Here is a 72,089-nt window from a genome sequence, read left to right as displayed (position 1 = left end):
ATCCCTTTGCTTGTCTTCCCTGATGGAAAGCCTAAGCGGGAGTGCGGGGGACAGTGTGGTTTGGGCTCCGAAAGCAAGTATTTGCGATGACATCTCTATGGTTTCTGGAGGTGTTTAAACTACATCCCTAACCTGGGAACACCTGTGCCCCCATAAAGATCCGTGGAGTCTGTTTCCACACCTCCAGCACACACACGAACACTTGCACAGTTATCCTGTGAGTGGACAGCCTCCTCCAAATGAGAGCAGGGCCTTGGTTCTTATAAAATCGCTTAACTTGTCTACACTGTTTGGTTGCCTGATACGGAGTGCTGGAGAAAGGGTTGGTTGGGATCTAAATCCTAGTATTAGCGAGTGCTTCTCCATGGGATTTGGAGGTTATTAACCAAAACCCCACAACATGGGAATACCTGTGCTCCTTGAAAAAAGCATGGAATCTGTATCCCCACCACCAGAACACACATGAAGAAATTTTCTGCTATCCTGAGTGTGGGATGGCAATTTCAGGTGACAGAAGCGGCTGGGTTCTAAAAGAATCCCTTAGCTTGTAATCCCTTAGTTTTTCCCTAGGACTGAATCTGAGAGAAACCTGGGGGTTGGGCTTTGAGGCCAAATAGTAGCGAGTGTCCCTGATGGACTGAGGAAGTATTTAGATGTATTCTCCATAAAGGGAAACACCTGAGCACCCAATCATCTGCGTGGTTTGGGGCTTCAAATCTCCCCACCACACAAGGTTGGGTTCCAGTATCCTGAGGGTGGGGTAGGTCCTCCAACTGACATCAGCGTCTTGGTTTTAATAGAATCCAATTGCTTGTCTTCCCTGATGGTTTGCCTAGGCCAGTGTGTGGTTGAAAGTGGGATTTGGGATCTAAAACTAAGTATTAGCGTGTGCCTCTCCATGGGTAGTGGAGATGTTTAAACTACAACCCACAACTTGGGAATAACTGTGACCTCTGAAAAATGCGTGTGCTATGTTTCCCCACGTCCAGCACACACGAAGAAGTGTTCTGGGGTTCTGAGTGTGGGGAGGTTCCTCCAACAGACAGCAGCACCTGGGTTGTAATAGAATCCCTTAGCTTGACTTCCCTAAGTGTTTTCCTAAGCCTAGCAGTAAGCGATGGTGGGGGATGGGCTCTAAAGCAAGTATTAGCGAGTGCATCTCTGTGGGTAGTGGAGGGTTTTAAACTACTTCCCCAACCTTGGAACACCTGTGCCCCATAAAGATGCGTGGAATCTGTTTCCCCACCTCCAGCACACACACGGAGACGTGCTCAGGTATCCTGATTGTGGGGAGGCTCCTCCAAATGACAGCAGCGCCTGGGATCTTAAAGAATCCCTTACCTTGATATCCCTGATGGCATGCCTAGGCTGGAGAGTGGGGGAAAGTGGGGGTTGGGCTCTAAACTAAGTATTAGCGAGAGCCTATCCATGGGATGTGGGTTTTTAACCTACAAACCACAACCATGGAATAAATGTGCCCCCTGAAAGATGCTTTGACTGTTTCCCTACATCCAGCACACACGCGAAGAAGTTTTCTGGTATTCTGAGTGTGGGGAGGTTCCTCAAACTGACAGCAGCACCTGGATTCTATTAGTATCTGTTAGCTTCTGTTCCCTGAGTGTTCCTTTAGGCCAGGCCATGAGGGAAAGCTGGGGGTTGGGCTTGGAGGCCAAGTAGCAGTGAGTGCCCCCTGATCCACTGAGGAAGTACTTAGAGGACTTCTCCCTAAACGGAACACCTTTTCCTCCATTCATCTGGGTGGAGTGGGGCTGCACAACTCTCCCACACCTAAGAATGTGTTCTGGAATTCTGAGTGCAGGGAAGTTCCTCCAACTGACAGCAGCGCCTGGGTTCTAATTGAATCCCTTTGCTTGTCTTCCCTGATGGAAAGCCTAGGCGGGAGTGCGGGGGACAGTGTGGTTTGGGCTCCGAAACCAAGTATTTGCGATGACATCTCTATGGTTTCTGGAGGTGTTTAAACTACATCCCTAACCTGGGAACACCTGTGCCCCCATAAAGATCCGTGGAGTCTGTTTCCACACCTCCAGCACACACACGAACACTTGCACAGTTATGCTGTGAGTGGGCAGCCTCCTCCAACTGAGAGCAGGGCCTTGGTTCATATAAAATCGCTTAACTTGTCTACACTGTTTGGTTGCCTGATACGGAGTGCTGGAGAAAGGGTGGGTTGGGCTCTAAATCCAAGTATTAGCGAGTGCTTCTCCATGGGATTTGGAGGTTATTAACCAAAACCCCACAACATGGGAATACCTGTGCTCCTTGAAAAAAGCATGGACTCTGTATCCCCACCACCAGAACACACATGAAGAAGTTTTCTGCTATCCTGAGTGTGGGCTGGCAATTTCAGGTGACAGAAGCGGCTGGGTTCTAATAGAATCCCTTAGCTTGTAATCCCTGAGTGTTTCCATAGGACTGACTCTGAGAGAAACTTGGGGGTTTGGCTTTGAGGCCAAATAGTAGCGAGTGTCCCCGATGGACTGAGGAAGTATTTAGATGAATTCTCCATAAAGGGAAACACCTGAGCACCCATTCATCTGCGTGGTTTTGGGATTCAAATCTCCCCACCACACAAGGTTGGGTTCCAGTATCCTGAGGGTGGGGTAATTCTTCCAACTGACATCAGCGTCTTGGATTTAATAGAATCCCTTTGCTTGTCTTCCCTGATGGTTTGCCTAGGCCAGTGTGTGGTTGAAAGTGGGATTTGGGATCTAAAACTAAGTATTAGCTTGTGCCTCTCCATGGGTAGTGGACATGTTTAAACTACAACCCACAACTTGGGAATTACTGTGACCCCTGAGAAATGCGTGTGTTCTTTCCCCACGTCCAGCACACAGAGGAAGAAATATTCTGGGGTTCTGAGTGTGGGGAGGTTCCTCCAACAGACAGCAGCACCTGGGTTTTAATAGAATCCCTTAGCTTGGCTTCCCTAAGTGTTTTCCTAGGCATAGCAGTAAGCGATGGTGGGGTATGGGCTCTAAAGCCAGTATTAGCGAGTGCATCTCTGTGGGTAGTGGAGGGTTTTAAACTACTTCCCCAACCTTGGAACACCTGTGCCCCATAAAGATGCGTGGAATCTGTTTCCCCACCTCCAGCACACACACGGAGACGTGCTCAGGTATCCTGATTGTGGGGAGGCTCCTCCAAATGACAGCAGCGCCTGGGATCTTAAAGAATCCCTTACCTTGATATCCCTGATGGCATGCCTTGGCTGGAGAGTGGGGGAAAGTGGGGGTTGGGCTCTAAACCAAGTATTAGCGAGAGCCTATCCATGGGATGTGGGTTTTTAACCTACAAACCACAACCATGGAATAAATGTGCCCCCTGAAAGATGCTTTGACTGTTTCCCTACATCCAGCACACACGCGAAGAAGTTTTCTGGTATTCTGAGTGTGGGGAGGTTCCTCAAACTGACAGCAGCACCTGGATTCTATTAGTATCTGTTAGCTTCTGTTCCCTGAGTGTTCCTTTAGGCCAGGCCATGAGGGAAAGCTGGGGGTTGGGCTTGGAGGCCAAGTAGCAGTGAGTGCCCCCTGATCCACTGAGGAAGTACTTAGAGGACTTCTCCCTAAACGGAACACCTTTTCCTCCATTCATCTGGGTGGAGTGGGGCTGCACAACTCTCCCACACCTAAGAATGTGTTCTGGAATTCTGAGTGCAGGGAAGTTCCTCCAACTGACAGCAGCGCCTGGGTTCTAATTGAATCCCTTTGCTTGTCTTCCCTGATGGAAAGCCTAGGCGGGAGTGCGGGGGACAGTGTGGTTTGGGCTCCGAAACCAAGTATTTGCGATGACATCTCTATGGTTTCTGGAGGTGTTTAAACTACATCCATAACCTGGGAACACCTGTGCCCCCATAAAGATCCGTGGAGTCTGTTTCCACACCTCCAGCACACACACGAACACTTGCACAGTTATGCTGTGAGTGGGCAGCCTCCTCCAACTGAGAGCAGGGCCTTGGTTCATATAAAATCGCTTAACTTGTCTACACTGTTTGGTTGCCTGATACGGAGTGCTGGAGAAAGGGTGGGTTGGGCTCTAAATCCAAGTATTAGCGAGTGCTTCTCCATGGGATTTGGAGGTAATTAACCAAAACCCCACAACATGGGAATACCTGTGCTCCTTGAAAAAAGCATGGACTCTGTATCCCCACCACCAGAACACACATGAAGAAGTTTTCTGCTATCCTGAGTGTGGGCTGGCAATTTCAGGTGACAGAAGCGGCTGGGTTCTAATAGAATCCCTTAGCTTGTAATCCCTGAGTGTTTCCATAGGACTGACTCTGAGAGAAACTTGGGGGTTTGGCTTTGAGGCCAAATAGTAGCGAGTGTCCCCGATGGACTGAGGAAGTATTTAGATGAATTCTCCATAAAGGGAAACACCTGAGCACCCATTCATCTGCGTGGTTTTGGGATTCAAATCTCCCCACCACACAAGGTTGGGTTCCAGTATCCTGAGGGTGGGGTAATTCTTCCAACTGACATCAGCGTCTTGGTTTTAATAGAATCCCTTTGCTTGTCTTCCCTGATGGTTTGCCTAGGCCAGTGTGTGGTTGAAAGTGGGATTTGGGATCTAAAACTAAGTATTAGCTTGTGCCTCTCCATGGGTAGTGGACATGTTTAAACTACAACCCACAACTTGGGAATTACTGTGACCCCTGAGAAATGCGTGTGTTCTTTCCCCACGTCCAGCACACAGAGGAAGAAATGTTCTGGGGTTCTGAGTGTGGGGAGGTTCCTCCAACAGACAGCAGCACCTGGGTTTTAATAGAATCCCTTAGCTTGGCTTCCCTAAGTGTTTTCCTAGGCCTAGCAGTAAGCGATGGTGGGGGATGGGCTCTAAAGCCAAGTATTAGCGAGTGCATCTCTGTGGGTAGTGGAGGGTTTTAAACTACTTCCCCAACCTTGGAACACCTGTGCCCCATAAAGATGCGTGGAATCTGTTTCCCCACCTCCAGCACACACACGGAGACGTGCTCAGGTATCCTGATTGTGGGGAGGCTCCTCCAAATGACAGCAGCGCCTGGGTTCTAAAAGAATCCCTTAGCTTGTCTTCCCTGATGGCATGCCTAGGCTGGAGAGTGGGGGAAAGTGGGGGTTGGGCTCTAAACCAAGTATTAGCGAGAGCCTATCCATGGGATGTGGGATTTTAACCTAAAACCCACAACCATGGAATAAATGTGCCCCCTGAAGATGCTTAGACTGTTTTCCTACATCCAGCACACACGCGAAGAAGTGTTCTGGTATTCTGAGTGTGGGGAGGTTCCTCAAACTGACAGCAGCACCTGGATTCTATTAGTATCCCTTAGCTTCTGTTCCCTGAGTGTTCCTTTAGCCCAGGCCATGAGGGAAAGCTGGGGGTTGGGCTTGGAGGCCAAGTAGCAGTGAGTGCCCCCTGATCCACTGAGGAAGTACTTAGAGGACTTCCCCTAAATGGAACACCTTTTCCTCCATTCATCTGGGTGGAGTGGGGCTGCACATCTCTCCCACACCTAAGAATGTGTTCTGGAATTCTGAGTGCAGGGAAGTTCCTCTAACTGACAGCAGCGCCTGGGTTCTAATTGAATCCCTTTGCTTGTCTTCCCTGATGGAAAGCCTAAGCGGGAGTGCGGGGGACAGTGTGGATTGGGCTCCGAAACCAAGTATTTGCGATGACATCTCTATGGTTTCTGGAGGTGTTTAAACTACATCCCTAACCTGGGAACACCTGTGCCCCCATAAAGATCCGTGGAGTCTGTTTCCACACCTCCAGCACACACACGAACACTTGCACAGTTATCCTGTGAGTGGACAGCCTCCTCCAAATGAGAGCAAGGCCTTGGTTCTTATAAAATCGCTTAACTTGTCTACACTGTTTGGTTGCCTGATACGGAGTGCTGGAGAAAGGGTGGGTTGGGCTCTAAATCCTAGTATTAGCGAGTGCTTCTCCATGGGATTTGGAGGTTATTAACCAAAACCCCACAACATGGGAATACCTGTGCTCTTTGAAAAAAGCATGGAATCTGTATCCCCACCACCAGAACACACATGAAGAAATTTTCTGCTATCCTGAGTGTGGGATGGCAATTTCAGGTGACAGAAGCGGCTGGGTTCTAAAAGAATCCCTTAGCTTGTAATCCCTTAGTGTTTCCCTAGGACTGAATCTGAGAGAAACCTGGGGGTTGGGCTTTGAGGCCAAATAGTAGCAAGTGTCCCTGATGGACTGAGGAAGTATTTAGATGTATTCTCCATAAAGGGAAACACCTGAGCACCCAATCATCTGCGTGGTTTGGGGCTTCAAATCTCCCCACCACACAAGGTTGGGTTCCAGTATCCTGAGGGTGGGGTAGGTCCTCCAACTGACATCAGCGTCTTGGTTTTAATAGAATCCAATTGCTTGTCTTCCCTGATGGTTTGCCTAGGCCAGTGTGTGGTTGAAAGTGGGATTTGGGATCTAAAACTAAGTATTAACGTGTGCCTCTCCATGGGTAGTGGAGATGTTTAAACTACAACCCACAACTTGGGAATAACTGTGACCTCTGAAAAATGCGTGTGTTATGTTTCCCCACGTCCAGCACACACGAAGAAGTGTTCTGGGGTTCTGAGTGTGGGGAGGTTCCTCCAACAGACAGCAGCACCTGGGTTGTAATAGAATCCCTTAGCTTGACTTCCCTAAGTGTTTTCCTAAGCCTAGCAGTAAGCGATGGTGGGGGATGGGCTCTAAAGCAAGTATTAGCGAGTGCATCTCTGTGGGTAGTGGAGGGTTTTAAAATAATTCCCCAAACTTGGAACAACTGTGCCCCATAAAGATGCGTGGAATCTGTTTCCCCACCTCCAGCACACACACGGAGACGTGCTCAGGTATCCTGATTGTGGGGAGGCTCCTCCAAATGACAGCAGCGCCTGGGATCTTAAAGAATCCCTTACCTTGATATCCCTGATGGCATGCCTAGGCTGGAGAGTGGGGGAAAGTGGGGGTTGGGCTCTAAACCAAGTATTAGCGAGAGCCTATCCATGGGATGTGGGTTTTTAACCTACAAACCACAACCATGGAATAAATGTGCCCCCTGAAAGATGCTTTGACTGTTTCCCTACATCCAGCACACACGCGAAGAAGTGTTCTGGTATTCTGAGTGTGGGGAGGTTCCTCAAACTGACAGCAGCACCTGGATTCTATTAGTATCCCTTAGCTTCTGTTCCCTGAGTGTTCCTTTAGGCCAGGCCATGAGGGAAAGCTGGGGGTTGGGCTTGGAGGCCAAGTAGCAGTGAGTGCCCCCTGATCCACTGAGGAAGTACTTAGAGGACTTCTCCCTAAACGGAACACCTTTTCCTCCATTCATCTGGGTGCAGTGGGGCTGCACATCTCTCCCACACCTAAGAATGTGTTCTGGAATTCTGAATGCAGGGAAGTTCTTCGAACTGACAGCAGCGCCTGGGTTCTAATTGAATACCTTTGCTTGTCTTCCCTGATGGAAAGCCTAGGCGGGAGTCCGGGGGACAGTGTGCTTTGGGCTCCGAAACCAAGTATTTGCGATGACCTCTCTATGGTTTGTGGAGGTGTTTAAACTTCATCCCTAACCTGGGAACACCTGTGCCCCAATAAAGATCCGTGGAGTCTGTTTCCACACCTCCAGCACACACACGAACACTTGCACAGTTATGCTGTGAGTGGGCAGGCTCCTCCAACTGAGAGCAGGTCCTTGGTTCTTATAAAATCGCTTAACTTGTCTACCCTGTTTGGTTGCCTGATACGGAGTGCTGGGGAAAGGGTGGGTTGGGCTCTAAATCCAAGTATTAGCGAGTGCTTCTCCATGGGATTTGGAGGTAATTAAGCAAAAACCCACAACATGGGAATACCTGTGCTCCTTGAAAAATGCGTGGACTCGTTATCCCCACCGCCTGAACACACATGCAAAAGTGTTCTGGTATCCTGAGTGTGGGCTGGCACTTTCAGGTGACAGAAGCGGCTGTGTTCTAATAGAATCCCTTAGCTTGTAATCCCTGAATGTTTCCCTAGGACTGAATCTGAGAGAAACCTGGGGGTTGGTCTTTGAGGCCAAATAGTAGCGAGTGCCCCCCGATGGACTGAGGAATTATTTAGATGAATTCTCCATAAAGGGAATCACCTGAGCACCCATTCATCTGCGTGGAGTGGGGCTTCAAACCTCCCCACCACACAAGGTTGGGTTCCAGTATCCTGACGGTGGGGTAGTTCTTTCAACTGACATCTGCGTCTTGGTTTTAGTAGAATCCATTTGCTTGTCTTCCCTGATGGTTTGCCTAGGCCAGTGTGTGGTTGAATGTGGGATTTGGGCTCTAAAATTAAGTGTCAGCATGTGCCTCTCCATGTGTAGTGGAGATGTTTAAACTGCAACCCACAACTTTGGAATTACTGTGACCCCTGAAAAATTCGTGTTATTTGTTTCCCCACCTCCAGCACACACACGAAGTTTTCTGGTATCCTGAATGTGGGGAGGCTTCTGCAACTGAAAATAGCAGCTGGGATCTAATTGGATCCATTAGATTGAGTTCCCTGAGTATTTTCTTTTTCCAGGTTTTCAGCGAATTTATGGGTTGTGCTCTAAAACCAAGTATTAGCGAGTTCCTATCTTTTGGCTGTGGAGGTGGTTAAAGTATATCCCCAAGCTGGGAACACCTGTGCCCCCATAAAGATGTGTGGACTCAGTTTCCCTCCTCCAGCACACACACGATATCTGGCTCAGATGTTTGAGTGTGGGGAGGTTCCTCCAAATAACAGCAGCGCCTGGGTTCCAATACAATGCATTCACTTGTCTTCAATGATGGCTTGCCGAGGGCGGAGTGCGGGGGAAATTGGGGGTTGGGCTGTAAATCCAGGTATTAGCGAGTGCTTCTCCATGGGAAGAGGAAATTATTCACCAAAATCCCACAACCTGGGAATACCTGTGCTCCTTGAAAAATGCGTGGACTCTGTTTCCCCACCTCCAGCACACACATAAACTATTGTTCTGGTATCCTGGGTGTGGGGAGGCACCTCCCAATGACAGCAGCATCTGGGATCTAATAGGATCCCTTAGGTTATCTTCCCTGAGTGTTTTCCAAAGGCGTGATGGGAGCGAAAGTGGGGGTTGGGCCCTAAGCCAAGTAATAGCGAGTGCCTCTCTATGGGCAGTGGAGGTGTTTTAAGTACATTCCCTCCCTGGGAACACTTGTGCCCCCATAAAGTTGCGTGGACTATGTATCTCCAACAACAGCACACACACAAAGATTTGTTCAGGTATCGTGAGTGTGGGGAGTCTCCTCCAACTGACAGCAGCGCCTGGGCTCTAATAGATACCCTTAACTTGTCTTACCTGATGGCATGCCTAGGCTGGGAGTGGGGGAAAGTGGGGGTTGGATTTGAAGTCCAAGTAGCAATGAGTGCCCCCCGATTTACTGAGGAAGTACTTAGAGGATTTCACGCTAATGTGGAACACCTGTGCCCCCATTCATCTGTGTGGATTGGGTATCCACACCTCCCCACACACAAGGCTGGGATCCGGAATCCTGAGTGTGTGGAAGTTCCTCCACCTGACAGCAGCGCCTGCGTTCTAATAGAATAACTGAGCTGGACTTCCCTAAGTTTTCTCCTAGACCTAGCAGTGAGCGATGGTGGGGAATGGGATCTAAAGCCAAGAATAAGCTAGTGCATCTCTGTGGGCAGTGGAGGATTTGAAATTTCTTCCCCAACCTTGGAACACCTGTGCCCCATAAAGATGCTTGGGATCTGTTTCCCCACCTCCAGCACACACACGGAGACGTGCTCAGGTATCCTGATTGTGGGGAGGCTCCTCCAAATGACAGCAGCGCCTGGGTTCTAATAGAATCCCTTAGCTTGTATTCCTTGAGTGTGTCCCTATGCCGGGCTGAGAGGGAAATCTGGGAGTTTGGCTTGGAGGACAAGTAGCAGCAACTGACCCCGATGGAATATGGAATTATTTAGAGGACTTCTCTCTAATGGGAAACAAGTGTGACCACATTCATCTACTTGGATTGTGGCTCCACATCTCCCCACCACACAAGGTTGGCTTCCGGAATTCTGAGAGTGGGAAAGTTCCTCCAACTGAGAACAGTGCCAGTGTTCTAGTAGAATCCTTAAGCTTCTCTTCCCTGATGGATTGCATAAGCTGGAGTGCGGTTCAAAGTGGGATTTGGGCTCTAAATCCAAGTATTAGTGAGTGCCTCTCCATGGGAAGTTGAGGTGTTTAACCAACAACCCCAACAAGGGAATACCTTTGCCCCCTGGAATATGCGTGGACACAGTTTCTCCACCAACAGCACACACACGAAGAAGTTTTCTGGAATCCTGAGCATGGGGAAGCTACTCCAAATGACAGCAGCACCTGGGTTCTATTAGAATCCCTTAGCTTGTGTTCCCTGAGTGTTTACATAGGCCAGGATTTGATCTAATGTGAGGTTTGGTCTCTATAGCTAGGTTTTAGCGAGTGCCTCTCTATGGGCATGGAGGTTTTTAAAACTAAATCCCTAACCTTTAAACACCTGCCCCCCATATAAATACGTGGTCTCTCTTTCCGCAACTCCAGCACACCCACGAAGAATAGTTCTGGTATACTGAGTGTGGGTAGGCACCTCCAAATGACAGCAGCAACTGGGAACTTATAATATCATTTGGCTTGCTTTCCCTGAGTGTTTCCATTGGCTAGGCTGTGAGTAAAGTTGGGTATTGGGCACTAAAAACTACTAATAACGAGTGCCTCTCTATGGGCAGTGGAGGTGTTTAAAATACATCCCCAAACTTGGAACAACTGTGCCCCCCAAAAAATGCATCGACTCTGTTTCCACAACTCCAGCACACACACGAAGATGGGTTGAGGTTTCCTGAGTGTGGGGAGGCACCTACAACTGACAGCAGGGCCTGGGTTCTAATACAATCCATTAACTTGTCTTCACTGATGGCTAGCCTAGGCGGGAGTGCGGGGGAATGTGAGGGTTGGGCTCTAAATCCAAGTATTATTGAGTACCTCTCCACGGGATTTGAAGTGGTTTAACCTACAACCAAATATTTGGGAATACCTGTGCCCCCTGAAAGTTGCAAGGACACTGTTTCCCCACCTTCAGCACACACACGATGTGGTGTTCTGGTATCCTGAGTGTGGGGAGACTCCTACAACTGACAGCAGCACTTGGGATCTAATATAATCCCTATGTTTGACATCCTTCAGTGTTTTCGTAGGCCGGGCTCTGAGCCTAGGTGGGGGTTGGGCTCTAAAGCCAAGTATTAGCGTGTGCCTCTCAATGTTCAGTGGAGGTGTTTAAACTACATCCAAACCTGGGAACACCTCTGCCCTCATGAAGATGCGTGGACACTCTTTCACCACCTCCAGCACACACACGAAAATGTGTTCAGGTATCCTGAGAGTGGGGAAGATCTTCCAAATGACAGCAGTGCCTGGGTTCCAATAAAACCCCTTAGCTTGTATTTCCTGTGTGTTTCCCTACGCCGGACTGCGAGGGAAAGCTGGGGGTTGGGATTGGAGGCCAAGTAGCATCGAGTGCCTCCAATGGACTGAGGAAATATTTTGAGGAATTCTCCCTAACGTGGAACACCTGTGCCCCCATTCTTCTGCGTGGGGTGGGTCTCCACACATCCCCCACACTAAAGGCTGGATTCCGGATCCTGAGTGTGGGGAAGATTCTCCAACTGACAACAGCGACTGGGTTCTAATACAATCCCTAAGTTTGCCTTCCCTGATGACTTGTCTATGCCAGAGTGCGGGGGAATGTGGGGTTCAGCCTCGACAAACAAGTACAATCGAGTGCCTCTCCACGGGATGTGGAGGTCTTTAAACTGCAATCCACAACCTGTGAATACCTGTGCCCCTTGCAAGATATGTAGATCTGTTTCCCCAACTGCATCAAACACACGAAGAACTCTTCGGCTATCCTAAGTGTGGGGAGGCTCCTCAAACTGACGGCAGCACCTGGGATCTAATAGAATCTCTTGGATTGACATCCCTGATTGTTTCCTTTGGCCGCGATATGAGTTAAGGTGGGGTTGGGCACTAAACCAAAATAATAGCGAGTGCCTCTCTATGAGCAGTGGAAGTGTTTACATACATGCCCAACCTGGGAACACCTGAGATCCAATAAATAAACGTGGAGAATATTTCCCCACCTCCAGGACACACATGAAGAACTTTTCTGGTATCCTGAGTGTGGGGAGGCTCCTCCAACTGACAGCAGCACCTGAGATCTAATAGAATCACTTGGCTTGAATTCCCTGAGAGTTTCCATAGGCCGGGCTGTGACGAAGGTGTGGTTGGACACTAAACCAAAGTAATAGCGAGTGCCTCTCTATGAGCAGTGAAAGTGTTTAACTACATCCCCAACCTTGGTAAACCTGTGCCCCATAAAGATGCGTGGAATCATTTTCCATAATACTAGAACACACACGGAGACGTGCTCAGGTATCCTGATTGTGGGGAGGCTCCTCCAAATGACAGCAGCGCCTGGGTTCTAATAGAATCCCTTAGCTTGCCTTCCCTGACGGCATGCCTAGGCTGGAGAGTGGGGGAAAGTGGGGGTTGGGCTCTAAACCAAGTATTAGCGAGAGCCTATGCATGGGATGTGGGTTTTTAACCTACAACCCACAACCATGGAATAAATGTGCCCCCTGAAAGATGCTTTGACTCTTTCCCTACATCCAGCACACACACGAAGAAATGTTCCGGTATTCTGAGTGTGGGGAGGTTCCTCAAACTGACAGCAGCACCTGGGTTTTATTAGTATCCCTTAGCTTCTGTTCCCTGAGTGTTCCTTTAGCCCAGGCCATGAGGGAAACCTGGGGGTTGGGCTTGGAGGCCAAGTAGCAGTGAGTGCACCCTGATCCATTGAGGAAATACTAAGAGGAATTCTCCCGAAATGGAGCACCTTTTCCTCCATTCATCTGGGTGGAGAGGGGCTGTACATCTCTCCCACACCTAAGAATGTGTTCTGGAATTCTGAGTGCATGGAAGTTCCTCCAACTGAGAGCAGCGCCTGGGTTCTAATTGAATCCCTTTGCTTGTCTTCCCTGATGGAAAGCCTAGGCGGGAGTGCGGGGGAGAGTGTGGTTTGGGCTCCGAAACCAAGTATTTGCGATGACCTCTCTATGGTTTGTGGAGGTGTTTAAACTACATCCCTAACCTGGGAACATCTGTGCCCCCATAAAGATCCGTGGAGTCTTTTTCCACACCTCCAGCACTCACACGATCACTTGCAGAGTTATCCTGAGAGTGGGCAGCCTCCTCCAACTGAGAGCAGGGCCTTGGTTCTTATAAAATCGCTTAACTTGTCTACCCTGTTTGGTTGCCTGATAAGGAGTGCTGGGGAAAGGGTGGGTTGGGCTCTAAATCCAAGTATTAGCGAGTGCTTCTCCATGGGATTTGGAGGTAATTAAGCAAAAACCCACAACATGTGAATACCTGTGCTCCTTGAAAAATGCGTGGACTCTGTATCCCCACCCCCTGAACACACATGCAGAAGTGTTCTGGTATCCTGAGTGTGGGCTGGCACTTTCAAGTGACAGAAGCGGCTGGGTTCTAATAGAATCCCTTAGCTTGTAATCCCTGAGTGTTTCCCTAGGACTGACCCTGAGAGAAACCTGGGGGTTGGGCTTTGAGGCCAAATAGTAGCGAGTGCCCCCCGATGGACTGAGGAAGTATTTAGATGAATTCTCCATAAAGGGAATCACCTGAGCACCCATTCATCTTCGTGGAGTGGGGCTTCAAACCTCCCCACCACACAAGGTTGGGTTCCAGTATCCTGACGGTGGGGTAGTTCCTTCAACTGACATCTGCGTCTTGGTTTTAATAGAATCCTTTTGCTTGTCTTCCCTGATGGTTTGCCTAGGGCAGTGTGTGGTTGAAAGTGGGATTTGAGCCCTAAAATTAAGTGTCAGCGTGTGCCTCTCCATGGGTAGTGGAGATGTTTAATCTACAACCCACAACTTGGGAATTACTGTGACCCCTGAAAAATGCGTGTTATTTGTTTCCCCACCTCCAGGACACACACGAAATTTTCTGGTATCCTGAGTGTGGGGAGGCTTCTGCACCTGAAAATAGCAGCTGGGATCTAATTGGATCCATTAGATTGAGTTCCCTGAGTATTTTCCTTTTCCAGGTTTTCAGCGAATTTATGGGTTGTGCTCTAATACCAAGTATTAGCGAGTTCCTATCTTTTGGCAGTGGAGGTGGTTAAAGTATATCCCAAAGCTGGGAACACCTGTGCCCCCATAAAGATGTGTGGACTCAGTTTCCCTCCTCCAGCACACACACGATATCTGGCTCAGATGTTTGTGTGTGGGGAGGTTCCTCCAAATAACAGCAGCGCCTGGGTTCTAATACAATACATTTACTTGTCTTCAATGATGGCTTGCCAAGGGCGGAGTGCGGGGGAAATTGGGGGTTGGGCTGTAAATCCAGGTATTAGCGAGTGCTTCTCCATGGGAAGAGGAAATTATTCACCAAAATCCCACAACCTGGGAATACCTGTGCTCCTTGAAAAATGCGTGGACTCTGTTTCCCCACCTCCAGCACACACATGAAGAATTGTTCTGGTATCCTGAGTGTGGGGAGGCACCTCCCACTGACAGCAGCATCTGGGATCTAATAGGATCCCTTAGGTTATCTTCCCTGAGTGTTTTCCAAAGGCGTGATGGGAGCGAAAGTGGGGGTTGGGCTCTAAAGCCAAGTAATAGCGAGTGATTCTCGATGGGCAGTGGAGGTTTTTTAAGTACATTCTCTCCGTGGGAACACTTGTGCCCCCATAAAGTTGCGTGGACTATGTATCTCCAACAACAGCACACACACAAAGATTTGTTCAGGTATCGTGAGTGTGGGGAGTCTCCTCCAACTGACAGCAGCGCCTGGGATCTAATAGAATCCCTTAACTTGTCTTACATGATGGCATGCCTAGGCTGGGAGTGGGGGAAAGTGGGGGTTGGATTTGAAGTCCAAGTAGCAACGAGTGCCCCCCGATTTACTGAGGAAGTACTTAGAATATTTCACGCTAATGTGAAACACCTGTGCCCCCATTCCTCTGTGTGGACTGGGTATCCACACCTCCCCACACACAAGGCTGGGGTCCGGTATCCTGAGTGTGTGGAAGTTCCGCAAACTGACAGCAGCGCCTACGTTCTAATAGAATAACTGAGCTTGATTTCCCTAAGTTTTTTCCTAGACCTAGCAGTGAGCGATGGTGGGGAATGGGCTCTAAAGCCAAGAATAAGCTAGTGCATCTCTGTGGGCAGTGGAGCATTTGAAATTTCTTCCCCATCCTTGGAACACCTGTGCCCCGATAAAGATGCGTGGACACTGATTCCCCACCTAGAGCACACACACGGAGACGTGATCAGGTATCCTGATTGTGGGGAGGCTCCTCCAAATGACAGCAGCGCCTGGGTTCTAATAGAATCCCTTATCTTGCATTCCCTGATGGCATGCCTAGGCTGGAGAGTGGGGGAAAGTGGGGGTTGGGCTCTAAACCAAGTATTAGCGAGAGCCTATCCATGGGATGTGGGTTTTTAACCTACAACCGACAACCATGGAATAAATGTGCCCCCTGAAATATGCTTTGACTGTTTCCCAACATCCAGCACACACGCGAAGAATTGTTCTGGTATTCTGAGTGTGGGGAGGTTCCTCAAACTGACAGCAGCACCTGCGTTCTATTAGTATCTCTTAGCTTCTTTTTCCTGAGTGTTCCTTTAGGCCAGGCCATGAGAGAAAGCTGGGTGTTGGGCTTGGAGGCCACGTAGCAGTGAGTGCCCCCTGATCCACTGAGGAAGTACTTAGAGGACTTCTTCCTAAACGGAAAAACTTTTCCTCCATTCGTCTAGGTGGAGTGGGGCAGAACATCTCTCCCACACCTAAGAATTTGTTCTGGAATTCTGAGGGCAGGGAAGTTCCTCCAACTGACAGCAGCGGCTGGGTTCTAATTGAATCGCTTTGCTTGTCTTCCCTGATGGAAAGCCTAGGCGGGAATGCGGGGGACAGTGTGGTTTGGGCTCCGAAACCAAGTATTTGCGATGACCTCTCTATGGTTTGTGGAGGTGTTTAAACTACATCCCTAACCTGGGAACACCTGTGCCCCCATAAAGATACGTGGAGTCTGTTTCCACACTTCCAGCACACACACGAACACTTGCACAGTTATCCTGAGAGTGAGCAGCCTCCTCCAACTGAGAGAAGGGCCTTGGTTCTTATAAAATCGCTTAACTTGTCTACCCTGTTTGGTTGCCTGATACGGAGTGCTGGGAAAAGGGTGGGTTGGGCTCTAAATCCATGTATTAGCGTGGGCTCCTCCATGGGATTTGGAGGTTATTAACCAAAAACCCACAACATGGGAATACCTGTGCTCCTTGAAAAAAGCGTGGACTCTGTATCCCAACAACCAAAACACACATGAAGAAGTTTTCTGCTATCCTGAGTGTGGGCTGGTAATTTCAGGTGACAGAAGCGGCTGGGTTCTAATAGAATCCCTTAGCTTGTAATCCCTGAGTGTTTCCCTAGGACTGACTCTGAGAGAAAACTGGGGGTTGGGCTTTGAGGCCAAATATTAGCGAGTGTCCCCGATGGACTGAGGAAGTATTTAGATGAATTCTCCATAAAGGGAAACACCTGAGCACATATTCATGTGCGTGGAGTGGGGCTTCAAAACTCCCCACCACACAAGGTTGGGTTCGAGTATCCTGAGGGTGGGGTAGTTCCTCCAACTGACATCAGCGTCTTGGTTTTAATAGAATCCCTTTGCTTGTCTTCCCTGATGGTTTGCCTAGGTCAGTGTGTGGTTGAAAGTGGGATTTGGGATCTAAAACTAAGTATTAGCTTGTGCCTCTCCATGGGTAGTGGACATGTTTAAACTACAACCCACAACTTGGGAATTACTGTGACCCCTGAAAAATGCGTGTGATGTTTCCCCACGCCCAGCACACACAGGAAGAAGTTTTCTGGTATTCTGAGTGTGGGGAGGTTCCTCAAACTGACAGCAGCACCTGGATTCTATTAGTATCTGTTAGCTTCTGTTCCCTGAGTGTTCCTTTAGGCCAGGCCATGAGGGAAAGCTGGGGGTTGGGCTTGGAGGCCAAGTAGCAGTGAGTGCCCCCTGATCCACTGAGGAAGTACTTAGAGGACTTCTCCCTAAACGGAACACCTTTTCCTCCATTCATCTGGGTGGAGTGGGGCTGCACAACTCTCCCACACCTAAGAATGTGTTCTGGAATTCTGAGTGCAGGGAAGTTCCTCCAACTGACAGCAGCGCCTGGGTTCTAATTGAATCCCTTTGCTTGTCTTCCCTGATGGAAAGCCTAGGCGGGAGTGCGGGGGACAGTGTGGTTTGGGCTCCGAAACCAAGTATTTGCGATGACATCTCTATGGTTTCTGGAGGTGTTTAAACTACATCCCTAACCTGGGAACACCTGTGCCCCCATAAATATCCGTGATGTCTCTTTCCACACCTCCAGCACACACACGAACACTTGCACAGTTATGCTGTGAGTGGGCAGCCTCCTCCAACTGAGAGCAGGGCCTTGGTTCATATAAAATCGCTTAACTTGTCTACACTGTTTGGTTGCCTGATACGGAGTGCTGGAGAAAGGGTGGGTTGGACTCTAAATCCAAGTATTAGCGAGTGCTTCTCCATGGGATTTGGAGGTTATTAACCAAAACCCCACAACATGGGAATACCTGTGCTCCTTGAAAAAAGCATGGACTCTGTATCCCCACCACCAGAACACACATGAAGAAGTTTTCTGCTATCCTGAGTGTGGGCTGGCAATTTCAGGTGACAGAAGCGGCGGGGTTCTACTAGAATCCCTTAGCTTGTAATCCCTGAGTGTTTCCATAGGACTGACTCTGAGAGAAACTTGGGGGTTTGGCTTTGAGGCCAAATAGTAGCGAGTGTCCCCGATGGACTGAGGAAGTATTTAGATGAATTCTCCATAAAGGGAAACACCTGAGCACCCATTCATCTGCGTGGTTTTGGGATTCAAATCTCCCCACCACACAAGGTTGGGTTCCAGTATCCTGAGGGTGGGGTAATTCTTCCAACTGACATCAGCGTCTTGGTTTTAATAGAATCCCTTTGCTTGTCTTCCCTGATGGTTTGCCTAGGCCAGTGTGTGGTTGAAAGTGGGATTTGGGATCTAAAACTAAGTATTAGCTTGTGCCTCTCCATGGGTAGTGGACATGTTTAAACTACAACCCACAACTTGGGAATTACTGTGACCCCTGAGAAATGCGTGTGTTCTTTCCCCACGTCCAGCACACAGAGGAAGAAATGTTCTGGGGTTCTGAGTGTGGGGAGGTTCCTCCAACAGACAGCAGCACCTGGGTTTTAATAGAATCCCTTAGCTTGGCTTCCCTAAGTGTTTTCCTAGGCCTAGCAGTAAGCGATGGTGGGGGATGGGCTCTAAAGCCAAGTATTAGCGAGTGCATCTCTGTGGGTAGTGGAGGGTTTTAAACTACTTCCCCAACCTTGGAACACCTGTGCCCCATAAAGATGCGTGGAATCTGTTTCCCCACCCCCAGCACACACACGGAGACGTGCTCAGGTATCCTGATTGTGGGGAGGCTCCTCCAAATGACAGCAGCGCCTGGGTTCTAATAGAATCCCTTAGCTTGACTTCCCTGATGGCATGCCTAGGCTGGAGAGTGGGGGAAAGTGGGGGTTGGGCTCTAAACAAGTATTAGCGAGAGCGTATCCATGGGATGCGGGTTTTTAACCTACAACCTCAACCATGGAATAAATGTGCCCCCTGAAAGATGCTTTGATTCTTTCCCTACATCCAGCACACACGCAATGAAGTGTTCTGGTATTCTGAGTGTGGGGATGTTCCTCAAACTGATAGCAGCACTTGGGTTCTATTAGTATCCCTTAGCTTCTGTTCCCTGAGTGTTCCTTTAGGCCAGGCCATGAGGGAAACCTGGGGGTTGTGCTTGGAGGCCAAGTAGCAGTGAGTGCCCCCTGATCCACTGAGGAAGTACTTAGAGGACTTCTCCCTAAACGGAACAACTTTTCCTCCATTCATCTGGGTGCAGTGGGTCTGTACATCTCTCCCACACCTAAGAATGTGTTCTGGAATTCTGAGTGCAGGGAAGTTCCTCCAACTGACAGCAGCGCCTGGGTACTAATTGAATCCCTTTGCTTGTCTTCCCTGATGGAAAGCCTAGGCGGGAGTGCGGGGGAATGTGTGGTTTGGGCTCTGAAACCAAGTGTTTGCGATGACCTCTCTATGGTTTGTGGAGGTGTTTAAACTACATCCCTAACCTGGGAACACCTGTGCCCCCATAAAGATCCGTGGAGTCGGTTTCCACACCCCCAGCACACACACGAACACTTGCACAGTTATCCTGAGAGTGGGCAGCCTCCTCCAACTGAGAGCAGGGCCTTGGTTCTTATAAAATCGCTTAACTTGTCTACCCTGTTTGGTTGCCTGATATGGAGTGCTGGGGAAAGGGTGGGTTGGGCTCTAAATCCAAGTATTAGCGAGTGCTTCTCCATGGGATTTGGAGGTTATTATCCAAAACCCCACAACATGGGAATACCTGTGCTCCTTGAAAAAAGCGTGGACTCTGTATCCCCAACAACAGAACACACATTAAGTAGTTTTCTGCTATCCTGTGTGTGGGCTGGCAATTTCAGGTGACAGAAGCGGCTGGGTTCTAATAGAATCCGTTGGTTTGTAATCCCTCAGTGTTTCCCTAGGACTGACTCTGAGAGAAAACTGGGGGTTGGGCTTTGAGGCCAAATAGTAGCGAGTGTCCCCGATGGACTGAGGAATTATTTAGATGAATTCTCCATAAAGGGAAACACCTGAGCACCCATTCATCTGCGTGGAGTGGGGCTTCAAATCTCCCCACCACACAAGGTTGTGTTCCAGTATCCTGAGGGTGGGGTAGTTCCTCCAACTGACATCAGCGTCTTGGTATTAATAGAATTCCTTTGCTTGTCTTCCCTGATGGTTTGACTACGCCAGTGTGTGGTTGAAAGTGGGATTTGGGATCTAAAACTAAGTATTAGCGTGTGCCTCTCCATGGGTAGTGGAGATGTTTAAACTACAACCCACAACTTGGGAATTACTGTGACCCCTGAAAAATGCGTGTGCTATGTTTCCCCAGGTCCAGCACACACAGGAAGAAGTTTTCTGGGGTTCTGAGTGTGGGGAAGTTCCTCCAGCAGACAGCAGCACCTGGGTTTTCATAGAATCCCTTAGCTTGACTTCCCTAAGTGTATTCCTAGGCCTAGCAGTAAGCGATGGTCTGGGATGGGCTCTAAAGCCAAGTATTAGCGAGTGCATCTCTGTGGGTAGTTGAGGGTTTTAAACTACTTCCCCAAACTTGGAACACCTGTGCCCCATTAAGATGCGTGGAATCTGTTTCCCCAACTCCAGCACACACACGGAGACGTGCTCAGGTATCCTGATTGTGGGGAGGCTCCTCCAAATGACAGCAGCGCCTGGGTTCTAATAGAATCCCTTAGCTTGTCTTCCCTGTTGGCATGCCTAGGCTGGAGGGTGGGGGAAAGTGGGGGTTGGGTTCTAAACCAAGTATTAGCGAGAGCCTATCCATGGGATGTGGGTTTTTAACCTACAACCCACAACCATGGAATAAATGTGCCACCTGAAAGATGCTTTCACTCTTTCCCTATATCCAGCACACACGCGAAGAAGTGTTCTGGTATTCTGAGTGTGGGGAAGTTCCTCAAACTGACAGCAGCACCTTTGTTCTATTAGTATCCCTTAGCTTCTGTTCCCTGAGTGTTCCTTTAGGCCAGGCCATGAGGGAAAGCTGGGGGTTGGGCTTGGAGTCCAAGTAGCAGTGAGTGCCCCCTGATCCACTGAGGAAGTACTTAGAGGACTTCTCCCTAATCGGAACACTTTTCCTCCATTCATCTGGGTGGAGTGGGTCTGCACATCTCTCCCACACCTAAGAATGTGTTCTGGAATTCTGAGTGCAGGGAAGTTCCTCCAACTGACAGTAGCGCCTGGGTTCTAATTGAATCCCTTTGCATGTCTTCCCTGTTGGAAAGACTAGGCGGGAGTTCGGGGGAAAGTGTGGTTTGGGCTCCGAAACCAAGTATTTGCGATGACCTCTCTATGGTTTGTGGAGTTGTTTAAAATACATCCCTAACCTGGGAACACCTGTGCCCCCATAAAGATACGTGGAGTCTGTTTCCACACCTCCAGCACACACACGAACACTTGCAAAGTTATCCTGAGTGTGGGCAGCATCCTCCAACTGAGAGCAGGGCATTGGTTCATATAAAATCGCTTAACTTGTCTACCCTGTTTGGTTGCCTGATACGGAGTGCTGGAGAAAGGGTGGGTTGGGCTCTAAATCCAAGTATTAGCGAGTGCTTCTCCATGGGATTTGGAGGTTATTAACCAAAACCCCACAACATGGGAATACCTGTGCTCCTTGAAAAAAGCGTGGACTCGGTATCCCCACCACCTGAATACACATGAAGAAGTTTTCTGCTATCCTGAGTGTGGGCTGGCAATTTCAGGTGACAGAAGCGGCTGGGTTCTAATAGAATCCCTTAGCTTGTAATCCCTGAGTGTTTCCCTAGGACTGACTCTGAGAGAAACCTGGGGGTTGGGCTTTGAGCCCAAATAGTGGCGAGTGTCCCCGATGGACTGAGGAAGTATTTAGAAGAATTCTCCATAAAGGGAAACACCTGAGCACCCATTCATCTGCGTGGAGTTGGGCTTCAAATCTCCCCACCACACAAGGTTGGGTTCCAGTATCCTGAGGGTGGGGTAGTTACTCCAACTGACATCAGCGTCTTGGATTTAATAGAATCCCTTAGCTTGTCTTCCCTGATGGAATGCCTAGGCTGGAGATTGGGGGAAAGTGGGGGTTGGGCTCTAAACCAAGTATTAGCGAGAGCCTATCCATGGGATGTGGGTTTTTAACCTACAACCCACAACCATGGAATAAATGTGCCCTCTGAAAAATGCTTTGACTGTTTCCCTACATCCAGCACACACGCGAAGAAGTGTTCTGGTATTCTGAGTGTGGGGAGGTTCCTCAAACTGACAGCAGCACCTGGGTTCTATTAGTATCCCTTAGCTTCTGTTCCCTGAGTGTTCCTTTAGGCCACGCCATGAGGGAAAGCTGGGGGTTGGGCTTGGAGGCCACATTGCAGTGAGTGCCCCCTGATCCACTGAGGAAGTACTTAGAGGACTTCTCCATAAATGGAACACCGTTTCCTCCATTCATCTAGGTGGAGTGGGGCTGCACATCTCTCCCACACCTAAGAATGTGTTCTGGAATTCTGAGTGCAGGGAAGTTCCTCCAACTGACATCAGCGCCTGGGTTCTAATTGAATCCCTTTGCTTGTCTTCCCTGATGGAAAGCCTAGGCGGGAGTGCGGGGGACAGTGTGGTTTGGGCTCCGAAACCAAGTATTTGCGAATACCTCTCTATGGTTTGTGGAGGTGTTTAAACTACATCCCTAACCTGGGAACACCTGTGCCCTCATAAAGATCCGTGGAGTCTGTTTCCACACCTCCAGCACACACAAGAACACTTGCACAGTTATCCTGAGAGTGGGCAGCCTCCTCCAACTGAGAGCAGGGCCTTGGTCCTTATAAAATCGCTTAACTTGTCTAACCTGTTTGGTTGCCTGATACGGAGTGCTGGAGAAAGGGTGGGTTGGACTCTAAATCCAAGTATTAGCGAGTGCTTCTCCATGGGATTTGGGGGTTATTAACCAAAAATCCACAAAATGGGAATACCTGTGCTCCTTGAAAACAGCCTGGACTCTGTATCCCCACCACCAGAACACACATGAAGAAGTTTTCTGCTATCCTGAGTGTGGGCAGGCACTTTCAGGTGACAGAAGCGGCTGGGTTCTAATAGAATCCCTCAGCTTGTAATCCCTGAGTGTTTCCCTAGGACTGACTCTGAGAGAAACCTGGGGGTTGGGCTTTAAGGCCAAATAGTAGCGAGTGTCCCCGATGGACTGAGGAAGTATTTAGATGAATTCTCCATAAAGGGAAACACCTGAGCACCCATTCATCTGCGTGGAGTGGGGCTTCAAACCTCCCCACCACACAAGGTTGGGTTCCAGTATTCTGAGGGTGGGGTAGTTCCTCCAACTGACATCAGCGTCTTGGTTTTAATAGAATCACTTTGCTTGTTTCCCTGATGGTTTCCATAGGCTAGTGTGTGGTTGAAAGTGGGATTTGGGATCTAAAACTTAGTATTAGCGTGTGCCTCTCCATGGGTAGTGGAGATGTTTAAACTAAAACCCACAACTTGGGAATTACTGTGACCCCTGAAAAATGCGTGTGCTATGTTTCCCCACGTCCAGCACACACAGGAAGAAGTGTTCTGGGGTTCTGCGAGTGGGGTGGTTCTTCCAACAGACAGCAGCACCTGGGTTTTAATAGAATCCCATAGCTTGTCTTCCCTGATGGCATGCATAGGCTGGAGAGTGGGGGAAAGTGGGGGTTGGGCTCTAAACCAAGTATTAGCGAGAGCCTATCCATGGAATGTGGGTTTTAAACTACAACCCACAACCATGGAATAAATGTGCCCCCTGAAAAATGCTTTGACTGTTTCCCTACATCCAGGACACACACGAAGATGTGTTATGGTATTCTGAGTGTGGGGAATTTCCTCAAACTGACAGCAGCACCTGGATTCTATTAGTATCCCTTAGATTCTGTTCCCTGAGTGTTCTTTTAGGCCAGGCCATGAGGGAAAGTTGGGGGTTGGGTATGGAGCCCACGTAGCAGTGAGTGCCCCCTGAACCATTGAGGAAATACTTAGAGGACTTCTCCCTAAACGGAACACCTTTTCCTCCATTCATCTTGGTGCAGTGGGGCTGCACATCTCTCCCACACCTAAGAATGTGTTCTTGAATTCTGAGTGCAGGGAAGTTCCTCCAACTGAATGCAGCGCCTGGGTTCTAATTGAATCCCTTTGCTTGTCTTCCCTGATGGAAAGCCTAGGCTGGAGTGCGGGGGACAGTGTGGTTTGGGCTCCGAAACCAATTATTTGCGATGACCGCTCTAAGGTTTGTGGAGGTGTTTAAACTACATCCCTAACCTGGGAACACCTGTGCCCCCATAAAGATCCGTGGAGTCTGTTTCCACACCTCCAGCACACACACGAACACTTGCACAGTTTTCCTGAGAGTGGGCAGCCTCCTCCAACTGAGAGCAGGGCCTTGGTTCTTATAAAATCGCTTAACTTGTCTACCCTGTTTGGTTGCCTGATACGGAGTGCTGGGGAAAGTGTGGGTTGGGCTCTAAATCCAAGTATTTGCGAGTGCTTCTCCATGGGATTTGGAGGTTATTAACCAAAACCGCACAAAATGGGAATACCTGTGCTCCTTGAAAAAAGCATGGACTCTGTATCCCCACCACCAGAACACACATGAAGAAGTTTTCTGTTATCCTGAGTGTGGGCAGGCACTTTCAGTTGACAGAAGCAGCTGGGTTCTAATAGAATCCCTTAGCTTGTAATCCCTGAGTGTTTCCCTAGGACTGACTCTGAGAGAAACCTGGGGGTTGGGCTTTGAGGCCAAATAGTAGCGAGTGTCCCCAATGGACTGAGGAAGTATTTAGATGAATTCTCCATAAAGGGAAACACCTGAGCACCCATTCATCTGCGTGGAGTGGGGCTTCAAATCTCCCCACCACACAAGGTTGGGTTCCAGTATCCTGAGGGTGGGGTAGTTCCTCCAACTGACATCAGCGTCTTGGTTTTAATAGAATCCCTTTTCTTGTCTTCCCTGATGGTTAGACTAGGCCAGTGTGTGGTTGAAAGTGGGATCTGGTATTTAAAACTAAGTATTAGCGTGTGCCTCTCCATGGGTAGTGGAGATGTTTAAACTACAACCCACAACTTGGGAATTACTGTGACCCTGAAAAATGCGTGTGCTATGTTTCCCCACGTCCAGCACACAGAGGAAGAAGTGTTCTGGGGTTCTGAGTGTGGGGAGGTTCCTCCAACAGACAGCAGCACCTGGGTTTTAATAGAATCCCTTAGCTTGTCTTCCCTAAGTGTTTTCCTAGGCCTAGCAGAAAGCGATGGTGGGGGATGGGCTCCAAAGCCAATTATTAGCGAGTGCACCTCTGTGGGTAGTGGAGCGTTTTAAACTACTTCCCCAACCTTGGAACACCTGTGCACCATAAAGATGCGTGGAATCAGTTTCCCCACCTCCAGCACACACACGGAGACGTGCTCAGGTATCCTGATTGTGGGGAGGCTCCTCCAAATGACAGCAGCGCCTGGGTTCTAATAGAATCCCTTAGCTTGTCTTCCCTGATGGCATGCCTATGTTGGAGAGTGGGGGAAACTGGGAGTTGGGCTCTAAACCAAGTATTAGCGAGAGCCTATGCATGGGATGTGGGTTTTAACTTACAACCCACAACCATGGAATAAATGTGCCCCCTGAAAGATGCTTTGTCTGTTTCCCTACATCCAGCACACACGCGAAGAAGTGTTCTGGTATTCTGAGTGTGGGGAGGTTCCTCAAACTGACAGCAGCACCTGGGTTCTATTAGTATCCCTTAGCTTCTGTTCCCTGAGTGTTCCTTTAGGCCAGGCCATGAGGGAAAGCTGGTGGTTGGGCTTGGAGGCCACGTTGCAGTGAGTGCCCCCTGATCCACTGAGGAAGTACTAAGAGAACTTCTCCTTAAAGGGAACACCTTTTCCTCCATTTATCTCGGTGGGGTGGGGCTGCACATCTCTCCCACACCTAAGAATGTGTTCTGGAATTCTGAGTGAAGGGAAGTTCCTCCAACTGACAGCATCGCCTGGGTTCTAATTGAATCCCTTTGCTTGTCTTCCCTGATGGAAAGCCTAGGCGGGAGTGCGGGGGACAGTGTGGTTTGGGCTCCGAAACCAAGTATTTGCGATGACCTCTCTATGGTTTGTGGAGGTGTTTAAACTACATCCCTAACCTGGGAACACCTGTGCCCTCATAAAGGTCCGTGGAGTCTGTTTCCACACCTCCAGCACACACACGAACACTTGCACAGTTATCCTGAGAGTGGGCAGCCTCCTCCAACTGAGAGCAGGGACTTGGTTCTTATAAAATCGCTTAACTTGTCTACCCTGTTTGGTTGCCTGATACGGAGTGCTGGAGAAAGGGTGGGTTAGGCTCTAAATCCAAGTATTAGCGTGTGCTTCTCCATGGGATTTGGGGGTTATTAACCAAAAATCCACAACATGGGAATACCTGTGCTCCTTGAAATCAGCATGGACTCTGTATCCCCACCACCAGAACACACATGAAGAAATTTTCTGTTATCCTGAGTGTGGGCAGCCACTTTCAGGTGACAGAAGCGGCTGGGTTCTAATAGAATACCTTAGCTTGTAATATCTGAGTGTTTCCCTAGGACTGAGTCTGAGAGAAACCTGGGGGTTGGGCTTTGAGGACAAAGAGTAGCGAGTGTCCCCGATGGACTGAGGAAGTATTTAGATGAATTCTCCATAAAGGGAAACACCTGAGCACCCATTCATCTGCGTGGAGTGGGGCTTCAAATCTCCCCACCACACAAGGTTGGGTTCCAGTATCCTGAGGGTGGGGTAGTTCCTCCAACTGACATCAGCGTCTTGGATTTAATAGAATCCCTTTGCTTGTCTTCCCTGATGGTTTGCCTAGGCCAGTGTGTGGTTGAAAGTGGGATTTGGTATCTAAAACTAAGTATTAGCGTGTGCCTCTCCATGGGTAGTGGAGATGTTTAAACTACAACCCACAACTTGGGAATTACTGTGACCATGAAAAATGCGTGTGCTATGTTTCCCCACGTCCAGCACACAGAGGAAGATGTGTTCTGGGGTTCTGAGTGTGGGGAGGTTCGTCCAACAGACAGCAGCACTTGGGTTTTAATAGGATCCCTTAGATTGACTTCGCTAAGTGTTTTCCTAGGCCTAGCAGTAAGCGATGGTGGGGGATGGGCTCTAAAGCCAAGTATTAGCGAGTGCATCTCTGTGGTTAGTGGAGGGTTTTAAACTACTTCCCCAACCTTGGAACACCTGTGCCCAATAAAGATGCGTGGAGTCTGTTTCCCTACCTCCAGCACACACACGGAGACATGCTCAGGTATCCTGATTGTGGGGAGGCTCCTCCAAATGACAGCAGCGCCTGGGTTCTAATAGAATCCCTTAGCTTGTCTTCCCTGATGGCATGCCTAGGCTGGAGAGTGGGGGAAAGTGGGGGTTGGGCTCTAAACCAAGTATTAGCGAGAGCCTATCCATGGGATGTGGGTTCTTAACCTACAACCCACAACCATGGAATAAATGTGCCCCATGAAATATGCTTTGACTGTTTCCCTACATCCAGCACACACGCGAAGAAGTGTTCTGGTATTCTGAGTGTGGGGAGGTAACTCAAACTGACATCAGCGCCTGGGTTCTAATTGAATCCCTTTGCTTGTCTTCCCTGATGGAAAGCCTAGGCGGGAGTGCGGGGGACAGTGTGGTTTGGGCTCCGAAACCAAGTATTTGCGAATACCTCTCTATGGTTTGTGGAGGTGTTTAAACTACATCCCTAACCTGGGAACACCTGTGCCCTCATAAAGATCCGTGGAGTCTGTTTCCACACCTCCAGCACACACAAGAACACTTGCACAGTTATCCTGAGAGTGGGCAGCCTCCTCCAACTGAGAGCAGGGCCTTGGTCCTTATAAAATCGCTTAACTTGTCTACCCTGTTTGGTTGCCTGATACGGAGTGCTGGAGAAAGGGTGGGTTGGACTCTAAATCCAAGTATTAGCGAGTGCTTCTCCATGGGATTTGGGGGTTATTAACCAAAAATCCACAAAATGGGAATACCTGTGCTCCTTGAAAACAGCCTGGACTCTGTATCCCCACCACCAGAACACGCATGAAGAAGTTTTCTGTTATCCTGAGTGTGGGCAGGCACTTTCAGTTGACAGAAGCAGCTGGGTTCTAATAGAATCCCTTAGCTTGTAATCCCTGAGTGTTTCCCTAGGACTGACTCTGAGAGAAACCTGGGGGTTGGGCTTTGAGGCCAAATAGTAGCGAGTGTCCCCAATGGACTGAGGAAGTATTTAGATGAATTCTCCATAAAGGGAAACACCTGAGCACCCATTCATCTGCGTGGAGTGGGGCTTCAAATCTCCCCACCACACAAGGTTGGGTTCCAGTATCCTGAGGGTGGGGTAGTTCCTCCAACTGACATCAGCGTCTTGGTTTTAATAGAATCCCTTTTCTTGTCTTCCCTGATGGTTAGACTAGGCCAGTGTGTGGTTGAAAGTGGGATCTGGTATTTAAAACTAAGTATTAGCGTGTGCCTCTCCATGGGTAGTGGAGATGTTTAAACTACAACCCACAACTTGGGAATTACTGTGACCCCTGGAAAATGCGTGTGCTGTTTCCCCACGCCCAGCACACACAGGAAGAAGTTTTCTGGGGTTCTGAGTGTGGGGAGGTTCCTCCAACAGACAGCAGCACCTGGGTTTTTATAGAATCCCTTAGCTTGACTTCCCTAAGTGTTTTCCTAGGCCTACCAGTAAGCGATGGTGGGGGATGGGCTCTAAAGCCAAGTATTAGCGAGTGCATCTCTGTGGGTAGTGGAGGGTTTGAATCTACTTCCCCAACCTTGGAACACCTGTGCCCCATAAAGATGCGTGGAATCTGTCTCCCCACCTCCAGCACACTCACGGAGACGTGCTCAGGTATCCTGATGGTGGGGAGGCTCCTGCAACTGACAATAGCAGCTGGGATCTAACTAGATCCATTAGATTGACTTCCCTGAGTATTTTCCTTGGCCAGGTTTTGAGCGAAGTTGTGGGTTGTGCTCTAAAACCAAGTATTAGCGAGTTTCTATCTTCTGGCAGTGGAGGTGGTTAAAGTATATCCCCAAGCTGGGAACACCTGTGCCCCCATAAAGATGTGTGGACTCAGTCTCCCTCCTCCAGCACACACACGATATCTGGCTCAGATGTTTTGAGTGTGGGGAGGTTCCTCCAACTAACAGCAGCGCCTGGGTTCTAATACAATACATTTTCTTGTCTTCAATGTTGGCTTGCCAAGGGCGGTGTGCGGGGGAAATTGGGGGTTGGGCTGGAAATCCAAGTATTAGCGAGTGCTTCTCCATGGGAAGAGGAAATTATTCACCAAAATCCCACAACGTGTGAATACCTGTGCTCCTTTGAAAATGCGTGGACTCTGATTCCCCACCACCAGCACACACATGAAGAATTTTTCTGGTATCCTGAGTGTGGGGAGTCACCTCCCACTGACAGCAGCATCTGGGTTCTAATAGGATCCCTTAGGTTACCTTCCCTGAGTGTTTTCCAAGGACGGGATGGGAGCGAAGGTGGGGGTTGGGCTCTAAAGCCAAGTAATATCTAGTGCCTCTCTATGGGCTGTGAAGGTGTTTAAATTACATTCCCTCCCTGGGAACTCCTGTGCCCCTATAAAGTTGCGTGAACTATGTATTTCCAACAACAGCACAGACACAATTACTTGTTCACTTATCTTGAGTGTGTGGAGTCTCCTCCAACTGACAGCAGCGCCTGGGTTCAAATAGAATCCCTTAGCTTCTTTTAGCTGATGGCATTCCTAGGCTGGAGATTGGGGGAAAGTGCGGATTGGGTTTGAAATCCAAGTAGCAACGAGTGCCCCCCGATTTACTGAGGAAGTACTTAGAGGATTTAACGCTAATGTGGAACACCTGTGCCCACAATCATCTGTGTGGCCTGGGTATCCACACCTCCCCCACACACAAGGCTGGGATCCGGAATCCTGAGTGTGTGGAAGTTCCTCCAACTGACAGCAGCGCCTGCGTTCTAATAGAATAACTCAGCTTGACTTCCCTAAGTTTTTTCCTAGACCTAGCAGTGAGCGATGGTGGGGAATGGGCTCTAAAGCCAAGAATAAGCGAGTGCATCTCTGTGGGCAGTGGAGGAATTGAAACTTCTTCCCCAACCTTGGAACACCTGTGCCCCCATAAAGATGCGTGGACTCTGATTCCCCACCTCCAGCACACACACGGAGACGTGCTCAGGTATCCTGATTGTGGGGAGGCTCCTCCAAATGACAGCAGCGCCTGGGTTCTAATAGAATCCCTTAGCTTGTCTTCCCTGATGGCATGCCTAGGCTGGAGAGTGGGGGAAAGTGGGGGTTGGGCTCTAAACCAAGTATTAGCGAGAGCCTATCCATGGGATGTGGGTTCTTAACCTACAACCCACAACCATGGAATAAATGTGCCCCCTGAAATATGCTTTGACTGTTTCCCTTCATCCAGCACACACGCGAAGAAGTGTTCTGGTATTCTGAGTGTGGGGAGGTACCTCAAACTGACAGCAGCACCTGGGTTCTATTAGTATCCCTTAGCTTCTGTTCCCTGAGTGTTCCTTTAGGCCAGGCCATGAGGGAAAGCTGGGGGTTGGGCTTGGAGGCCAACTAGCAGTGAGTGCCCCCTGATCAACTGAGGAAGTACTTAGAGGACTTCTCCCTAATCGGAACACCTTTTCCTCCATTCATCTGGGTGGAGTCGGGCTGCACATCTCTCCCACACCTAAGAATGTGTTCTGGAATTCTGAGTGCAGGGAAGTTCCTCCAACTGACAGCAGCGCCTGGATTCTAATTGAATCCCTTTGCTTGTCTTCCCTGATGGAAAGCCTAGGCGGGTGTGCGGAGGAAAGTGTGGTTTGGGCTCCGAAACCAAGTATTTGCGATGACATCTCTATGGTTTGTGGAGGTGTTTAAACTACATCCCTAACCTGGGAACACCTGTGCCTCCATAAAGATCCGTGGAGTCTGTTTCCACACCTCCAGCACACACACGAACACTTGCACAGTTATCCTGAGAGTGGGCAGCCTCCTCCAACTGAGAGCAGGGCCTTGGTTCTTATAAAATCGCTTAACTTGTCTACCATGTTTGGTTGCCGGATACGGAGTGCTGGGGAAAGGGTGGGTTGGGCTCTAATTTCAAGTATTAGCGAGTGCTTCTCCATGGGATTTGGAGGTTATTAACCAAAAACCCACAACATGGGAATACCTGTGCTCCTTGAAAAAAGCGTGGACTCTGTAACCCCACCACCAGGACACACATGAAGAAGTTTTCTGCTATCCTGAGTGTGGGCTGGCATTTTCAGGTGACAGAATCGGCTGGGTTCTAATATAATCCCTTAGCTTGTAATCCCTGAGTGATTCCCTAGGACTGACTCTGAGAGAAACCTGGGGGTTGGACTTTGAGGCCAAATGATAGCGAGTGTCCCCATGGACTGAGGAAGTATTTAGATGAATTCTCCATAAAGGGAAACACCTGAGCACCCATTCATCTGCGTGGAGTGGGGCTTCAAATCTCCCCACCACACAAGGTTGCGTTCCAGTATCCTGAGGTTGGGGTAGTTCCTCCAACTGACATCAGCGTCTTGGTTTTAATAGAATCCCTTTGCTTGTCTTCCCTGATGGTTTGCCTAGGCCAGTGTGTGGATGAAAGTGGGATTTGGGATCTAAAACTAGGTATTAGCGTGTGCCTCACCATGGGTGGTGGAGATGTTTAAACTACAACCCAGAACTCGGGAATTACTGCGACTCCTGTAAAATGGGTGTGCTCTTTCCCCACGTCCAGCACATACAGGAAGAAGTGTTCTGGGGTTCTGAGTGTGGGGAGATTCCTCCAACAGACAGCAGCACCTGGGTTTTAACAGAATCCCTTAGCTTGACTTCCCTAAGTGTTTTCCTAGGCCTAGCAGTAAGCGATGGTGGGGGATGGGCTCTAAATCCAAATATTAGCGAGTGCATCTCTGTGGGTAGTGGAGGGTTTAAACTACTTACCAAACCTTGGAACACCTGTGCCACATAAAGATGCATGGAATCTGTTTCCCCACATCCAGCACACACAGGGAGACGTGCTCAAGTTTCCTGATTGTGGGAAGGCTCCTCCAAATGACAGCAGCGCCTGGGTTCTAAAAGAATCCCTTAGCGTTTCTTCCCTGATGGCATGCCTAGGCTGGAGAGTGGAGGAAAGTGGGGGTTGGGCTCTAAACCAAGTATTAGAGAGAGCCTATCCATGGAATGTGGGTTTTTAACCTACAACCCACAACCATGGAATAAATGTGCCCCCTGAATGATGCTTTGACTGTTTCCCTACATCCAGCACACACGCGAAGAATTGTTCTGGATTTCTGTGTGTGGGGAAGTTCCTCAAACTGATAGCAGCACATGGATTCTATTAGTATCCCTTAGCTTCTCTTCCCTGAGTGTTCTTTTAGGCCAGGCCATGAGGGAAAGCTGGGGGTTGTGCTTGGAGGCCAAGTAGCACTGAGTGCCCCCTGATCCATTGAGGAAATACTTAGAGGACTTCTCCCTATACGGAACACCTTTTCCTCCATTCATCTGGGTGCTGTGGGGCTGCACATCTCTCCCACACCTAAGAATGTGTTCTGGAATTCTGAGTGCATGGAAGTTCCTCCAACTGACAGCATCGCCTGGATTCTAATTGAATCCCTTTGCTTGTCTTCCCTGATGGAAAGTCTAGGCGGAAGTGCAGGGGACTGTGTGGTTTGGGCTCCGAAACCAAGTATTTGCGATGACCTCTCTATGGTTTGTGGAGGTGTTTAAACTTCATCACTAACCTGGGAAAACCTGTGCCCCCATAAAGATCCGTGGAGTCTTTTTCCACACTTCCAGCACACACACGAACACTTGCACATTTATCCTGAGAGTGGGCAGCCTCTTCCAACTGAGAGCAGGGCCTTGGTTCTTATAAAATCGCTTAACTTGTCTACACTGTTTGTTTGCCTGATACGGAGTGCTGGGGAAAGGGTGGGTTGGGCTCTAAATCCAAGTATTAGCGAGTGCTTCTCCATGGGATTTGGAGGTTATTAACCAAACCCCACAACATGGGAATACCTGTGCTCCTTGAAAAAAGCGTGGACTCTGTATCCCCACCACCAGAACACACATGAAGATGTTTTCTGCTATCCTGAGTGTGGTCTGGCAAATTCAGGTGACAGAAGCGGCTGGGTTTTAATAGAATCCCTTAGCTTGTAATCCCTGAGTGTTTCCCTAGGACTGACTCTGAGAGAAACCTGGGGGTTGTTCTTTGAGGCCAAATAGTAGCGAGTGTCCCCGATGGACTGAGGAAGTATTTAGATGAATTCTCCATAAAGGGAAACACCTGAGCACCCATTCATCTGCGTGGAGTGGGGCTTCAAATCTCCCCACCACACAAGGTTGGGTTCCAGTATCCTGAGGGTGGGGTAGTTCCTCCAACTGACATCATCGTCTTGGTTTTAATAGAATCCCTTTGCTTGTCTTCCCTGATGGTTTGCCTAGGCCAGTGTGTGGTTGAAAGTGGGATTTGGGATCTAAAACTAAGTATCAGTGTGTGCCTCTCCATGGGTAGTGGAGATGTTTAAACTACAACCCACAACTTGGGAATTACTGTGACCCCTGAAAAATGCGTGTGCTATGTTTCCCCACGTCCAGCACACACAGGAAGAAGTGTTCTGGTGTTCTGAGTGTAGGGAGGTTCATCCAATAGACAGCAGCACCTGAGTTTTGATAGAATCCTTTAGCTTGACTTCCCTAAGTGTTTTCCTAGGCCTAGCAGTAAGCGATGGTGGGGGATGGGCTCTAAAGCAAAGTATTAGCGAGTGCATTTCTGTGGGTAGTGGAGGGTTTTAAAATACTTCCCCAACCTTGGAACACCTGTGCCCCATAAAGATGCGTGGAATCTGTTTCCCCACCTCCAGCACACACACGGAGACGTGCTCAGGTATCCTGATTGTGGGGAGGCTCCTCCAAATGACAGCAGCGCCTGGGATCTAATAGAATCCCTTAGCTTGTCTTCCCTGATGGCATGCCTGGGCTGGAGAGTGGGTGAAAGTGGGGGTTGGGTTCTAAACCAAGTATTAGCGAGAGCTTATCCATGGGATGTGGGTTTTTAACCTACAACCCACAACTATGGAATAAATGTGCCCCCTGAAAGATGCTTTGACTGTTTCCCTACATCCAGCACACACGCGAAGAATTGTTCTGGTATTCTGAGTTTGGGGAGGTTCCTCAAACTGACAGCAGCACCTGGGTTCTATTAGTATCCCTTAGCTTCTGTTCCCTGAGTGTTCATTTAGGCCAGGCCATGAGGGAAACCTGGGGGTTGGGCTTGGAGGCCAAGTAGCAGTGAGTGCCCCCTGATCCACTGAGGAATTACTTAGAGGACTTCTCCCTAAACGGAACACCTTTTCCTTCATTCATGTGGGTGCTGTGGGGCTGCACAACTCTCCCACACCTAAGAATGTGTTCTGGAATTCTGAGTGCAGGGAAGTTCCTCCAACGGACAGCAGCGCGTGGGTTCTAATTGAATCCATTTGCTTGTCTTACCAGATTGAAAGCCTAGGAGGGAGTGCGGGGACAGTGTGGTTTGGGCTCCGAAACCAAGTATTTGCGATGACATCTCTATGGTTTGTGGAGGTGTTTAAACTACATCCCTAACCTGGGAACACCTGTGCCTCCATAAAGATCCGTGGAGTCTGTTTCCACACCTCCAGCACACACACGAACACTTGCACAGTTATCCTGAGAGTGGGCAGCCTCCTCCAACTGAGAGCAGGGCCTTGGTTCTTATAAAATCGCTTAACTTGTCTACCATGTTTGGTTGCCGGATACGGAGTGCTGGGGAAAGGGTGGGTTGGGCTCTAATTTCAAGTATTAGCGAGTGATTCTCCATGGGATTTGGAGGTTATTAACCAAAAACCCACAACATGGGAATACCTGTGCTCCTTGAAAATAGCATGGACTCATTATCCCCACCACCAGAACACACATGAAGAAGTTTTATGATATCCTGAGTGTGGGCTGGCAATTTCAGGTGACAGAAGCGGCTGGGTTCTAATAGAATCCCTTAGCTTGAAATCCCTGAGTGTTTCCCTAGGACTGAATCTGAGAGAAAAATGGGGGTTTGGCTTTGAGGCCAAATAGTAGCGAGTGTCCCTGATGGACTGAGGAAGTATTTCGATGTATTCTCCATAAAGGGAAACACCTGAGCACCCATTCATCTGCGTGGAGTGGGGCTTCAAATTTCCCCACCACACAAGGTTGGGTTCCAGTATCCTGAGGGTGGGTTAGTTCCTCCATCTGACATCAGCGTCTTGGTTTTAATAGAATCCCTTTGCTTGTCTTTCCTGATGGTTTGCCTAGGCCAGGGTGTGCTTGAAAGTGGGATTTGGGATCTAAAACTAAGTATCAATGTGTGCCTCTCCATGGGTAGTGGAGATGTTTAAACTACAACCCACAACTTGGGAATTACTGTGACCCCTGAAAAATGAGTGTGCTTTGTTTCCCCACGTCCAGCACACACAGGAAGAAGTGTTCTGGGGTTCTGAGTGTGGGGAGGTTCCTCCAACAGACAGCAACACCTTGGTTTTAATAGAATCCCTTAACTTGACTTCCCTAAGTGTTTTCCTAGGCCTAGCAGTAAGCGATGGTGGGGGATGGGCTCTAAAACCACGTATTTGCAAGTGCATCTCTGTGGGTAGTGGAGGTTTTTAAACTTCTTCACCAACCTTGGAACACCTGTGCCCCATAAAGATACGTGGAATCTGTTTCCCCACATCCAGCACACACACGGGGACGTGCTCAGTTATCCTGATTGTGGGGAGGCTCCTCCAAATGACAGCAGTGCCTGGGTTCTAAAAGAATCCCTTAGCTTGACTTCCCTGATTGCATGCCTAGGCTGGAGAGTGGGGGAAAGTGGGGGTTGGGCTCTAAACCAAGTATTAGCGAGAGCCTATCCATGGGATGTGGGTTTTTAATCTACAACCCACAACCATAGAATAAATGTGCCCCTGAAGGATGCTTTGACTGTTTCCCTACATCCAGCACACCCACGAAGATGTGTTCTGGTACTCTGAGTGTGGGAAAGTTGCTCAAAATGACAGCAGCACCTGGATTCTATTAGTATCCCTTAGCTTCTCTTCCCTGAGTGTTCTTTTAGGCCAGGCTATGAGGAAAAGCTGGGGGTTGGGTTGGAGGCCACGTAGCAGTGAGTGCCCCCTGATCCATTGAGGAAGTACTTAGAGGACTTCTCACAAAACGGAACACATTTTACTCCATTCATCTGGGTGCAGTGGGGCTGCACATCTCTCCCACACCTAAGAATGTGTTCTGGAATTCTGAGTGCAGGGAAGTTCCTCCAACTGACAGCAGCGCCTGGATTCTAATTGAATCCCTTTGCTTGTCTTCCCTGATGGAAAGCCTAGGCGGGTGTGCGGAGGAAAGTGTGGTTTGGGCTCCGAAACCAAGTATTTGCGATGACCTCTCTATGGTTTGTGGAGGTGTTTAAACTACATCCCTAACCTGGGAACACCTGAGCCCCCATAAAGATCCGTGGAGTCTGTTTCCACACCTCCAGCACACACACGAACACTTGCACAATAATCCTGAGTGTGGGCAGCCTCCTCTAACTGAGAGCAGGGCCTTGGTTCTTATAAAATCACTTAACTTGTCTGCACTGTATGGTTGCCTGATACGGAGTGCTGGAGAAAGGGTGGGTTGGGCTCTAAATCCACGTATTAGCGAGTGCTTCTCCATGGGATTTGGAGGTTATTAACCAAAACCCGACAACATGGGAATACCTGTGCTCCTTGAAAAAATCGTGGACTCTATATCCCCACCACCAGAACACACATGTAGCAGTTTTCTGCTATCCTGAGTGTGGGCTGGCAATTTCAGGTGACAGAAGCGGCTGGGTTCTAATAGAATCCCTTAGCTTGTAATCCCTGAGTGTTTCCCTAGGACTGACTCTGAGAGAAACCTGGGGTTTGGGCTTTGAGGCCAAATAGTAGCGAGTGTCCCTGATGGACTGAGGAAGTATTTAGATGAATTCTCCATAAAGGGAAACACCTGAGCACCCATTCATCTGCGTGGAGTGGGGCTTCAAATCTCCCCACCACACAAGGTTGTGTTCCAGTATCCTGAGGATGGGGTAGTTCCTCCAACTGACATCAGCGTCTTGGTTTTAATAGAATCCCTATGCTTGTCTTCCTTGATGGTTTGCCTTGGCCAGTGTGTGGTTGAAAGTGGGATTTGGGATCTAAAACCTAGTATTAGCGTGTGCATCTCCATGGGTAGTGGAGATGTTTAAACTACAACCCACAACTTGGGAATTACTGTGACCCCTGAAAAATGCGTGTGCTATGTTTCCCCACGTCAGCACACACAAGAAGAAGTGTTCTGGGGTTCTGAGTGTGGGGAGGTTCCTCCAACAGACAGCAGCACCTGGGTTGTAATAGAATCCCTTCGCTTGACTTCCCTAAGTGTTTTCCTAGGCCTAGCAGTAAGCGATGGTGGGGGATGGGCTCTAAAGAAAAGTATTAGCGAGTGAATTTCTGTGGGTAGTGGAGGGTTTTAAACTACTTCCCCAACCTTGGAACACCTGTGCCCCATAAAGATGCGTGGAATCTGTTTACCCACCTCCAGCACACACACGGAGACGTGCTCAGGGTTCCTGATTGTGGGGAGGCTCCTCCAAATGACAGCAGCGCCTGGGTTCTAATAGAATCCCTTAGCTTGTCTTCCCTGATGGCATGTCTAGGCTGGAGAGTGGGGGAAAGTGGGGGTTGGGCTCTAAACCAAGTAATAGCGAGAGCCTATCCATGGGATGTGTGATTTTAACCTACAACCCACAACCATGGAATAAATGTGCCCCCTGAAAGATGCTTTGACCTTTTCCCTACATCCAGCACACACGCGAAGCAGTGTTCTGGTATTCTGAGTTTGGGGAGGTTCCTCAAACTGACAGCAGCACCTGGGTTCTACTAGTATCCTTTAGCTTCTGTTCCCTGAGTGTTCCTTTAGGCCAGGCCATGAGGGAAAGCTGGGGGTTGGGCTAGGAGGCCATGTAGCAGTGAGTGCCCCCTGATCCACTGAGGAAGAACATAGAGGACTTCTCCCTAAACGGAACACCTTTTCCTCCATTCATCTGGGTGGAGTGGGGCTGCACATCTCTCCCACACCTAAGAATGTGTTCTGGAATTCTGAGTGCAGGGAAGTTCCTCCAACTGACAGCAGCGCCTGGGTTCTAATTGAATTCCTTTGCTTGTCTTCCCTGATGGAAAGCCTAGGCTTGAGTGCGGGGGAAATTGTGGTTTGGGCGCCGAAACCAAGTATTTGCGATGACTTCTCTATGCTTTGTGGTGTTTAAATTACATTCCTAACCTGGGAACACATGTGCCCCCATAAAGATCCGTGGAGTCTGTTTCCACACCTCCAGCACACACACGAACACTTTCACAGATATCCTGAATGTGGGCAGCATCCTCCAACTGAGAGCAGAGCCTTGGTTCTTATAAAATAGCTTAACATGTCTACCCTGTTTGGTTGCCTGATACGGAGTGCTGGAGAAAGTGTGGGTTGGGCTCTAAATCCAAGTATTAGCGTGTGTTACTCCATGGGATTTGGGGGTTATTAACCAAAAATCCATAACATGGGAATACCTGTGCTCCTTGAAAACAGCATGGACTCTGTATCCCCACCACCAGAACACACATGAAGAAATTTTCTGTTATCCTGAGTGTGGGCAGGCACTTTCAGGTGACAGAAGCGGCTGGGTTCTAATAGAATCCCTTAGCTTGTAATCCCTGAGTGTTTCCCTAGGACTGACTCTGAGAGAAACCTGGGGGTTGGGCTTTGAGGCCAAATAGTAGCGAGTGTCCCCGATGGACTGAGGAAGTATTTAGATGAATTCTCCATAAAGGGAAACACCTGAGCACCCATTCATCTGCGTGGAGTGGGGCTTCAAATCTCCCCACCACACAAGGTTGGGTTCCAGTATCCTGAGGGTGGGGTAGTTCCTCCAACTGACATCAGCGTCTTGGTTTGAATAGAATCCCTTTTCTTGTCTTCCCTGATGGTTTGCCTAGGCCAGTGTGTGGTTGAAAGTGGGAATTGGTATTTAAAACTAAGTATTAGCGTGTGCCTCTCCATGGGTAGTGGAGATGTTTAAACTACAACCCACAACTTGGGAATTACTGTGACCCTGAAAAATGCGTGTGCTATGTTTCCCCACGTCCAGCACACAGAGGAAGAAGTTTTCTGGGGTTCTGAGTGTGGGGAGGTTCGTCCAACAGACAGCAGCACCTGGGTTTTAATAGGATCCCTTAGCTTGACCTACCTAAGTGTATTCCTAAGCCTAGCAGTAAGCGATGGTGGGGGATGGGCTCTAAAGCCAAGTATTAGCGAGTGCATCTCTGTGGTTAGTGGAGGGTTTTATACTACTTCCCCAACCTTGGAACACCTGTGCCCCATAAAGATGCGTGGAATCTGTTTCCCTAGCTCCAGCACACACACGGAGACGTGCTCAGGTATCCTGATTGTGGGTAGGCTCCTCCAAATGACAGCAGCGCCTGGGTTCTAATAGAATCCCTTAGCTTGTCTTCCCTGATGGAATGCCTAGGCTGGAGAGTGGGGGAAAGTGGGGGTTGGGCTCTAAACCAAGTTTTAGCGAGAGCCTATCCATGGGATGTGGGTTTTTAACCTAAAACACACAACCATGGAATAAATGTGCCCCATGAAAGATGCTTTGTCTGTTTCCCTACATCCAGCAAACACGCGAAGAAGTGTTCTGGTGTTCTTAGTCTGGGGAGGTAACTCAAATTGACAGCAGCACCTGGGTTCTATTAGTATCCCTTAGCTTCTGTTCCCTGAGTGTTCCTTTAGTCCAGGACATCAGGGAAAGCTGGGGGTTGGGTTTGGAAGCCAAGAAGCAGTGAGTGCCCCCTGATCCACTGAGGAAGTACTTAGAGGACTTCTCCCTAAACGGAACACCTTTTCCTTCATTCATGTGGGTGCAGTGGGGCTGCACATATCTCCCACACCTAAGAATGTGTTCTGGAATTCTAGTGCAGGGAAGTTCCTCCAAAGGACAGCAGCGCCTGGGTTCTTATTGAATCCCTTTTCTTGTCTTCCCTGATGGAAAGCCTATGCTGGAGTACGGTTGACAGTGTGGTTTGGGCTCAAAAACCAAGTATTTGCGATGACATCTCTATGGTTTGTGGAGGTGTTTAAACTACATACCTAACCTGGGAACACCTGAGCCCCCATAAAGATCCGTGGAGTCTGTCTCCACACCTCCAGCACACACACGAACACTTGCACAGTTATCCTAAGAGTGGGCAGCCTCCTCCGACTGAGAGCAGGGCCTTGGTTCTTATAAAATCTCTAAACTTGTCTACCCTGTTTGGTTGCCTGATACGGAGTGCTGGAGAAAGGGTGGGTTGGGCTCTAAATCCAAGTATTAGCGAGTGCTTCTCCATGGGATTTGGAGGTTATTAACCAAAACCCCACAACATGGGAATACCTGTGCTCCTTGAAAAAAGCATGGACTCTGTATCCCCACCACCAGAACACACATGAAATAATTTTCTGCTATCCTGAGTGTGGGCTGGCAATTTCAGGTGACAGAAGCGGATGGGTTCTAACAGAATCCCTTAGCTTGTAATCCCTGAGTGTTTCCCTAGGACTGACTCTGAGAGAAACCTGGGGGTTGGGCTTTGAGGCCAAATAGTAGCGAGTGTCCCTGATGGACTGAGGAAGTATTTAGATGAATTCTCCATAAAGGGAAACACCTGAGCACCCATTCATCTGCGTGGAGTGGGGCTTCAAATCTCCCCACCACACAAGGTTGTGTTCCAGTATCCTGAGGATGGGGTAGTTCCTCCAACTGACATCAGCGTCTTGGTTTTAATAGAATCCCTATGCTTGTCTTCCCTGATGGTTTGCCTTGGCCAGTGTGTGGTTGAAAGTGGGATTTGGGATCTAAAACCTAGTATTAGCGTGTGCATCTCCATGGGTAGTGGAGATGTTTAAACTACAACCCACAACTTGGGAATTACTGTGACCCCTGAAAAATGCGTGTGCTATGTTTCCCCACGTCAGCACACACAAGAAGAAGTGTTCTGGGGTTCTGAGTGTGGGGAGGTTCCTCCAACAGACAGCAGCACCTGGGTTGTAATAGAATCCCTTCGCTTGACTTCCCTAAGTGTTTTCCTAGGCCTAGCAGTAAGCGATGGTGGGGGATGGGCTCTAAAGAAAAGTATTAGCGAGTGAATTTCTGTGGGTAGTGGAGGGTTTTAAACTACTTCCCCAACCTTGGAACACCTGTGCCCCATAAAGATGCGTGGAATCTGTTTACCCACCTCCAGCACACACACGGAGACGTGCTCAGGGTTCCTGATTGTGGGGAGGCTCCTCCAAATGACAGCAGCGCCTGGGTTCTAATAGAATCCCTTAGCTTGTCTTCCCTGATGGCATGTCTAGGCTGGAGAGTGGGGGAAAGTGGGGGTTGGGCTCTAAACCAAGTAATAGCGAGAGCCTATCCATGGGATGTGTGATTTTAACCTACAACCCACAACCATGGAATAAATGTGCCCCCTGAAAGATGCTTTGACCTTTTCCCTACATCCAGCACACACGCGAAGCAGTGTTCTGGTATTCTGAGTTTGGGGAGGTTCCTCAAACTGACAGCAGCACCTGGGTTCTACTAGTATCCTTTAGCTTCTGTTCCCTGAGTGTTCCTTTAGGCCAGGCCATGAGGGAAAGCTGGGGGTTGGGCTAGGAGGCCATGTAGCAGTGAGTGCCCCCTGATCCACTGAGGAAGAACATAGAGGACTTCTCCCTAAACGGAACACCTTTTCCTCCATTCATCTGGGTGGAGTGGGGCTGCACATCTCTCCCACACCTAAGAATGTGTTCTGGAATTCTGAGTGCAGGGAAGTTCCTCCAACTGACAGCAGCGCCTGGGTTCTAATTGAATTCCTTTGCTTGTCTTCCCTGATGGAAAGCCTAGGCTTGAGTGCGGGGGAAATTGTGGTTTGGGCGCCGAAACCAAGTATTTGCGATGACTTCTCTATGCTTTGTGGTGTTTAAATTACATTCCTAACCTGGGAACACATGTGCCCCCATAAAGATCCGTGGAGTCTGTTTCCACACCTCCAGCACACACACGAACACTTTCACAGATATCCTGAATGTGGGCAGCATCCTCCAACTGAGAGCAGAGCCTTGGTTCTTATAAAATAGCTTAACATGTCTACCCTGTTTGGTTGCCTGATACGGAGTGCTGGAGAAAGTGTGGGTTGGGCTCTAAATCCAAGTATTAGCGTGTGTTACTCCATGGGATTTGGGGGTTATTAACCAAAAATCCATAACATGGGAATACCTGTGCTCCTTGAAAACAGCATGGACTCTGTATCCCCACCACCAGAACACACATGAAGAAATTCTCTGTTATCCTGAGTGTGGGCAGGCACTTTCAGGTGACAGAAGCGGCTGGGTTCTAATAGAATCCCTTAGCTTGTAATCCCTGAGTGTTTCCCTAGGACTGACTCTGAGAGAAACCTGGGGGTTGGGCTTTGAGGCCAAATAGTAGCGAGTGTCCCCGAAGGACTGAGGAAGTATTTAGATGAATTCTCCATAAAGGGAAACACCTGAGCACCCATTCATCTGCGTGGAGTGGGGCTTCAAATCTCCCCACCACACAAGGTTGGGTTCCAGTATCCTGAGGGTGGGGTAGTTCCTCCAACTGACATCAGCGTCTTGGTTTCAATAGAATCCCTTTTCTTGTCTTCCCTGATGGTTTGCCTAGGCCAGTGTGTGGTTGAAAGTGGGAATTGGTATTTAAAACTAAGTATTAGCGTGTGCCTCTCCATGGGTAGTGGAGATGTTTAAACTACAACCCACAACTTGGGAATTACTGTGACCCTGAAAAATGCGTGTGCTATGTTTCCCCACGTCCAGCACACAGAGGAAGAAGTTTTCTGGGGTTCTGAGTGTGGGGAGGTTCGTCCAACAGACAGCAGCACCTGGGTTTTAATAGGATCCCTTAGCTTGACCTACCTAAGTGTATTCCTAAGCCTAGCAGTAAGCGATGGTGGGGGATGGGCTCTAAAGCCAAGTATTAGCGAGTGCATCTCTGTGGTTAGTGGAGGGTTTTAAACTACTTCCCCAAACTTGGAACACCTGTGCCCCATAAAGATGCGTGGAATCTGTTTCCCTAGCTCCAGCACACACACGGAGACGTGCTCAGGTATCCTGATTGTGGGGAGGCTCCTCCAAATGACAGCAGCGCCTGGGTTCTAATAGAATCCCTTAGCTTGTCTTCCCTGATGGAATGCCTAGGCTGGAGAGTGGGGGAAAGTGGGGGTTGGGCTCTAAACCAAGTTTTAGCGAGAGCCTATCCATGGGATGTGGGTTTTTAACCTACAACACACAACCATGGAATAAATGTGCCCCATGAAAGATGCTTTGTCTGTTTCCCTACATCCAGCAAACACGCGAAGAAGTGTTCTGGTGTTCTTAGTCTGGGGAGGTAACTCAAACTGACAGCAGCACCTGGGTTCTATTAGTATCCCTTAGCTTCTGTTCCCTGAGTGTTCCTTTAGTCCAGGACATCAGGGAAAGCTGGGGGTTGGGTTTGGAAGCCAAGAAGCAGTGAGTGCCCCCTGATCCACTGAGGAAGTACTTAGAGGACTTCTCCCTAAACGGAACACCTTTTCCTCCATTCATCTGGGTGCAGTGGGGCTGCACATATCTCCCACACCTAAGAATGTGTTCTGGAATTCTAGTGCAGGGAAGTTCCTCCAAAGGACAGCAGCGCCTGGGTTCTTATTGAATCCTTTTTCTTGTCTTCCCTGATGGAAAGCCTATGCTGGAGTACGGTTGACAGTGTGGTTTGGGCTCAAAAACCAAGTATTTGCGATGACATCTCTATGGTTTGTGGAGGTGTTTAAACTACATACCTAACCTGGGAACACCTGAGCCCCCATAAAGATCCGTGGAGTCTGTCTCCACACCTCCTGCACACACACGAACACTTGCACAGTTATCCTGAGAGTGGGCAGCCTCCTCCGACTGAGAGCAGGGCCTTGGTTCTTATAAAATCTCTAAACTTGTCTACCCTGTTTGGTTGCCTGATACGGAGTGCTGGAGAAAGGGTGGGTTGGGCTCTAAATCCAAGTATTAGCGAGTGCTTCTCCATGGGATTTGGAGGTTATTAACCAAAACCCCACAAAATGGGAATACCTGTGCTCCTTGAAAAAAGCATGGACTCTGTATCCCCACCACCAGAACACACATGAAATAATTTTCTGCTATCCTGAGTGTGGGCTGGCAATTTCAGGTGACAGAAGCGGATGGGTTCTAACAGAATCCCTTAGCTTGTAATCCCTGAGTGTTTCCCTAGGACTGACTCTGAGAGAAACCTGGGGGTTGGGCTTTGAGGCCAAATAGTAGCGAGTGTCCCCGATGGACTGAGGAAGTATTTAGATGAATTCTCCATAAGGGAAACACCTGAGCACCCATTCATCTGCGTGGTGTGGGGATTCAAATCTCCCCACCACACAAGGTTGTGTTCCAGTATCCTGAGGGTGGGGTGGTTCTTCCAACTGACATCATCGTCTTGGTTTTAATAGAATCCCTTTGCTTGTCTTCCCTGAATGTTTGCCTAGGCCAGTGTGTGGTTGAAAGTGGGATTTGAGATCTAAAACTAAGTATTAGCTTGTGCCTCTCTATGGGTAGTGGAGATGTTTAAACTACAACCCACAACTTGGGAATTACTGTGACACCTGAAAAATGCGCGTGCTATGTTTCCCAACGTCCAGCACACACAGGAAGAAGTGTTCTGGAATTCTGTGTGTGGGAAGTTTCCTCCAACAAACAGCAGCACCTGGGTTTTAATAGAATCCCTTAGCTTGTCTTCCCTAAGTGTTTTCCTAGGCCTAGCAGTAAGCGATGGTGGGGGATGGGCTCCAAAGCCAATTATTAGCGAGTGCACCTCTGTGGGTAGTGGAACGTTTTAAACTACTTCTCCAACCTTGGAACACCTGTGCACCATAAAGATGCGTGGAATCTGTTTCCCCACCTCCAGCACACACACGGAGACATGCTCAGGTATCCTGATTGTGGGGAGGCTCCTCCAAATGACAGCAGCGCCTGGGTTCTAATAGAATCCCTTAGCTTGTCTTCCCTGATGGCATGCCTATGTTGGAGAGTGGGGGAAAGTGGGAGTTGGGCTCTAAACCAAGTATTAGCGAGAGCCTATGCATGGGATGTGGGTTTTAACTTACAACCCACAACCATGGAATAAATGTGCCCCCTGAAAGATGCTTTGACTGTTTCCCTACATCCAGCACACACGCGAAGAAGTGTTCTGGTATTCTGAGTGTGGGGAGGTTCCTCAAACTGACAGCAGAACCTGGGTTCTATTAGTATCCCTTAGCTTCTGTTCCCTGAGTGTTCCTTTAGGCCAGGCCATGAGGGAAAGCTAGTGGTTGGGCTTGGAGGCCACGTTGCAGTGAGTGCCCCCTGATCCACTGAGGAAGTACTAAGAGAACTTCTCCTTAAAGGGAACACTTTTTCCTCCATTTATCTCGGTGGGGTGGGGCTGCACATCTCTCCCACACCTAAGAATGTGTTCTGGAATTCTGAGTGAAGGGAAGTTCCTCCAACTGACAGCATCGCCTGGGTTCAAATTGAATCCCTTTGCTTGTCTTCCCTGATGGAAAGCCTTGGCGGGAGTGCGGGGGACAGTGTGGTTTGGGCTCCGAAACCAAGTATTTGCGATGACCTCTCTATGGTTTGTGGAGGTGTTTAAACTACATCCCTAACCTGGGAACACCTGTGCCCTCATAAAGGTCCGTGGAGTCTGTTTCCACACCTCCAGCACACACACGAACACTTGCACAGTTATCCTGAGAGTGGGCAGCCTCCTCCAACTGAGAGCAGGGACTTGGTTCTTATAAAATCGCTTAACTTGTCTACCCTGTTTGGTTGCCTGATACGGAGTGCTGGAGAAAGGGTGGGTTGGGCTCTAAATCCAAGTATTAGCGTGTGCTTCTCCATGGGATTTGGGGGTTATTAACCAAAAATCCACAACATGGGAATACCTGTGCTCCTTGAAATCAGCATGGACTCTGTATCCCCACCACCAGAACACACATGAAGAAATTTTCTGTTATCCTGAGTGTGGGCAGCCACTTTCAGGTGACAGAAGCGGCTGGGTTCTAATAGAATACCTTAGCTTGTAATACCTGAGTGTTTCCCTAGGACTGAGTCTGAGAGAAACCTGGGGGTTGGGCTTTGAGGACAAAGAGTAGCGAGTGTCCCCGATGGACTGAGGAAGTATTTAGATGAATTCTCCATAAAGGGAAACACCTGAGCACCCATTCATCTGCGTGGAGTGGGGCTTCAAATCTCCCCACCACACAAGGTTGGGTTCCAGTATCCTGAGGGTGGGGTAGTTCCTCCAACTGACATCAGCGTCTTGGTTTTAATAGAATCCGTTTTCTTGTCTTCCCTGATGGTTTGCCTAGGCCAGTGTGTGGTTGAAAGTGGGATTTGATATCTAAAACTAAGTATTAGCGTGTGCCTCTCCATGGGTAGTGGAGATGTTTAAACTACAACCCACAACTTGGGAATTACTGTGACCATGAAAAATGCGTGTGCTATGTTTCCCCACGTCCAGCACACAGAGGAAGAAGTGTTCTGGGGTTCTGAGTGTGGGGAGGTTCGTCCAACAGACAGCAGCACCTGGGTTTTAATAGGATCCCTTAGATTGACTTCGCTAAGTGTTTTCCTAGGTCTAGCAGTAAGCGATGGTGGGGGATGGGCTCTAAAGCCAAGTATTAGCGAGTGCATCTCTGTGGTTAGTGGAGGGTTTTAAACTACTTCCCCAACCTTGGAACACCTGTGCCCAATAAAGATGCGTGGAATTTGTTTCCCTACCTCCAGCACACACACGGAGACATGCTCAGGTATCCTGAATGTGGGGAGGCTCCTCCTAATGACAGCAGCGCCTGGGTTCTAATAGAATCCCTTAGCTTGACTTCCCTGATGGCATGCCTAGGCTGGAGCGTGGGGGAAAGTGGGGGTTGGGTTCTAAACCAAGTATTAGCAAGAGCCTATCCATGGGATGTGGGTACTTAACCTACAACCCACAACCATGGAATAAATGTGCCCCCTGAAATATGCTTTGACTGTTTCCCTACATCCAGCACACACGCGAAGAAGTGTTCTGGTATTCTGAGTGTGGGGAGGTAACTCAAACTGACAGCAGCACCTGGGTTCTATTAGTATCCCTTAGCTTCTGTTCCCTGAGTGTTCCTTTAGGCCAGGCCATGAGGGAAAGCTGGGGGTTGGGCTTGGAGGCCAACTAGCAGTGAGTGCCCCCTGATCAACTGAGGAAGTACTTAGAGGACTTCTCCCTAATCGGAACACCTTTTCCTCCATTCATCTGGGTGGAGTCGGGCTGCACATCTCTCCCACACCTAAGAATGTGTTCTGGAATTCTGAGTGCAGGGAAGTTCCTCCAACTGACAGCAGCGCCTGGATTCTAATTGAATCCCTTTGCTTGTCTTCCCTGATGGAAAGCCTAGGCGGGTGTGCGGAGGAAAGTGTGGTTTGGGCTCCGAAACCAAGTATTTGCGATGACCTCTCTATGGTTTGTGGAGGTGTTTAAACTACATCCCTAACCTGGGAACACCTGTGCCTCCATAAAGATCCGTGGAGTCTGTTTCCACACCTCCAGCACACACACGAACACTTGCACAGTTATCCTGAGAGTGGGCAGCCTCCTCCAACTGAGAGCAGGGCCTTGGTTCTTATAAAATCGCTTAACTTGTCTACCATGTTTGGTTGCCGGATACGGAGTGCTGGGGAAAGGTTGGGTTGGGCTCTAATTTCAAGTATTAGCGAGTGCTTCTCCATGGGATTTGGAGGTTATTAACCAAAAACCCACAACATGGGAATACCTGTGCTCCTTGAAAAAAGCGTGGACTCTGTATCCCCACCACCAGGACACACATGAAGAAGTTTTCTGCTATCCTGAGTGTGGGCTGGCATTTTCAGGTGACAGAATCGGCTGGGTTCTAATATAATCCCTTAGCTTGTAATCCCTGAGTGATTCCCTAGGACTGACTCTGAGAGAAACCTGGGGGTTGGACTTTGAGGCCAAAAAGTAGCGAGTGTCCCCATGGACTGAGGAAGTATTTAGATGAATTCTCCATAAAGGGAAACACCTGAGCACCCATTCATCTGCGTGGAGTGGGGCTTCAAATCTCCCCACCACACAAGGTTGCGTTCCAGTATCCTGAGGTTGGGGTAGTTCCTCCAACTGACATCAGCGTCTTGGTTTTAATAGAATCCCTTTGCTTGTCTTCCCTGATGGTTTGCCTAGGCCAGTGTGTGGATGAAAGTGGGATTTGGGATCTAAAACTAGGTATGAGCGTGTGCCTCACCATGGGTAGTGGAGATGTTTAAACTACAACCCAGAACTCGGGAATTACTGCGACTCCTGTAAAATGGGTGTGCTGTTTCCCCACGTCCAGCACATACAGGAAGAAGTGTTCTGGGGTTCTGAGTGTGGGGAGGTTCCTCCAACAGACAGCAGCACCTGGGTTTTAACAGAATCCCTTAGCTTGACTTCCCTAAGTGTTTTCCTAGGCCTAGCAGTAAGCGATGGTGGGGGATGGGCTCTAAATCCAAATATTAGCGAGTGCATCTCTGTGGGTAGTGGAGGGTTTAAACTACTTCCCAAACCTTGGAACACCTGTGCCCCATAAAGATGCATGGAATCTGTTTCCCCACATCCAGCACACACAGGGAGACGTGCTCAAGTTTCCTGATTGTGGGAAGGCTCCTCCAAATGACAGCAGCGCATGGGTTCTAAAAGAATCCCTTAGCTTGTCTTCCCTGATGGCATGCCTAGGCTGGAGAGTGGAGGAAAGTGGGGGTTGGGCTCTAAACCAAGTATTAGAGAGAGCCTATCCATGGAATGTGGGTTTTTAACCTACAACCCACAACCATGGAATAAATGTGCCCCCTGAATGATGCTTTGACTGTTTCCCTACATCCAGCACACACACGAAGATGTGTTCTGGATTTCTGTGTGTGGGGAAGTTCCTCAAACTGATAGCAGCACATGGATTCTATTAGTATCCCTTAGCTTCTCTTCCCTGAGTGTTCTTTTAGGCCAGGCCATGAGGGAAAGCTGGGGGTTGTGCTTGGAGGCCAAGTAGCACTGAGTGCCCCCTGATCCATTGAGGAAGTACTTAGAGGACTTCTCCCTATACGGAACACCTTTTCCTCCATTCATCTGGGTGCAGTGGGGCTGCACATCTCTCCCACACCTAAGAATGTGTTCTGGAATTCTGAGTGCATGGAAGTTCCTCCAACTGACAGCATCGCCTGGATTCTAATTGAATCCCTTTGCTTGTCTTCCCTGATGGAAAGCCTAGGCGGGAGTGCAGGGGACTGTGTGGTTTGGGCTCCGAAACCAAGTATTTGCGATGACCTCTCTATGGTTTGTGGAGGTGTTTAAACTTCATCACTAACCTGGGAAAACCTGTGCCCCCATAAAGATCCGTGGAGTCTTTTTCCACACTTCCAGCACACACACGAACACTTGCACATTTATCCTGAGAGTGGGCAGCCTCTTCCAAATGAGAGCAGGGCCTTGGTTCTTATAAAATCGCTTAACTTGTCTACACTGTTTGTTTGCCTGATACGGAGTGCTGGGGAAAGGGTGGGTTGGGCTCTAAATCCAAGTATTAGCGAGTGCTTCTCCATGGGATTTGGAGGTTATTAACCAAAACCCCACAACATGGGAATACCTGTGCTCCTTGAAAAAAGCGTGGACTCTGTATCCCCACCACCAGAACACACATGAAGATGTTTTCTGCTATCCTGAGTGTGGTCTGGCAAATTCAGGTGACAGAAGCGGCTGGGTTTTAATAGAATCCCTTAGCTTGTAATCCCTGAGTGTTTCCCTAGGACTGACTCTGAGAGAAACCTGGGGGTTGTGCTTTGAGGCCAAATAGTAGCGAGTGTCCCCGATGGACTGAGGAAGTATTTAGATGAATTCTCCATAAAGGGAAACACCTGAGCACCCATTCATCTGCGTGGAGTGGGGCTTCAAATCCCCACCACACAAGGTTGGGTTCCAGTATCCTGAGGGTGGTGTAGTTCCTCCAACTGACATCATCGTCTTGGTTTTAATAGAATCCCTTTGCTTGTCTTCCCTGATGGTTTGCCTAGGCCAGGGTGTGGTTGAAAGTGGGATTTGGGATCTAAAACTAAGTATCAGTGTGTGACTCTCCATGGGTAGTGGAGATGTTTAAACTACAACCCACAATTTGGGAATTACTGTGACCCCTGAAAAATGCGTGTGCTATGTTTCCCCACGTCCAGCACACACAGGAAGAAGTGTTCTGGTGTTCTGAGTGTAGGGAGGTTCATCCAATAGACAGCAGCACCTGAGTTTTGATAGAATCCTTTAGCTTGACTTCCCTAAGTGTTTTCCTAGGCCTAACAGTAAGCAATGGTGGGGGATGGGCTCTAAAGCAAAGTATTAGCGAGTGCATTTCTGTGGGTAGTGGAGGGTTTTAAAATACTTCCCCAACCTTGGAACACCTGTGCCCCATAAAGATGCGTGGAATCTGTTTCCCCACCTCCAGCACACACACGGAGACGTGCTCAGGTATCCTGATTGTGGGGAGGCTCCTCCAAATGACAGCAGCGCCTGGGATCTAATAGAATCCCTTAGCTTGTCTTCCCTGATGGCATGCCTGGGCTGGAGAGTGGGTGAAAGTGGGGGTTGGGTTCTAAACCAAGTATTAGCGAGAGCTTATCCATGGGATGTGTGTTTTTAACCTACAACCCACAACTATGGAATAAATGTGCCCCCTGAAAGATGCTTTGACTGTTTCCCTACATCCAGCACACACGCGAAGAATTGTTCTGGTATTCTGAGTTTGGGGAGGTTCCTCAAACTGACAGCAGCACCTGGGTTCTATTAGTATCCCTTAGCTTCTGTTCCCTGAGTGTTCATTTAGGCCAGGCCATGAGGGAAACCTGGGGGTTGGGCTTGGAGGCCAAGTAGCAGTGAGTGCCCCCTGATCCACTGAGGAATTACTTAGAGGACTTCTCCCTAAACGGAACACCTTTTCCTTCATTCATGTGGGTGCTGTGGGGCTGCACAACTCTCCCACACCTAAGAATGTGTTCTGGAATTCTGAGTGCAGGGAAGTTCCTCCAACGGACAGCAGCGCGTGGGTTCTAATTGAATCCATTTGCTTGTCTTACCAGATTGAAAGCCTAGGCGGGAGTGCGGGGACAGTGTGGTTTGGGCTCCGAAACCAAGTATTTGCGATGACCTCTCTATGGTTTGTGGAGGTGTTTAAACTACATCCCTAACCTGGGAACACCTGTGCCTCCATAAAGATCCGTGGAGTCTGTTTCCACACCTCCAGCACACACACGAACACTTGCACATTTATCCTGAGATTGGGCAGCCTCCTCCAACTGAGAGCAGGGCCTTGGTTCTTATAAAATCGCTTAACTTGTCTACCATGTTTGGTTGCCGGATACGGAGTGCTGGGGAAAGGGTGGGTTGGGCTCTAATTTCAAGTATTAGCGAGTGATTCTCCATGGGATTTGGAGGTTATTAACCAAAAACCCACAACATGGGAATACCTGTGCTCCTTGAAAATAGCATGGACTCATTATCCCCACCACCAGAACACACATGAAGAAGTTTTATGATATCCTGAGTGTGGGCTGGCAATTTCAGGTGACAGAAGCGGCTGGGTTCTAATAGAATCCCTTAGCTTGAAATCCCTGAGTGTTTCCCTAGGACTGAATCTGAGAGAAAAATGGGGGTTTGGCTTTGAGGCCAAATAGTAGCGAGTGTCCCTGATGGACTGAGGAAGTATTTCGATGTATTCTCCATAAAGGGAAACACCTGAGCACCCATTCATCTGCGTGGAGTGGGGCTTCAAATTTCCCCACCACACAAGGTTGGGTTCCAGTATCCTGAGGGTGGGTTAGTTCCTCCATCTGACATCAGCGTCTTGGTTTTAATAGAATCCCTTTGCTTGTCTTCCCTGATGGTTTGCCTAGGCCAGGGTGTGCTTGAAAGTGGGATTTGGGATCTAAAACTAAGTATCAATGTGTGCCTCTCCATGGGTAGTGGAGATGTTTAAACTACAACCCACAACTTGGGAATTACTGTGACCCCTGAAAAATGAGTGTGCTTTGTTTCCCCACGTCCAGCACACACAGGAAGAAGTGTTCTGGGGTTCTGAGTGTGGGGAGGTTCCTCCAACAGACAGCAACACCTTGGTTTTAATAGAATCCCTTAACTTGACTTCCCTAAGTGTTTTCCTAGGCCTAGCAGTAAGCGATGGTGGGGGATGGGCTCTAAAGCCACGTATTTGCAAGTGCATCTCTGTGGGTAGTGGAGGTTTTTAAACTTCTTCACCAACCTTGGAACACCTGTGCCCCATAAAGATACGTGGAATCTGTTTCCCCACATCCAGCACACACACGGGGACGTGCTCAGTTATCCTGATTGTGGGGAGGCTCCTCCAAATGACAGCAGTGCCTGGGTTCTAAAAGAATCCCTTAGCTTGACTTCCCTGATGGCATGCCTAGGCTGGAGAGTGGGGGAAAGTGGGGGTTGGGCTCTAAACCAAGTATTAGCGAGAGCCTATCCATGGGATGTGGGTTTTTAATCTACAACCCACAACCATAGAATAAATGTGCCCCTGAAGGATGCTTTGACTGTTACCCTACATCCAGCACACACACGAAGATGTGTTCTGGTACTCTGAGTGTGGGAAAGTTGCTCAAAATGACAGCAGCACCTGGATTCTATTAGTATCCCTTAGCTTCTGTTAACTGAGTGTTCTTTTAGGCCAGGCTATGAGGAAAAGCTGGGGGTTGGGTTGGAGGCCACGTAGCAGTGAGTGCCCCCTGATCCATTGAGGAAGTACTTAGAGGACTTCTCACAAAACGGAACACATTTTACTCCATTCATCTGGGTGCAGTGGGGCTGCACATCTCTCCCACACCTAAGAATGTGTTCTGGAATTCTGAGTGCAGGGAAGTTCCTCCAACTGACAGCAGCGCCTGGATTCTAATTGAATCCCTTTGCTTGTCTTCCCTGATGGAAAGCCTAGGCGGGTGTGCGGAGGAAAGTGTGGTTTGGGCTCCGAAACCAAGTATTTGCGATGACTTCTCTATGGTTTGTGGAGGTGTTTAAACTACATCCCTAACCTGGGAACACCTGTGCCTCCATAAAGATCCGTGGAGTCTGTTTCCACACCTCCAGCACACACACGAACACTTGCACAATAATCCTGAGTGTGGGCAGCCTCCTCTAACTGAGAGCAGGGCCTTGGTTCTTATAAAATCACTTAACTTGTCTGCACTGTATGGTTGCCTGATACGGAGTGCTGGAGGAAGGGTGGGTTAGGCTCTAAATCCACGTATTAGCGAGTGCTTCTCCATGGGATTTGGAGGTTATTAACCAAAACCCGACAACATGGGAATACCTGTGCTCCTTGAAAAAATCGTGGACTCTATATCCCCACCACCAGAACACACATGTAGCAGTTTTCTGCTATCCTGAGTGTGGGCAGGCACTTTCAGGTGACAGAAGCGGCTGGGTTCTAATAGAATCCCTTAGCTTGTAATCCCTGAGTGTTTCCCTAGGACTGACTCTGAGAGAAACCTGGGGGTTGGGCTTTGAGGCCAAATAGTAGCGAGTGTCCCCGATGGACTGAGGAAGTATTTAGATGAATTCTCCATAAAGGGAAACACCTGAGCACCCATTCATCTGCGTGGAGTGGGGCTTCAAATCTCCCCACCACACAAGGTTGCGTTCCAGTATCCTGAGGATGGGGTAGTTCCTCCAACTGACATCAGCGTCTTGGTTTTAATAGAATCCCTTTGCTTGTCTTCCCTGATGGTTTGCCTTGGCCAGTGTGTGGTTGAAAGTGGGATTTGGGATCTAAAACCTAGTATTAGCGTGTGCATCTCCATGGGTAGTGGAGATGTTTAAACTACAACCCACAACTTGGGAATTACTGTGACCCCTGAAAAATGCGTGTGCTATGTTTCCCCACGTCAGCACACACAGGAAGAAGTGTTCTGGGGTTCTGAGTGTGGGGAGGTTCCTCCAACAGACAGCAGCACCTGGGTTGTAATAGAATCCCTTCGCTTGAATTCCCTAAGTGTTTTCCTAGGCCTAGCAGTAAGCGATGGTGGGGGATGGGCTCTAAAGAAAAGTATTAGCGAGTGAATTTCTGTGGGTAGTGGAGGGTTTTAAACTACTTCCCCAACCTTGGAACACCTGTGCCCCATAAAGATGCGTGGAATCTGTTTACCCACCTCCAGCACACACACGGAGACGTGCTCAGGGTTCCTGATTGTGGGGAGGCTCCTCCAAATGACAGCAGCGCCTGGGTTCTAAAAGAATCCCTTAGCTTGTCTTCCCTGATGGCATGCCTAGGCTGGAGAGTGGGGGAAAGTGGGGGTTGGGCTCTAAACCAAGTATTAGAGAGAGCCTATCCATGGAATGTGGGTTTTTAACCTACAACCCACAACCATGGAATAAATGTGCCCCCTGAATGATGCTTTGACTGTTTCCCTACATCCAGCACACACACGAAGATGTGTTCTGGATTTCTGTGTGTGGGGAAGTTCCTCAAACTGATAGCAGCACATGGATTCTATTAGTATCCCTTAGCTTCTCTTCCCTGAGTGTTCTTTTAGGCCAGGCCATGAGGGAAAGCTGGGGGTTGTGCTTGGAGGCCAAGTAGCACTGAGTGCCCCCTGATCCATTGAGGAAGTACTTAGAGGACTTCTCCCTATACGGAACACCTTTTCCTCCATTCATCTGGGTGCAGTGGGGCTGCACATCTCTCCCACACCTAAGAATGTGTTCTGGAATTCTGAGTGCATGGAAGTTCCTCCAACTGACAGCATCGCCTGGATTCTAATTGAATCCCTTTGCTTGTCTTCCCTGATGGAAAGCCTAGGCGGGAGTGCAGGGGACTGTGTGGTTTGGGCTCCGAAACCAAGTATTTGCGATGACCTCTCTATGGTTTGTGGAGGTGTTTAAACTTCATCACTAACCTGGGAAAACCTGTGCCCCCATAAAGATCCGTGGAGTCTTTTTCCACACTTCCAGCACACACACGAACACTTGCACATTTATCCTGAGAGTGGGCAGCCTCTTCCAAATGAGAGCAGGGCCTTGGTTCTTATAAAATCGCTTAACTTGTCTACACTGTTTGTTTGCCTGATACGGAGTGCTGGGGAAAGGGTGGGTTGGGCTCTAAATCCAAGTATTAGCGAGTGTTTCTCCATGGGATTTGGAGGTTATTAACCAAAACCCCACAACATGGGAATACCTGTGCTCCTTGAAAAAAGCGTGGACTCTGTATCCCCACCACCAGAACACACATGAAGATGTTTTCTGCTATCCTGAGTGTGGTCTGGCAAATTCAGGTGACAGAAGCGGCTGGGTTTTAATAGAATCCCTTAGCTTGTAATCCCTGAGTGTTTCCCTAGGACTGACTCTGAGAGAAACCTGGGGGTTGTGCTTTGAGGCCAAATAGTAGCGAGTGTCCCCGATGGACTGAGGAAGTATTTAGATGAATTCTCCATAAAGGGAAACACCTGAGCACCCATTCATCTGCGTGGAGTGGGGCTTCAAATCCCCACCACACAAGGTTGGGTTCCAGTATCCTGAGGGTGGGGTAGTTCCTCCAACTGACATCATCGTCTTGGTTTTAATAGAATCCCTTTGCTTGTCTTCCCTGATGGTTTGCCTAGGCCAGGGTGTGGTTGAAAGTGGGATTTGGGATCTAAAACTAAGTATCAGTGTGTGACTCTCCATGGGTAGTGGAGATGTTTAAACTACAACCCACAATTTGGGAATTACTGTGACCCCTGAAAAATGCGTGTGCTATGTTTCCCCACGTCCAGCACACACAGGAAGAAGTGTTCTGGTGTTCTGAGTGTAGGGAGGTTCATCCAATAGACAGCAGCACCTGAGTTTTGATAGAATCCTTTAGCTTGACTTCCCTAAGTGTTTTCCTAGGCCTAACAGTAAGCAATGGTGGGGGATGGGCTCTAAAGCAAAGTATTAGCGAGTGCATTTCTGTGGGTAGTGGAGGGTTTTAAAATACTTCCCCAACCTTGGAACACCTGTGCCCCATAAAGATGCGTGGAATCTGTTTCCCCACCTCCAGCACACACACGGAGACGTGCTCAGGTATCCTGATTGTGGGGAGGCTCCTCCAAATGACAGCAGCGCCTGGGATCTAATAGAATCCCTTAGCTTGTCTTCCCTGATGGCATGCCTGGGCTGGAGAGTGGGTGAAAGTGGGGGTTGGGTTCTAAACCAAGTATTAGCGAGAGCTTATCCATGGGATGTGGGTTTTTAACCTACAACCCACAACTATGGAATAAATGTGCCCCCTGAAAGATGCTTTGACTGTTTCCCTACATCCAGCACACACGCGAATAATTGTTCTGGTATTCTGAGTTTGGGGAGGTTCCTCAAACTGACAGCAGCACCTGGGTTCTATTAGTATCCCTTAGCTTCTGTTCCCTGAGTGTTCATTTAGGCCAGGCCATGAGGGAAACCTGGGGGTTGGGCTTGGAGGCCAAGTAGCAGTGAGTGCCCCCTGATCCACTGAGGAATTACTTAGAGGACTTCTCCCTAAACGGAACACCTTTTCCTTCATTCATGTGGGTGCTGTGGGGCTGCACAACTCTCCCACACCTAAGAATGTGTTCTGGAATTCTGAGTGCAGGGAAGTTCCTCCAACGGACAGCAGCGCGTGGGTTCTAATTGAATCCATTTGCTTGTCTTACCAGATTGAAAGCCTAGGCGGGAGTGCGGGGACAGTGTGGTTTGGGCTCCGAAACCAAGTATTTGCGATGACCTCTCTATGGTTTGTGGAGGTGTTTAAACTACATCCCTAACCTGGGAACACCTGTGCCTCCATAAAGATCCGTGGAGTCTGTTTCCACACCTCCAGCACACACACGAACACTTGCACATTTATCCTGAGAGTGGGCAGCCTCCTCCAACTGAGAGCAGGGCCTTGGTTCTTATAAAATCGCTTAACTTGTCTACCATGTTTGGTTGCCGGATACGGAGTGCTGGGGAAAGGGTGGGTTGGGCTCTAATTTCAAGTATTAGCGAGTGATTCTCCATGGGATTTGGAGGTTATTAACCAAAAACCCACAACATGGGAATACCTGTGCTCCTTGAAAATAGCATGGACTCATTATCCCCACCACCAGAACACACATGAAGAAGTTTTATGATATCCTGAGTGTGGGCTGGCAATTTCAGGTGACAGAAGCGGCTGGGTTCTAATAGAATCCCTTAGCTTGAAATCCCTGAGTGTTTCCCTAGGACTGAATCTGAGAGAAAAATGGGGGTTTGGCTTTGAGGCCAAATAGTAGCGAGTGTCCCTGATGGACTGAGGAAGTATTTCGATGTATTCTCCATAAAGGGAAACACCTGAGCACCCATTCATCTGCGTGGAGTGGGGCTTCAAATTTCCCCACCACACAAGGTTGGGTTCCAGTATCCTGAGGGTGGGTTAGTTCCTCCATCTGACATCAGCGTCTTGGTTTTAATAGAATCCCTTTGCTTGTCTTCCCTGATGGTTTGCCTAGGCCAGGGTGTGCTTGAAAGTGGGATTTGGGATCTAAAACTAAGTATCAATGTGTGCCTCTCCATGGGTAGTGGAGATGTTTAAACTACAACCCACAACTTGGGAATTACTGTGACCCCTGAAAAATGAGTGTGCTTTGTTTCCCCACGTCCAGCACACACAGGAAGAAGTGTTCTGGGGTTCTGAGTGTGGGGAGGTTCCTCCAACAGACAGCAACACCTTGGTTTTAATAGAATCCCTTAACTTGACTTCCCTAAGTGTTTTCCTAGGCCTAGCAGTAAGCGATGGTGGGGGATGGGCTCTAAAGCCACGTATTTGCAAGTGCATCTCTGTGGGTAGTGGAGGTTTTTAAACTTCTTCACCAACCTTGGAACACCTGTGCCCCATAAAGATACGTGGAATCTGTTTCCCCACATCCAGCACACACACGGGGACGTGCTCAGTTATCCTGATTGTGGGGAGGCTCCTCCAAATGACAGCAGTGCCTGGGTTCTAAAAGAATCCCTTAGCTTGACTTCCCTGATGGCATGCCTAGGCTGGAGAGTGGGGGAAAGTGGGGGTTGGGCTCTAAACCAAGTATTAGCGAGAGCCTATCCATGGGATGTGGGTTTTTAATCTACAACCCACAACCATAGAATAAATGTGCCCCTGAAGGATGCTTTGACTGTTACCCTACATCCAGCACACACACGAAGATGTGTTCTGGTACTCTGAGTGTGGGAAAGTTGCTCAAAATGACAGCAGCACCTGGATTCTATTAGTATCCCTTAGCTTCTGTTAACTGAGTGTTCTTTTAGGCCAGGCTATGAGGAAAAGCTGGGGGTTGGGTTGGAGGCCACGTAGCAGTGAGTGCCCCCTGATCCATTGAGGAAGTACTTAGAGGACTTCTCACAAAACGGAACACATTTTACTCCATTCATCTGGGTGCAGTGGGGCTGCACATCTCTCCCACACCTAAGAATGTGTTCTGGAATTCTGAGTGCAGGGAAGTTCCTCCAACTGACAGCAGCGCCTGGATTCTAATTGAATCCCTTTGCTTGTCTTCCCTGATGGAAAGCCTAGGCGGGTGTGCGGAGGAAAGTGTGGTTTGGGCTCCGAAACCAAGTATTTGCGATGACTTCTCTATGGTTTGTGGAGGTGTTTAAACTACATCCCTAACCTGGGAACACCTGTGCCTCCATAAAGATCCGTGGAGTCTGTTTCCACACCTCCAGCACACACACGAACACTTGCACAATAATCCTGAGTGTGGGCAGCCTCCTCTAACTGAGAGCAGGGCCTTGGTTCTTATAAAATCACTTAACTTGTCTGCACTGTATGGTTGCCTGATACGGAGTGCTGGAGAAAGGGTGGGTTAGGCTCTAAATCCACGTATTAGCGAGTGCTTCTCCATGGGATTTGGAGGTTATTAACCAAAACCCGACAACATGGGAATACCTGTGCTCCTTGAAAAAATCGTGGACTCTATATCCCCACCACCAGAACACACATGTAGCAGTTTTCTGCTATCCTGAGTGTGGGCAGGCACTTTCAGGTGACAGAAGCGGCTGGGTTCTAATAGAATCCCTTAGCTTGTAATCCCTGAGTGTTTCCCTAGGACTGACTCTGAGAGAAACCTGGGGGTTGGGCTTTGAGGCCAAATAGTAGCGAGTGTCCCCGATGGACTGAGGAAGTATTTAGATGAATTCTCCATAAAGGGAAACACCTGAGCACCCATTCATCTGCGTGGAGTGGGGCTTCAAATCTCCCCACCACACAAGGTTGTGTTCCAGTATCCTGAGGATGGGGTAGTTCCTCCAACTGACATCAGCGTCTTGGTTTTAATAGAATCCCTTTGCTTGTCTTCCCTGATGGTTTGCCTTGGCCAGTGTGTGGTTGAAAGTGGGATTTGGGATCTAAAACCTAGTATTAGCGTGTGCATCTCCATGGGTAGTGGAGATGTTTAAACTACAACCCACAACTTGGGAATTACTGTGACCCCTGAAAAATGCGTGTGCTATGTTTCCCCACGTCAGCACACACAGGAAGAAGTGTTCTGGGGTTCTGAGTGTGGGGAGGTTCCTCCAACAGACAGCAGCACCTGGGTTGTAATAGAATCCCTTCGCTTGACTTCCCTAAGTGTTTTCCTAGGCCTAGCAGTAAGCGATGGTGGGGGATGGGCTCTAAAGAAAAGTATTAGCGAGTGAATTTCTGTGGGTAGTGGAGGGTTTTAAACTACTTCCCCAACCTTGGAACACCTGTGCCCCATAAAGATGCGTGGAATCTGTTTACCCACCTCCAGCACACACACGGAGACGTGCTCAGGGTTCCTGATTGTGGGGAGGCTCCTCCAAATGACAGCAGCGCCTGGGTTCTAAAAGAATCCCTTAGCATGTCTTCCCTGATGGCATGCCTAGGCTGGAGAGTGGGGGAAAGTGGGGGTTGGGCTCTAAACCAAGTATTAACGAGAGCCTATCCATGGGATATGGGTTTTTAACCTACAACCCACAACCATGGAATAAATGTGCCCCCTGAAAAATGCTTTGACTGTTTCCCTACATCCAGCACACACACGAAGATGTGATCTGGTATTCTGAGTGAGGGGAAATTCCTCAAACTGACAGCAGCACCTGGATTCTATTAGTATCCCTTAGCTTCTGTTCCCTTAGTGTTCTTTTAAGCCAGGCCATGAGGGAAAGTTGGGGGTTGGGCTTGGCGGCCACGTAGCAGTGAGTGCCCCCTGATCCATTGAGGATGTACTTAGAGGACTTCTCCCTAAACGGAACACCTTTTCCTCCATTCATCTGGGTGCAGTTGGGCTGCACATCTCTCCCACACCTAAGAATGTGTTCTGGAATTCTGAGTGCAGGGAAGTTCCTCCAACTGACAGCAGCGCCTGGGTTCTAATTGAATCCCTTTGCTTGTCTTCCCTGATGGAAAGCCTTGGCGGGAGTGCGGGGGAACGTGGGGTTTGGGCTCCGAAACCAAGTATTTGCGATGACCTCTCTATGGTTTGTGGAGGTGTTTAAACTACATTCCTAACCTGGGAACACCTGTGCCCACATAAATATCCGTGGAGTCTTTTTCCACACCTCCAGCACACACACGAACACTTGCACAGTTATCCTGAGAGTGGGCAGACTCCTCCAACTGAGAGCAGGGCCTTGGTTCTTATAAAATCGCTTAACTTGTCTACCCTGTTTGGTTGCCTTATACGGAGTGCTGGGGAAAGGGTGGGTTGGGCTCTAAATCCAAGTATTAGCGAGTGCTTCTCCATGGGATTTGGAGGTTATTAAACAAAACCCCACTACATGGGAATACCTGTGCTCCTTGAAAATAGCATGGACTCATTATCCCCACCACCAGAACACACATGAAGAAGTTTTATGATATCCTGAGTGTGGGCTGGCAATTTCAGGTGACAGAAGCGGCTGGGTTCTAATAGAATCCCTTAGCTTGAAATCCCTGAGTGTTTCCCTAGGACTGAATCTGAGAGAAAAATGGGGGTTTGGCTTTGAGGCCAAATAGTAGCGAGTGTCCCTGATGGACTGAGGAAGTATTTCGATGTATTCTCCATAAAGGGAAACACCTGAGCACCCATTCATCTGCGTGGAGTGGGGCTTCAAATTTCCCCACCACACAAGGTTGGGTTCCAGTATCCTGAGGGTGGGTTAGTTCCTCCATCTGACATCAGCGTCTTGGTTTTAATAGAATCCCTTTGCTTGTCTTCCCTGATGGTTTGCCTAGGCCAGGGTGTGCTTGAAAGTGGGATTTGGGATCTAAAACTAAGTATCAATGTGTGCCTCTCCATGGGTAGTGGAGATGTTTAAACTACAACCCACAACTTGGGAATTACTGTGACCCCTGAAAAATGAGTGTGCTTTGTTTCCCCACGTCCAGCACACACAGGAAGAAGTGTTCTGGGGTTCTGAGTGTGGGGAGGTTCCTCCAACAGACAGCAACACCTTGGTTTTAATAGAATCCCTTAACTTGACTTCCCTAAGTGTTTTCCTAGGCCTAGCAGTAAGCGATGGTGGGGGATGGGCTCTAAAGCCACGTATTTGCAAGTGCATCTCTGTGGGTAGTGGAGGTTTTTAAACTTCTTCACCAACCTTGGAACACCTGTGCCCCATAAAGATACGTGGAATCTGTTTCCCCACATCCAGCACACACACGGGGACGTGCTCAGTTATCCTGATTGTGGGGAGGCTCCTCCAAATGACAGCAGTGCCTGGGTTCTAAAAGAATCCCTTAGCTTGACTTCCCTGATGGCATGCCTAGGCTGGAGAGTGGGGGAAAGTGGGGGTTGGGCTCTAAACCAAGTATTAGCGAGAGCCTATCCATGGGATGTGGGTTTTTAATCTACAACCCACAACCATAGAATAAATGTGCCCCTGAAGGATGCTTTGACTGTTACCCTACATCCAGCACACACACGAAGATGTGTTCTGGTACTCTGAGTGTGGGAAAGTTGCTCAAAATGACAGCAGCACCTGGATTCTATTAGTATCCCTTAGCTTCTGTTAACTGAGTGTTCTTTTAGGCCAGGCTATGAGGAAAAGCTGGGGGTTGGGTTGGAGGCCACGTAGCAGTGAGTGCCCCCTGATCCATTGAGGAAGTACTTAGAGGACTTCTCACAAAACGGAACACATTTTACTCCATTCATCTGGGTGCAGTGGGGCTGCACATCTCTCCCACACCTAAGAATGTGTTCTGGAATTCTGAGTGCAGGGAAGTTCCTCCAACTGACAGCAGCGCCTGGATTCTAATTGAATCCCTTTGCTTGTCTTCCCTGATGGAAAGCCTAGGCGGGTGTGCGGAGGAAAGTGTGGTTTGGGCTCCGAAACCAAGTATTTGCGATGACTTCTCTATGGTTTGTGGAGGTGTTTAAACTACATCCCTAACCTGGGAACACCTGTGCCTCCATAAAGATCCGTGGAGTCTGTTTCCACACCTCCAGCACACACACGAACACTTGCACAATAATCCTGAGTGTGGGCAGCCTCCTCTAACTGAGAGCAGGGCCTTGGTTCTTATAAAATCACTTAACTTGTCTGCACTGTATGGTTGCCTGATACGGAGTGCTGGAGAAAGGGTGGGTTAGGCTCTAAATCCACGTATTAGCGAGTGCTTCTCCATGGGATTTGGAGGTTATTAACCAAAACCCGACAACATGGGAATACCTGTGCTCCTTGAAAAAATCGTGGACTCTATATCCCCACCACCAGAACACACATGTAGCAGTTTTCTGCTATCCTGAGTGTGGGCAGGCACTTTCAGGTGACAGAAGCGGCTGGGTTCTAATAGAATCCCTTAGCTTGTAATCCCTGAGTGTTTCCCTAGGACTGACTCTGAGAGAAACCTGGGGGTTGGGCTTTGAGGCCAAATAGTAGCGAGTGTCCCCGATGGACTGAGGAAGTATTTAGATGAATTCTCCATAAAGGGAAACACCTGAGCACCCATTCATCTGCGTGGAGTGGGGCTTCAAATCTCCCCACCACACAAGGTTGTGTTCCAGTATCCTGAGGATGGGGTAGTTCCTCCAACTGACATCAGCGTCTTGGTTTTAATAGAATCCCTTTGCTTGTCTTCCCTGATGGTTTGCCTTGGCCAGTGTGTGGTTGAAAGTGGGATTTGGGATCTAAAACCTAGTATTAGCGTGTGCATCTCCATGGGTAGTGGAGATGTTTAAACTACAACCCACAACTTGGGAATTACTGTGACCCCTGAAAAATGCGTGTGCTATGTTTCCCCACGTCAGCACACACAGGAAGAAGTGTTCTGGGGTTCTGAGTGTGGGGAGGTTCCTCCAACAGACAGCAGCACCTGGGTTGTAATAGAATCCCTTCGCTTGACTTCCCTAAGTGTTTTCCTAGGCCTAGCAGTAAGCGATGGTGGGGGATGGGCTATAAAGAAAAGTATTAGCGAGTGAATTTCTGTGGGTAGTGGAGGGTTTTAAACTACTTCCCCAACCTTGGAACACCTGTGCCCCATAAAGATGCGTGGAATCTGTTTACCCACCTCCAGCACACACACGGAGACGTGCTCAGGGTTCCTGATTGTGGGGAGGCTCCTCCAAATGACAGCAGCGCCTGGGTTCTAAAAGAATCCCTTAGCTTGTCTTCCCTGATGGCATGCCTAGGCTGGAGAGTGGGGGAAAGTGGGGGTTGGGCTCTAAACCAAGTATTAGCGAGAGCCTATCCATGGGATATGGGTTTTTAACCTACAACCCACAACCATGGAATAAATGTGCCCCCTGAAAAATGCTTTGACTGTTTCCCTACATCCAGCACACACACGAAGATGTGATCTGGTATTCTGAGTGAGGGGAAATTCCTCAAACTGACAGCAGCACCTGGATTCTATTAGTATCCCTTAGCTTCTGTTCCCTTAGTGTTCTTTTAAGCCAGGCCATGAGGGAAAGTTGGGGGTTGGGCTTGGCGGCCACGTAGCAGTGAGTGCCCCCTGATCCATTGAGGATGTACTTAGAGGACTTCTCCCTAAACGGAACACCTTTTCCTCCATTCATCTGGGTGCAGTTGGGCTGCACATCTCTCCCACACCTAAGAATGTGTTCTGGAATTCTGAGTGCAGGGAAGTTCCTCCAACTGACAGCAGCGCCTGGGTTCTAATTGAATCCCTTTGCTTGTCTTCCCTGATGGAAAGCCTTGGCGGGAGTGCGGGGGAAAGTGGGGTTTGGGCTCCGAAACCAAGTATTTGCGATGACCTCTCTATGGTTTGTGGAGGTGTTTAAACTACATTCCTAACCTGGGAACACCTGTGCCCACATAAATATCCGTGGAGTCTTTTTCCACACCTCCAGCACACACACGAACACTTGCACAGTTATCCTGAGAGTGGGCAGACTCCTCCAACTGAGAGCAGGGCCTTGGTTCTTATAAAATCGCTTAACTTGTCTACCCTGTTTGGTTGCCTTATACGGAGTGCTGGGGAAAGGGTGGGTTGGGCTCTAAATCCAAGTATTAGCGAGTGCTTCTCCATGGGATTTGGAGGTTATTAAACAAAACCCCACTACATGGGAATACCTGTGCTCCTTGAAAATAGCATGGACTCATTATCCCCACCACCAGAACACACATGAAGAAGTTTTATGATATCCTGAGTGTGGGCTGGCAATTTCAGGTGACAGAAGCGGCTGGGTTCTAATAGAATCCCTTAGCTTGAAATCCCTGAGTGTTTCCCTAGGACTGAATCTGAGAGAAAAATGGGGGTTTGGCTTTGAGGCCAAATAGTAGCGAGTGTCCCTGATGGACTGAGGAAGTATTTCGATGTATTCTCCATAAAGGGAAACACCTGAGCACCCATTCATCTGCGTGGAGTGGGGCTTCAAATTTCCCCACCACACAAGGTTGGGTTCCAGTATCCTGAGGGTGGGTTAGTTCCTCCATCTGACATCAGCGTCTTGGTTTTAATAGAATCCCTTTGCTTGTCTTCCCTGATGGTTTGCCTAGGCCAGGGTGTGCTTGAAAGTGGGATTTGGGATCTAAAACTAAGTATCAATGTGTGCCACTCCATGGGTAGTGGAGATGTTTAAACTACAACCCACAACTTGGGAATTACTGTGACCCCTGAAAAATGAGTGTGCTTTGTTTCCCCACGTCCAGCACACACAGGAAGAAGTGTTCTGGGGTTCTGAGTGTGGGGAGGTTCCTCCAACAGACAGCAACACCTTGGTTTTAATAGAATCCCTTAACTTGACTTCCCTAAGTGTTTTCCTAGGCCTAGCAGTAAGCGATGGTGGGGGATGGGCTCTAAAGCCACGTATTTGCAAGTGCATCTCTGTGGGTAGTGGAGGTTTTTAAACTTCTTCACCAACCTTGGAACACCTGTGCCCCATAAAGATACGTGGAATCTGTTTCCCCACATCCAGCACACACACGGGGACGTGCTCAGTTATCCTGATTGTGGGGAGGCTCCTCCAAATGACAGCAGTGCCTGGGTTCTAAAAGAATCCCTTAGCTTGACTTCCCTGATGGCATGCCTAGGCTGGAGAGTGGGGGAAAGTGGGGGTTGGGCTCTAAACCAAGTATTAGCGAGAGCCTATCCATGGGATGTGGGTTTTTAATCTACAACCCACAACCATAGAATAAATGTGCCCCTGAAGGATGCTTTGACTGTTTCCCTACATCCAGCACACACACGAAGATGTGTTCTGGTACTCTGAGTGTGGGAAAGTTGCTCAAAATGACAGCAGCACCTGGATTCTATTAGTATCCCTTAGCTTCTGTTAACTGAGTGTTCTTTTAGGCCAGGCTATGAGGAAAAGCTGGGGGTTGGGTTGGAGGCCACGTAGCAGTGAGTGCCCCCTGATCCATTGAGGAAGTACTTAGAGGACTTCTCACAAAACGGAACACATTTTACTCCATTCATCTGGGTGCAGTGGGGCTGCACAACTCTCCCACACCTAAGAATGTGTTCTGGAATTCTGAGTGCAGGGAAGTTCCTCCAACTGACAGCAGCGCCTGGATTCTAATTGAATCCCTTTGCTTGTCTTCCCTGATGGAAAGCCTAGGCGGGTGTGCGGAGGAAAGTGTGGTTTGGGCTCCGAAACCAAGTATTTGCGATGACTTCTCTATGGTTTGTGGAGGTGTTTAAACTACATCCCTAACCTGGGAACACCTGTGCCTCCATAAAGATCCGTGGAGTCTGTTTCCACACCTCCAGCACACACACGAACACTTGCACAATAATCCTGAGTGTGGGCAGCCTCCTCTAACTGAGAGCAGGGCCTTGGTTCTTATAAAATCACTTAACTTGTCTGCACTGTATGGTTGCCTGATACGGAGTGCTGGAGAAAGGGTGGGTTAGGCTCTAAATCCACGTATTAGCGAGTGCTTCTCCATGGGATTTGGAGGTTATTAACCAAAACCCGACAACATGGGAATACCTGTGCTCCTTGAAAAAATCGTGGACTCTATATCCCCACCACCAGAACACACATGTAGCAGTTTTCTGCTATCCTGAGTGTGGGCTGGCAATTTCAGGTGACAGAAGCGGCTGGGTTCTAATAGAATCCCTTAGCTTGTAATCCCTGAGTGTTTCCCTAGGACTGACTCTGAGAGAAACCTGGGGGTTGGGCTTTGAGGCCAAATAGTAGCGAGTGTCCCCGATGGACTGAGGAAGTATTTAGATGAATTCTCCATAAAGGGAAACACCTGAGCACCCATTCATCTGCGTGGAGTGGGGCTTCAAATCTCCCCACCACACAAGGTTGGGTTCCAGTATCCTGAGGATGGGGTAGTTCCTCCAACTGACATCAGCGTCTTGGTTTTAATAGAATCCCTTTGCTTGTCTTCCCTGATGGTTTGCCTTGGCCAGTGTGTGGTTGAAAGTGGGATTTGGGATCTAAAACCTAGTATTAGCGTGTGCATCTCCATGGGTAGTGGAGATGTTTAAACTACAACCCACAACTTGGGAATTACTGTGACCCCTGAAAAATGCGTGTGCTATGTTTCCCCACGTCAGCACACACAGGAAGAAGTGTTCTGGGGTTCTGAGTGTGGGGAGGTTCCTCCAACAGACAGCAGCGCCTGGGTTCTAATTGAATCCCTTTGCTTGTCTTCCCTGATGGAAAGCCTTGGCGGGAGTGCGGGGGAAAGTGGGGTTTGGGCTCCGAAACCAAGTATTTGCGATGACCTCTCTATGGTTTGTGGAGGTGTTTAAACTACATTCCTAACCTGGGAACACCTGTGCCCACATAAATATCCGTGGAGTCTTTTTCCACACCTCCAGCACACACACGAACACTTGCACAGTTATCCTGAGAGTGGGCAGACTCCTCCAACTGAGAGCAGGGCCTTGGTTCTTATAAAATCGCTTAACTTGTCTACCCTGTTTGGTTGCCTTATACGGAGTGCTGGGGAAAGGGTGGGTTGGGCTCTAAATCCAAGTATTAGCGAGTGCTTCTCCATGGGATTTGGAGGTTATTAAACAAAACCCCACTACATGGGAATAACTGTGCTCCTTGAAAATAGCATGGACTCATTATCCCCACCACCAGAACACACATGAAGAAGTTTTATGATATCCTGAGTGTGGGCTGGCAATTTCAGGTGACAGAAGCGGCTGGGTTCTAATAGAATCCCTTAGCTTGAAATCCCTGAGTGTTTCCCTAGGACTGAATCTGAGAGAAAAATGGGGGTTTGGCTTTGAGGCCAAATAGTAGCGAGTGTCCCTGATGGACTGAGGAAGTATTTCGATGTATTCTCCATAAAGGGAAACACCTGAGCACCCATTCATCTGCGTGGAGTGGGGCTTCAAATTTCCCCACCACACAAGGTTGGGTTCCAGTATCCTGAGGGTGGGTTAGTTCCTCCATCTGACATCAGCGTCTTGGTTTTAATAGAATCCCTTTGCTTGTCTTCCCTGATGGTTTGCCTAGGCCAGGGTGTGCTTGAAAGTGGGATTTGGGATCTAAAACTAAGTATCAATGTGTGCCTCTCCATGGGTAGTGGAGATGTTTAAACTACAACCCACAACTTGGGAATTACTGTGACCCCTGAAAAATGAGTGTGCTTTGTTTCCCCACGTCCAGCACACACAGGAAGAAGTGTTCTGGGGTTCTGAGTGTGGGGAGGTTCCTCCAACAGACAGCAGCACCTGGGTTGTAATAGAATCCCTTCGCTTGACTTCCCTAAGTGTTTTCCTAGGCCTAGCAGTAAGCGATGGTGGGGGATGGGCTCTAAAGAAAAGTATTAGCGAGTGAATTTCTGTGGGTAGTGGAGGGTTTTAAACTACTTCCCCAACCTTGGAACACCTGTGCCCCATAAAGATGCGTGGAATCTGTTTCCCCACCTCCAGCACACACACGGAGACGGGCTCAGGTATCCTGATTGTGGGGAGGCTCCTCCAAATGACAGCAGCGCCTGGGTTTTAATAGAATCCCTTAGCTTGTGTTCCCTGATGGCATGCCTAGCCTGGAGAGAGTGGGCAAGAGGGGGTTGGTCCCTAAACCAAGTATTAGAGAGAGCCTATCCATGGGATTTGGGTTTTTAACTTACAACCCACAACCATGGAATAAATGTGCCCCCTGAAAGATGCTTTGACTGTTTCCCTACATCCAGCACACACACGAAGATATGTTCTGGTATTCTGAGTGTGGGGAAGTTCCTCAAACTGACAGCAGCACCTGGATTCTATTAGTATCCCTTAGCTTCTGTTCCCTGAGTGTTCCTTTAGGCCAGAACATCAGGGAAACCTGGGGGTTGGGCTTGGAGGCCAAGTAGCAGTGAGTGCCCCCTGATCCATTGAGGAAGTACTTAGAGGACTTCTCCCTAAACGGATCACCTTTTCCTCCATTCATCTGGGTGGAGTGGGGCTGCACATCTCTCCCACACCTAAGAATGTGTTCTGGAATTCTGAGTGCAGGGAAGTTCCTCCAACTGACAGCAGCGCCTGGGTTCTAAATGAATCCCTTTGCTTGTCTTCCCTGATGGAAAGCCTAAGCGGGAGTGTGGGGGAAAGTGTGGTTTCGGCTCCGAAACCAAGTATTTGCGATGACCTCTCTATGGTTTGTGGAGGTGTTCAAACTAGATCCCTTACCTAGGAACACCTTTGCCCCCATAAGGAACCGTGGAGTCTGTTTCCACACCTCCAGCACACACACGAACACTTGCACAGTTATCCTGAGAGTGGGCAGCTTCCTCCAACTGAGAGCAGGGCCTTGGTTCTTATAAAATCGCTTAACTTGTCTACCCTGTTTGGTTGCCTGATACGGGGTGCTGGGGAAAGGGTGGGTTGGGCTCTAAATCCAAGTATTAGCGAGTGCTTCTCCATGGGACTTGGAGGTTATTAACCAAAAATCCACAACATGGGAATACCTGTGCTCAATGAAAAATGCGCGAACTCTGTATTCCCACATCCAGAACACACATGAAGAAGTGTTCTGGTATCCTGAGTGTGGGCTGGCACTTTCAGGTGACAGAAGCGTCTGGGTTCTAATAGAATCCCTTAGCTTGTAATCCCTGAGTGTTTCCTTAGGACTGACTCTGAGAGAAACTTGGGGGTTGGGCTTTGAGGTCAAATAGTAGCGAGTGCCCCCCGATGGACTGAGGAAGAATTTAGATGAATTCTCCATAAAGGGAAACACCTGAGCACCCATTCATCTGCGTGGAGTGGGGCTTCAAACCTCCCCACCACACAAGGTTGTGTTCCAGTGTCCTGAGTGTGGGGTAGTTCCTCCAACTGATATCAACCTCTTGGTTTTTATAGAATCTCTTTGCTTGTCTTCCCTGATGGTTTGCCTAGGCCAGTGTGTGGTTGACAGTGGGATTTGGGCTCTAAAACTAAGTATCAGCGTGTGCCTCTCCATGGGTAGTGGAGATGTTTAAACTACAACCCACAACTTGGGAATTACTGTGACCCCTGAAAAATGCGTGTTCTTTGTTTCCCCACCTCCAGCACACACACGATGTTTTCTGGTATCCTGAGTGTGGGGAGGCTCCTGCAACTGACAATAGCAGCTGGGATCTAATTGGATCCATTAGATTGACTTCCCTGAGTATTTTCCTTGGCCGGGTTTTGAGCGAAGTTATGGGTTGTGCTCTAAAACCAAGTATTAGCGAGCTCCTATCTTTTGGCTGTGGAGGTGGTTAAAGTATATCCCCAACCTGGGAACACCTGTGCCCCCATAAAGACGTGTGGACTCAGTTTCCCTACTCCAGCACACACAGGATATCTCTCTCAGATATTTGGTTTGTGGGGAGGTTCCTCCAACTATCAGCAGCTCCTGGGATCTAATACAATACATTTACTTCTCTTCAATGATGGCTTGCCAAGGGCGGAGTGCGGGGGAAATTGGGGGTTGGGCTGTAAATCCAATTATTAGCGAGTGCTTCTCCATGGGAAGAGGAAATTATTCACCAAAATCCCACAACCTGGGAATACCTGTGCTCCTTGAAAAATGCTTGGACTCTGTTTCCCCACCTCCAGCACACACATGAAGAATTGTTCTGGTATCCTGAGTGTGGGGAGGCACCTCCCACTAACAGCAGCATCTGGGATCTATTAGGGTCCCTTAGGTTATCTTCCCTGAGTGTTTTCCAAGGACGGGATGGGAGCGAAGGTGGGGGTTGGGCTCTAAAGCCAAGTAATAGCGAGTGCCTCTCTTTGGGCAGTGGAGGTGTTTAAAGTACATTCCCTCCCTGGGAACACCTGTGCCCCCTTAAAGTTGCGTGGAATATGTATCTCCAACAACAGCACACACACAAAGACTTTTTCAGGTATCCTGAGTGTGGGGAGCCTCCTCCAACTGACAGCAGCGCCTGGGATCTAATAGAATCCCTTAGCTTGTCTTACCTGATGGCATGCCTAGGCTGGAGGGTGGGGGAAAGTGGGGGTTGGGTTTGAAGTCCAAGTAGCAACGAGTGCCCCCCGATTTACTGAGGAAGTACTTAGAGGATTTCACGCTAATGTGGAACACCTGTGCCCCCATTCATCTGTGTGGTCTGGGTATACACACCTCCCCCACACACAAGGCTGGGATCCGGAATCCAGAGTGTGTGGAAGATCCTCCAACTGACAGCAGCGCCTGCGTTCTAATAGAATAACTCAGCTTGACTTCCCTAAGTGTTTTCCTAGGCCTAGCAGTGAGCGATTGTGGGGGATGGGCTCTAAAGCCAAGTATTAGCGAGTGCATTTCTGTGGGTAGTGGAGGGTTTTAAACTACTACCGCAACCTTTGAACGCCTGTGCCCCATAAAGATGCGTGGAATCTGTTTCCCCTCCTCCAGCACACACTCGGAGACGTGCTCAGGTATCCAGATTGTGGGGAGGCTCCTCCAAATGACAGCAGCGCCTGGGTTCTAATAGAATCCCTTAGCTTATCTTCCCTGATGGCAAGCCTAGGCTGGAGAGTGGGGGAAAGTGGGTGTTGGGCTTTAAACCAAGTTTTAGCGAGAGCCTATCCTTGGGATGTGGGTTTTTAACCTACAACCCAAATCCATGTAATAAATGAGCCCCCTGAATAATGCTTTGACTGTTTCCCTACATCCAGCACACACGCGAAGAAGTGTTCTGGTATTCTGAGTGTGGGGAGGTTCCTCAAACTTACAGCAGCACCTGGGTTCTATTAGTATCATTTAGCTTCTGTTCCCTGAGTGTTCCTTTAGGCCAGGCCATGAGGGAAAGCTGGGGGTTGGGCTTGGAGGCCAAGTAGCAGTGAGTGCCCCCTGATCCAGTGAGGAATTACTTAGAGAACTTCTCCCTAAACGGAACACCTTTTCCTCCATTCATCTGGGTGCAGTGGGGCTGCACATCTCTCCCACACCTAAGAATGTGTTCTGGAATTCTGAGTGCAGGGAAGTTCCTCCAACTGACAGCAGCGCCTGAGTTCTAATTGAATCCCTTTGCTTGTCTTCCCTGATGGAAAGCTTAGGCGGGAGTGCGGGGGACAGTGTGGTTTGGGCTCTGAAACCAAGTATTTGCGATGACCTCTCTATGGTTTGTGGAGGTGTTTAAACTACATCCCTAACCTGGGAACACCTGTGCCCCCATAAAGATCCGTGGAGTCTGTTTCCACACCTCCAGCACACACACGAACACTTGCACAGTTATCCTGACGGTGGGCAGCCTCCTCCAACTGGGAGCAGGACCTTGGTTCTTAT

The sequence above is a fragment of the Vicugna pacos genome, unplaced genomic scaffold (genome assembly GCF_048564905.1).
Source record: "Vicugna pacos unplaced genomic scaffold, VicPac4 scaffold_20, whole genome shotgun sequence".
NCBI classification, from domain to species: Eukaryota; Metazoa; Chordata; class Mammalia; order Artiodactyla; family Camelidae; genus Vicugna; species Vicugna pacos.
Note: the sequence above shows the minus strand (reverse complement) of the source record.